Below are 71,577 nucleotides of genomic sequence, written 5' to 3'. Positions count from 1 at the left end.
TGGTTAGTCTGGAGAAGAAAAGACTCAGAGATGATAGTTAAGATGTCTTGAAGTACCATCATGTGAATCAGGCAGTAGATTTGTTCTGTTAGGCCTAAAGATCAAAGCACAGTGCAGTGGTTGGTAGATGCAAAGAGAAAGTAATTTAGTTTGGATGTCAGGAAAAACCAAACCAAAATTTCCTGACAGAGTTGTCCAAAAATAGAACAATTGTTTCAAAAGATTAATATATTCCTTCACATTTGAAGATTTCAAATGGAGGTTAGATATGGGTTTACCATCTTCCAAATACCAAATTCTGAGATTGTAATATTCTCTATTATGATCTTTTTTTAAGCATATGGGACTATGTTAGCTTTATTACGGTGGTGTCACTCTTGCCTTCCACTTACTCCCAACTTTCCCCTATGGAAAGGGATTTGTCAAATTTTCTATGCTATTTGATAGCATTAGTTCAGAAGTAGGGATAGAAAACACACACTGGAATTTGCATGCCTCTTCTTGACATGTCTCCTTACTTATAATCCCTTTCCCTCTACTGAGATCTCTTCATTTCCCATTATCTTCATCTTTTTAAAATATGATCACTCACAAATATGATCATTCTTTGAATCTCAGTTTCCTGTACTATAAAAATAAGACTGTTGCACTAAAAGATTTCCAAATTCCCTTCTAGTTCTGAATTCCAGTCTAAGGCTATTATATCTCTTTTACCAATTCCATAGTTCAAAGTATATTTATAGAATTTAATGGGAGCAAATCATTGACTGAAAAGACCATGAATATTAATAATGAGAATTATGATTCCTATTTTTTTGTTCTAAGAAAAGGTTCTGAGTGGTTTTAAGGAACAAAGATGAGATAAAGAGTGTGGGACAGGACTCCCCTCCACCTCAGATTTCTCAGTAGCCTGTTTTTTTCTTCCCATATGATTTTTCTATTCCCCAATCTTCAAATATATTGCTTTTCACTTGTCAAAAACTACAAAAAGGGAAAAATATTAAGAGTTGAATTAAAATAACTGATAGGCATTAAATATACAATGTAGCCACTAGCCCAAAGAAAACTGCTGAAAAAGTCAAAAATATATAAGTATATAGAAGCTCATCATGGCATATATCAAGAATGATCATAAGGGGACAATGAGATGTGATAGTCACAGATATATCACTTATTAATCCTTATATTTTATTAGCCTTGTGTCTCAGTATATATTATTGACACATTGATTTTTTTTTACTAGAGCTATATTACTTAAATTTAGCTACTTCTATAATCCTCTAAGATTTACAAAGCACTTTCCTTACAACAACCTTGTGAGGTGTATAGTCTTAGTATGATTATACTTAGATGATTATGATTCATCTTTTTAGATGAAGAAACTGAGGCACTGATCTATCTTCTTGTGAGGAATAGGGAAAACTCCAGCTAGAGTTGGTTTACACAATGGGATTGGGAAGAAAATAGAGTAAAAATGGTGATGCAACAATACCCAGACTCCCTACCGTCTTTGAATGGAAAGGGAGGGGAGAAGGGAATAAAACAAATAAAACAATCATTAAATGCCTACTATGTGCCAGGTATCATGCTGAGTGCTTTAAATGTATTTTCTCATTTTAACCTCACAATAACCCTAAGAGGCAGCTACTGTTATCTGCATTTTACAGGAAACTAAGGCAGACAGAAGTTAAATGTCTTACCAAGAGTCATTTAGCTAAACAGTGCCTGGAGTTGGACTTGAACTCAGATCCTCTTGACTTTAGGTCCAGTATTCTATCCAGTGAAACTTTTCATTTATAAAAAGATGCTGAGAACCAAGATGCCTTCGATTCAAGAATGAGAAATTAGCAGCCAAGGGAGTTTGTTCTCTAATTAGAAACCAAACCTCATGGTTTGGATCCTCCTTACATCCCTACCTCACTACTGCATGTTCCAAAGCATTGTATTTATTTTTATATTCCTTTCATTTGCCATATTAGTTAAGACACTTTACTACTCTACAACCTTATACATAATTGCATACAAAAAATTTCAATATTAATGACAAGAACACTTAATTGTTAAAAGTAGTAAGAATCCAGAAAATATTTACTAAGCAGTTGTGTGTAAGAGACATGTTTTTTAGATGTTGAGAAGAATACTAAGATGAAAATGTTCAAGTCCAGGCCCTAAAGAAGTTAAAAAGATTTGAAAACAAATACATGTAATGTACTTATTTATACTCTAAGGTAGGTAGAAGTGGATAGGTGTTATAATGGCCACTGTATGGAAGAGGAGACAACACCTCTTCTTCCCAGTTTTAAATATACTTCCATCTATATTCTTTTATTATTTTCAAAATTTTCTTGCTAAAATGCATTCACTACTCCATAATCTTGTGGTCTCCACCCTCCCTTAACATTTGTCATCATAAGTGAATCTTGAGATATTCTCATCAGGATCTCTGTCAGATATAAAGATTTTCAGAGTTCAACAAGTCTAATTGGTACATGAATATTGATTCCCTTCACAATAGAAGACAGTTTTGTGACCCAGAAGAATGACTTTGAATCCTACTTCCAGGCTTTTACCTTCTTTCCCCTATTCTTTCCAGAAAATATTTGATTTAAAATTCAACAAGCATTAAATGTCTACTATGAGCATAGTGTGACATCTTTGTCAAGATGTCAGATGAAATAATTCTGTCCTCCAAGTTTACAAAGTTCTTCTGGAAGATTCAATGTAGTGAAAGTAGTATCTGTAAAGTAGATATAACTTAAGGTGATTTTAAAAGGGTAAAAGTGTTAATAGTGGTGGAGACAATTAGGAAACGACTCATTTAGGAAGTATAAAACTGTGATTTGAAGGAAGCTAGGGATTCTTTCAGGTAGATAGAGGTGAGGAGGGAAGTGAACACTGAACTTGAAGAGAACTGTGAAAAGGCAATGGGCTGTTTGTTAAACACAGGGAATAAAAATATATATATATAATGGATATTAAAATATGTGAGGTAGCAAAAGTGAAGACAAAGTGCTTCCTAAATTTCTATATTCCCATGTAGTACATTATAGTTTTTGGAGTGCCTCTACATGCATTAGATTTGATATTTAGCAGCTCTCTAAGATAAATACATGAGAAGGAATATTATGACTATTGATTATAGTTATCTACTAGCACTTATGATATAGCTTCATTTTCAGATCTCAAAAATTCTCATTAAAATACTCATCCATGTTCTTTTTTTAAAATTATCTTTTAAAAGTACTTTAAATGTCTTATGAACTTGACAAATTGCAAACCCATTCAAAAATTGAGGTTGGTTTTTAGATTTGGTAAAGATGGGGTAGTAAGGAAAGAACACTTGTATTTCAAAGTCAGGAAAGATAATTTTTTTCAAAAAGGATGTATGTACAAATTTCTGTACAACCTTTTTTTCTGTTCTAATTTGAACATACAGACTCATATTATTTGTTGTTTGTTAAGTTCAGAAGTAAAAAGAAAATAAAAGAACCCTTTCCTTCCTCAAGGATCTATGATCTCAATGTTTTGGAAGTTTCTTCCAGTGATACTGATTACAACCATTCCATGACTAATCATTCCAAGTGATTAATACTTAGAACTTCCTTAGAGTCCATCCTGGGTGTCCACACTATAGGCTTTCCAATCTTTTCCACAGTATTGCCAGGATACTAGCAGGATTATAGGTTCTGCGGCTTTCCATGTGTTAATCCTTGATCTGAATCCTAACCAGTTCATTTTCTTTTCCTATACTATAATGTTTCTCCATTTTTGAAGTCTTTTTTTTTATAATATTGCTGCAGACTGCTCATACCCACTAAGGTTGCTGTTTGTCCTTTATTTTTGAAAAGCACCATGATGATGTCATGACATGCAAACAAATTAGATTCAAGTGAGGGAGGGCAGTTCAAAGTCACCAGCCTCACTGTTGCCTCAGTTAAACTGAGACCTGTTGAATACCTTAGCTTAAAAAGGCCAAGGTTTCTCATTGCATCCAGGCCCATCTCTAGTTGTTTTGATGTATACCCACCAAGTATCATTTTGATTGTTCTAGTCATACCCCTTTGACAGATCAGGGTTGATGGTAGAAAGAATGCCTAGGAGATGTTCCATTTCACAAGGTTACATATAAAAACAAGGTAGGTCCCGGGGAGAAAGCAAGGAATGTCCACACCAGTCTTTGGTCCCGTATCTTGATCAATACTGATTATTCTTTAACTCAGTAGAGTTTTCTACTGCATCTCCCCTACACAGGAAGGCCATGTGGTTAGATGCTTGGCCCTTGGTCTCCCTCAGGGTAAAAGATAGGAAAAGGACAGGTCTCTTTTGGGGCAGGACAGCTTCCCATAAGGTAGTGTCTCAATCTTCTCTCCACTATATCCTGTCTAGAAGTAGAACTCCAGTCTCCAGAGAAGGCATGCTTGAGGTTTCCATGCAGATGATGGGGTTCTGCGAGAGTGTATTCTCTGACAGACAAAACATATTTAGACCTGTAGAAGCTCTGCCTTTCTCTGCAGCAGTTAAAACTCCTGTTCATGAATACTACCAAAAAAGTTCTACCCTGCCATGTCCTGTATACACACCAGTAATAGGGTGGAGTTTCCTCTTGCTTTTATTTTTAAGTTCCTTTTTCTTTTGTTCTAGTAAATATTGCACATGGTTGGATTTGTCCTAACTTTACTGCCTTCCAGCACTGTGAGTGGACAAACAAAATGTGAAGTGTTTCACAACCTTTTTAAATTTAGTTTCAATGGAGCCTTCTCATTTGTGATCTAGGCAACTGATTTCACTTATTTTGACCTTAGTTTCTTCATTAATTCAATGAAACTATTGGATTCAGTGACAATTGTTCTTTATTCTATCTCTAAACAGGAGGTAAATTTATATAAATGTCAGGGAAGAATTTCGCATAAGCCAGTTTCACTTCCTTCCTTCCTCATAGAAATCTTTATTTCATCTCATCTATCTTCCACCCAATTCAGAAGTACAAGTAATGAATGACCTTGAGCAAGCAAGTGACTACTTCTGAAGTCTTTTCAAGATTTAACTATACAATTGGATGATTGCATAAATCTGATTGAAAGTCACTGGACTGGATAATCTCTGGGTTTCCTACAATTTCAATAGGAATTTCAAATTCCTTTCAAATTTGATCTTTCGAATTAATGATCTTATGATTTAATGAACATATTTTTCTATTTAGTTCAGTTCAAAATTGGGAATAAGCTAAAAGTTGGTTTATTTTTTTTTCTCAAATTGAGATTTATTGAAGACCTTAATTTAAAAAGGCCAGGGTTTTCCATTTGATCCAGAGCCCATCTTTATTCATCTTGTTCTATATCTTGACACTAGACTCAGTGGCTTTGAAGGTGAAAATGAGACAGATGACCTTATGCAGCCCTCCCTCACTCAAATCCAATTCATTTGCATGCTATTACCTCCCTGATGTCATGGTCCTCTTCGAGAATGAAGGACAAACAACAACAATTATTCGACATTCTTCCTAGCCATACCCCATCCTTTATTCCTTTCGACTTATAAATCTGACTCTCTAAAGTATTACTCACTACAATAAGCCCTTGTATTTTAATAGGGATTTTGAAGAGATAAAGTCTTAGACTTTCAGGAAACTAATTTATGATAGAATTTCAGGGTTCTTACAAAATTGTTTCTGGGTATTTGGAGAATAAGAAATTTCATCCTTTCAATCTTAAATCATACCAGGGAGTTATTATATTCTTACTAGTATTAAAGTGAACAACATTAATATTTGTAGAAAGAAAAAATAGCATCATTCAACTTGTCATTTGTTAAGTATGCAAGAATTGTGCAGAAGTATGCAAAAGTTTTCCACATTTATTGATCTTTTTTTAGAAGAACTTCAATATTTTTTAAAAAAAGTCATTTGCTTTAAATCAGATAACCCTAACCCTGACTATTATTAAATCTTTTTTTTTTAATTGAGCAAAAATATTCCCTAGGACAGGATCCTCAGGTTGAACCAAATGTTATTCCTGCTCACCAAGGAACTTAAGATACAGTAGCAAAGATGAGATGTGTTAAAATCAAATGGATCTGAATAATGGTAATTGAACTCATTTGAGATGAGATCACCAAGAGAAAGAGAGCTCAAAATGCAAGTAACTATTTTATTTGTTTTACTTTATTAATATCAAAGTTATACAATATAACCTTTAAAGGAAAGACACTGAAGTATACATACATACACCTCTACATAGCATAGCATGAAATATATGCTATGAATTCCAGAAATTATATTTGAAATTGGGTCACTGATGGCCAGAGTCTTGTTCTTCATTGCTTCTTCAAGATTTTGAAAATCCTCTTATACTGGAGAAATCATAATAACCTCATAATAACCCTCATTGTTTACCAGGAGTACTAAAGGTAAGAGGTTCTGGAATGAAAGATAAAAGGGAAGAAATCTAATGATTAAGTTGCTGAGGAGGGTTCTAGTTTAGACAATTTGCTGTTGGCATTTCATATGAACATTAATGTTTATAAGTTTATTTAAGTACATCTATTTATCTATCTATAGTTTATAAGTGTATATAAGTATATAAGTTTATAATGTTTATAAGTTTACTATTGTGAGGACTCACCCTAAAATAACTAGATCAGCTAATGGTCAAAACCATATGATTTTCATAAGGTTTCCAGGCGATGATGGAGAGGGAATAATGACAAAAGTTGATGACTGTTTAAATTAGTTTTTGCTTAAGGAATGCAAGCAAGAGAAGGAATGGAGTTGACAACAAACATCAAGCCATCTCAGGCTAGGTAGTCAATAATGTATATATTTTTCTATGCACAGATATGTGATAATCTATGGCAATGTGAGATCCTAGAATATAATTTTCTTAGGATTGGAAAAATATTTAAAAACTTGTGATTTTAGCCAAAGGATCACTTTCAACATTTCTATAAAGGAAAGGTTATATTTCTTAAATGTATCTGACCCTTCTCTTGTTTTCTTTCTCCTGATTTTTCTTCATTTACTGTTACTCACTTTTGTCATTTTCTGTCAAAAGTTGTATTTTCTTAAATAAAATGAATGATAGAACCTAATACCACAGTCGGAAAACAAAGCTTTCACTTATTATATGTTGTTATTTAATACTCAGAAAATTTCTCTGTGGTTCACATGCCAATACTGACATGATTGGGAAAGAAGTGGGAAATACAGAGATTCCAATCAGAGTCAAATCCAATTCTTAGATTTTTTTATTGGGGAGGAATGTGCAGCACTATGATGTATCACTTCTTCAATAATCCACCATTTTAAATAGGGGGACTATCAAGTACATAGATTTTCTAAATTGAATAGAAACTCACTACTTTCTAAATAATATTTTTAGAAACATATTATATAAGAAGCATAGGAAACACTTAGTGATGTTGCCAAAGCATAGGTAAAATATTTCAGGGCCACCTTTCATTCAGTATTACATGGAACTTCATGGAACAGACTAAGAAACTTCTGAAATAAAGTCACATTTGGATAAAATATAAAGCCATTTTTCTAGTTTTCTATGTTCTGAAAAGTCTAAAAATATTTATAAAGGCCTTTCAAAAGTATTTTGAAGATATATTACCTTTGGAAAAAACAAACAAACTTTATTATCTGAGTTCAGGTTCTTTTTTTTTAATAACTTTATATATATATCCATGCCTGGGTAATTTTTTACAACATTATCCCTTGCACTCACTTCTGTTCCCATTTTTCACCTCCCTCCCTCCACCCCCTCCCCCAGATGGCAAGCAGTCCTATACATGTTAAATAGGTTACAGTAGATCTTAGATACAATATATGTGTGCAGAACTGAACTCTTGTTGCTAAGGGAGAATTGGATTTAGAAGGTATAAATAACCCGGGAAGAAAAACAAAAATGCAAGCAGTTTACATTCATTTCCTAGTGTTCTTTCTTTGGGTGTAGCTGCTTCTGTCCATCCTTGATCAATTGAAACTGAGTTAGATCTTCTCTTTGTCGAAGAAATCCATTTCTATCAGAATACATCCTCATACAGTATCGTTGTTGAGGTATATAATGATCTGGTTCTGCTCATTTCACTCAGCATCAGTTCATGTAAGTCTCGCCAATCCTCTCTGTATTCATCCTGCTGGTCGTTTCTTACAGAACAATAATATTCCATAACATTCATATACCACAATTTACTCAACCATTCTCCAATTGATGGGCATCCATTCATTTTCCAGCTTCTAGCCACTACAAACAGGGCTGCCACAAACATATTGGCACATACAGGTCCCTTTCCCTTCTTTAATATCTCTTTGGGGTATAAGCCCAGTAGAAACACTGCTGGATCAAAGGGTATGCACAGTTTGATAACTTTTTGAGCATAGTTCCAAATTGCTCTCCAGAATATCTGGATGTGTTCACAGTTCCACCAACAATGTATCAGTGTCCCTGTTTTCCCACATCCCCTCCAACATTCCGCATTATCTTTCCCTGTCATTCTTTGAGTTCACTTTCAAGGTCCTTTTGATTATTCCTTAAAATAAATTATAATAGTTCTCTATACTATTTACCATTTTCCTGGTATGATTTTAAAATTTTGTTTCTGTTTTCATTTTCTATGCAACAGTGTTCTAGACTTCTCATATTTTTCTATTTCCAGGTTCCTGTGGGTCATTTCTACTGAAATATCATGAGATATCCTAAGAGTACCTCATATTTTCTGTCTCCTCACAAGTTGTCCTCGATGATTTTTTTTTAATACTATCATCATTCTCCAAGCTAGTTAGGTGGAAACCTCAGAGTCATTTTTATTCCTCTCACCTGGTTACTTACAAATACTCTCATAAGTCTTCCTGTTTTAGATTCTCTAATTCTCATTCTGTCCTGTAAGTTCCTCAGTCTTAATAAGATTCAAGAATCTTTGATTATTTTCATTCTCTTACTCAAATACTTTAAATAAATACTCTCCTCCCATTGTCCACACTGTAATACTGACTAAAGTCTCAAGTTCTTATCCTCAAATTCATGGCTATGCTCAATCTCCCTTACAATGTTCCTTTAATTATGTGTACTTTCTTCATGGCACTTACATTATTTTTAGATTGTTAGATTTTCCACCCATCTCCCACAATCTTGCACCCAGAACAGAACATGAATACTTTATGATATGAACATGATTCAGTGGAAAGAATTAGATGGATTTGTAGTCAAAAGACCATGGTTTGAATTTCATCTTTTGATGCTTAATACCTCTGTGACAATAGGCAGATAACTTAAATAGTCCTGGATCTCAACGTTCTTATTTATGTAATGAAGGGATTTGGTTGCTAACCCTTATTATTACTTTCATCTCCAAATCTACTTTTAAACTGGTACTCCTTTATTCACAAGTATGTGGTCTGGTAGTGGCAGTCAAGTGGTACAGTGGATACAGTGCTGGAGTCAGGAAAAATCATCATCTTGATTCAAATCTGGTCTTACACATTTATTAGCTATATGGCTTTAGACAAGTCATTTAAACCATATAAGTCAAATGAGCTGGAGAAGGAAATGACAAACCTGTCCCCTCCAGTATCTTTGCCAGGAAAACCTCAAATGGGTCATGAAGAATCGGATACAACTGAAAAAATAAATGACTGCCTACTATATTCCAGTCTCTTTGTTTGGCACTAGAGATACAAAGACAAAAATTGAAATGGTCTTTATTCTCAGGGAGCTTCCATTCCATAACTTAATAATGTTATTTATTAAGTGCTTATTGTGTACATAATGCTTATTATGTATTTACACTGGATTAAGTCCTAGACATAGAAATAGGAAAGCATGATAAGTCCTGCTTGCCAGGAGTTCACATTCTGATGAGATAGACAATGCTCATAGGAGATTGGAGCTAAGTCTCAGTGCTTCTTAGGGCACAGTGAGATATGTTTGTATGTATGTATATATATATATATAGACAGAACATAAAATAAATACAAGGCATTAAAGGAGGAAAGGTATTCAGAGTTAGAGGTATAAGAAAATGTTTCATGGAGAAAGTGATTCTTGAGCTGAATTTTGAAGGTAGTGAATGATTCTCTGAGATGCAAATGACTTTCCCAAACTTGGGAAACAGTTACTGTATAGAGTATGGAATAAGAGGTAATTTAAAATAGATCTGAAAAGATAAATAAATAAATAAATAAATAAAGATCTGAAAAGATAAATGGAGGCCAAGTTATAAAAATCTTTAAGTGCCAAATAAGAGAAGTTTCTATTCTCTTCTTGAAATAATAGGGAACTACTATAGTTTCTTGAGTCAGAAGAGTTATAAGGTAGCAAGTCCAAGTAGGAACTAGTTTAATAGTGCAGATAAGAGTTAATAAGAATCTGAACTGTGGTGCCTGTATGAGCAAGTGAGAAGAGGACTAGTAGAGACAAAGACAGAAAAACTGGTCAACTAATTAACAATCTGGAGGCAGAATGGAGAGTTGAGGGTATATATATATATATGAAGTCATGAATGGTTAAAAGTCTTAAATGATTAATTAAGAGAAATCAAGTAAGATTGGCACTAAAAAAGGCCATTAGATCTTCCAGTAGTATGGATTGTAAGGAGACATCAGAAAACCAATTGCAAAGGACTAAGAAGTACAAAGAGAGTAAATCGTGATAGAGTGTAGGCAGCCTTTTTTTTCTCTTAGGAGTTTGGTTGAGAAAGGGAGGAGGAATATCATTTCAACTTCCTTTTAGCTATTAGCAACTAAAGCAGATCTGCAGAATTTTCTGTTTCCTCAATCATGGAACTATATGTTGCTGACACAACTTGAAAATATTCATTTCTGATACTTATTAACTGTGTGACCAGAACAAATCTAAACCTTCTGAATCCCAATTTTATCTTTAAAACACATTCAATAATATCTTTAATATTCATTTCACAGGGTTTTTATAAAGATCAAATTGTATACAAGATATTTGAAAACCTTAAGTTAATACATATGCTAACAATAATGAACTAGAGAGAAAAGCAGTATCTCTGAAGAATCTAAAATATCAGGGAATAGCTTCAACTCATACCATATCATACTCATTTTGAGCTTTCTTTATTCAAGGAGTTGAAATTATTGTACAAACTTGCTAATTACAGGATAATTAGCAATGATTTGACAAGTGGATATAACTTAACCAGAAACCAAACTCTAGAATAGCAACACTGAAGTGAATAAATTTGGTGATTTTGATTCAAGTTGTAGAATCAAAAAACAGGTATTTTTTTAGGCTGACCTTTTTTTAATTGAAAAATTGAAAAAATCATAGAGAGATAGAAACTTAGAGTGGGTGGTTGTTGAAAATCAGGGGACCTGGGTTCACATGTTCAGTTTTGTGCCAGACAAGTCACTTGTGAGACATTAGGCAAACCACTTGAAATCTATGAAGCAGAACAAAAGAATGACTTAATTTACTCCCAGTACCATTCATTTTAGCTTTGAATATCTTCTGAAGTAATTAAAAGTTTTTTTGGATAAAATTTCATTTGTAAAAATGTTAACGTTTCACTTTGTTAAGGGGTAGAAGAATTAAGTATGAGCTTAATAAGTAATGTGCTAATTTTGGAGGAGTGGAGAATTTTAGAAAAATCAGGGCCCTTGTCTTAGGGATAAATGTCAAGAATGGTCAGGATTTCTGGCTATAGAAGAGCCATACTATGTCCTAAGTCCTTTTTACTCTGTTCTCTATGACTTCTTACTAGGTTCCTATTTCATGACAGCCAGTGTGGTTTCCTAATGATACAGTTTAATAGTTCCTGTAAATGGTTCAGATTTAATTGCAATGAAGATGTGGGGAAGCTGCTTATATTTTTTTTGTTGTTGTCGTTTGAAAGTATATGGCATCTTGATAGACTTTTCCTCAGAAGTACAGAAAAAAAGTGGTAGGTGAGTATCTGATCCTCTTCTATTATAAATTCTTATCTTATTCTCAAAGGATTTAGGAAGAGTGAGAATATCATGCTACCAATTTGAATGATACTTCATTTTTGTGTTGGAGGGAAGAAGGTTGAAAAGATTGTATAGGGGAATGATCATTAGTATGTATGGTTATGCTTCTTCTTTTTTTTTTTTTTTCAAAGAAAGCTATTCCTAGTAAGGTACAATTCTCACTGTTGCTACCTACTCTGCCAAACATTTTATGCTGGTGACACTTGCTCATGAATGACATATGGAGATACAGAGATGACATGTACAATCCTAGGCTGAACACTGATAAAATTGTGTAATTACAATGCACTCATCTTTCAAAGTCTTGACAATTTCTTCTTCCTCTATTTAAATTGCTCCAGCTTTTTTTTCTTTATAATTGAATTTTACATTGTGCTCTTTATTTCTATCTCTGCAATATTCAGATAAAAAACAACTTCATTTATTCTCTGATTTAACCAAAATCTTGAAGCTTAAACTGGAAGAAAAATAAACAGGTCACTTCATTCATTTGAAACACCACTTTTACATCTCCTTCTCATTGTCTATCCTCATATGGAGCATGATTTCCTGGAAAATTCAAGATGTGCTATTTCACAAACATTGGTGAAATCCTACTTAGATAGGGGCCCTATTTAGGCCTATGCCTTTTCTGGGATGTCTTCAGAGTCTTATGGCTGTCAGGAATAATAAAGGAGGCTCCATATCCAGTTTAAATATCTGATACAAAGGAATTTTTCCCTTAAATCTGAAGAAGCTATTAATACCCCTCACTTACAATAGTTTGGGGCTACATAGCTTCTTTTACATCAGAGATAATGATTTATAATTAAAAGAGTCCAGGAAGGTCAAGATTTGATGTTTTCAGAAATACCTGACATATCAGTGTTTGTTCTGATAGTTTATAGTCACTGCTTAGCTTCAACTTCTAGTACTTTAATGTGAGGTCCCTTCTCCCCACAAAACAAGATGAGCTTTGGTTAAGGAACTGGTTACATTAAGGCTGAATGGATGCTACGTAGGAACTTATTAAATAGGCTGGCAAGATCATGCATCCCACAGGCAATACAGAAATGAATTAGATCGCTTCTGAGGTTTCCATCAATTCTGTCACTATGATCTCATAAAGTAGCTGCTATATTATCTTTTCTACCATGCCTTATAACTAAATAGTGCTGTTGCAGTTCATAAGTTAGACTTTCCTAGCATAAATTATTTTCCTTTGGGCCATTGAGTTTTCCCTTCATTCATTCAACAAATATTTATCTGGCTACTGTAGTGCACACAAAGATAAATAAGGCAAAGCCCCTGCCATTCAGGAGATTCTGCAGAAAAAGTTAATAGGTAAGAATCAGATGGTAAAGTCTGTGTTTGTTATGTGTTGCAATGTTGATAGATCTGAAGATTGAGCTATGAGTTCTCGCTGTAGCCCAAACACTATATAGTAACCAGCTATAATTCCAATAAGCATGCATATTTATCTATTGTCTAAGTGAAGAGACTATAGTTAGATTTACTATTCAGTTCTGTGCAAAATTATGAATTAGGTTAACTTCATTGCTTTATTTTCTTTCTCCTTCCCCTTTCAGTGTTTTTCTTTCTTTCCTTAGGCTTCTTACTTGCTCTGATCCAAAGTCTAAACTGATGCCTGTTATCCTGTCCAAAAGATATTTGCTTTTTAAAGACTTTTGGCAAGAGAAATTAATCTTAAATGGTGACATTCCAGGCATCTAGAAATGTAGTTCATGGATTTTGGAAGTTGGGGTGAGTAAAGATCATTATCACAAGTTACTTAAGTCTTAAAGTGTATGCTGGATAATTTTCAGACTATCAAAAGAAATAATCCATAGTTCAAGGAATTTTTTTTACTGTAATAAGTTTGGTTGGGTGAATGAAAATTATGCAGTGGATACTCAGTAGGATATTGCTGAATATCTTGGCTTAAACTAATTTTTCTTTAAAAAGAGAAATATGGCATGATATGGTGGAAGGAGTTTTGATTCTAGAGTCAGAGGACCTGGGTGCAAATGCCACTTCTGATATTTATCACTTGGCTGTTTAGGGGCAAAGGAAGGGTTTGAACATTCTAGAATGGCTTTTGAAGTCCCATCAAACTTCAGAATTTTGATCTCTCTGATTCCAAATTATTTCTCTCAAGAATCCTGAATACAAATTGAATCACTTTCATTTTTTAAATTCATTGTTATAATTTCAACAAAAGCATTAGGCTGGCCCTAAGGAGAAGAAAATTAATTTTTTAAAAGACTCTTTCCCTTACCACAAGGTAATGAAGTAGAAAAGAAATTAATTACACAGTTAACTATATAGTACAAGGTAAGAAAAGTAATAAATATGCAAAAAATGTACCAATATCAGAGGAGCTAGAGGTTCCTTCTAGAAGGATTTGGGAAGGAAGAATAAAGAATGAAGAAAGGGGAAGATTTTAACAAGACCACATAGAGTGGTTGAGTATTCCAGGCTAAGGAATGTATTAGCAAATATCCAGATGTAAGAAAACATAGGATATTTAGGAAATGATTGTTGTTTTTCCCAATTGAAGAAAACCAAAAGTATATATCCAGCTATGGCTGATCAAACCAATTTCAGTTCAAAAAGCTCTACTACAGGTCAGGAATAAATGGTATAAATGAATATGTGAAATGAAAAATTGCTGATTTCATAGTTCTTTTGAGGTACTACAATTCTGCTTTTTTCATACTGCCTACTTCTCCCATGTCTCACAGTCTATTTCAAAGTTCTTCAGAGGCACCTTGAGACTGTCCTTGTATTGCTTCTTCTGATCTCCTAGTGAGCGCCTACCTTATGTGAGTTCTCCATGAAATACTTTTTTTTAAGTAAACACATGTTTGGCATTTGAACAATGTGTTCACAATATAGTAATAGTCTATAGCATAAGATAGTTAAGAAGGGCATATGAAAGATAGTGTGAGTTAAAATTGATAAGGTGTTGTTGAACCACTGTCTTGGAGGATTCTTAAAAATCTGAATTTCTTACATCCTTCCCTTTGAAATAAAGCTAAAACAGACATAAGCTAACATGATATGAGCTCATTAACATAGTACGAGCTTAACATCTCCTCTCCCTAAATAAGGACATAAGAGCTTAAATGGGGTGGTGTGACATGAGAAAGGATAGCTTTTCACTGCTGCAGGAGTGAAAATGTCTTCCTTTTTAGACCTAGTATGTTATATGTCAGCTATTAAAAGACTGTTTTAAGTATGGATCTTTAGTAACAGAGTGTGAATCTATTCTAATCTTTTTTTGATCACATAGATTGTTTTGCCATATAATTTTCTCCTTAATAAGAACAGGCAATGTGTTCAAACAGGTAATTATTGAATAAATCCTGTTTAAAATTTCCTGAACTATTGAAATTATAGTTTCAGTGAGGTATAAGAAAGAGGTATCAAACACACAGCCCAGAAGCAACATCATGATCCACAATACTCCCGAATGTGGCTGAACCAAATTAAATTGTAATTGGGAAGTGTTTAACAAAGCAAAAAAAAAATTAATAGAACATAGGTAATGATAATATATGGTTTTCTAAGTCAATATGTTGCCCACAGGGATCCTTATGTATGGTTTAGTGCCTCCTCTTTTCTATTTGAGTTTAATGCACATAAGATACCCAAGAGGACATGCAATCTGCCATGTACCAGACTAACTATTACTTCTCCAAATCCTAGAGTAGTGACTATGTACTTTCTTCTTTAAGACATTCAGTGAAACAAAATCATATCCTGAGAACTAATGGGAAATTTTCTTTTTACATAACTGAAATCTTTCTTTTTGTTTCTGGTTCTGTTACTTAGGACTAAGCCAAACAAATTTCTTTCATCTCCCATGTGACAGGATTTCAGATAATTCAAGTCAATTATACTTTCCCTAAAGATAAGTCATCTCTTCCTCAGGATAGCCATTTCTAATTCCTTCAATCCTATTTTCAAGAGAGTGAATTATCTGTACATGCTTGGAATCCTCAATGTCACCTCATGACTTCTCAGACTTCTTTCAAATCTCATCTAAAGTTTCACCTTCTGCATGTCTTTCCCAGTTCTCTTAAAGCTTCCCTCCTAGATGATTCTCACTTTATTCTCTAAATTATCTTGTTTGTGCATAGTGGTTTGCATGTTGTCTCCTTTTTAAACTGTAAACTCCTTGATAGCAGAGACTGCCGTTTTTTTATTTTTATTTATTTATTTACTTTGGTTTTGGCTTTTTTAAAAAAATCTTCATAACCCCCATTGTTTAGGTCTTAAGAAAACCAACTGATGACTTGAGTAATATCCAGTCTCATTAAATAAACTAAGATCCACAAATAAACCTGAATAATAATATAAAGTAGCACATAACATGCACAAAAGCTAAAAAGATATTTCTATAATACCTGACAGAGAGAAGGAAGCAGACAGAATAGAATTCCCAGGGTATATTGAAAGACTGCAGAATCTATTTCATAAAATATAGAAAGAGAATATATTAAAGAAAATGTTTTCTGAGGATACAAAAAGGACAATCTTTAGAATAGTGATGGAGGTAGTTGTAATATCAATATAGATTTAAGAAACAGGTAGTTGAACTTGGGAATGCAAATAAGAATATGGTCCTTCTTTCTCAAGTTTCAAGTTAGTGAAAAAGGTAGCTGATATGCTAATCTTGAACCCTAAATATACAGGTGTAAGGGGCATAAGATGGTGGGTATCAGGATGGAAAGAAATAAGAGGGAGAAAACACAGAGAATTTGACCCAAATATAAGGAATTTTATTTATGTTCATTGACTTGATAGAGATACTGGAGGATGGATGCACACAAGAATTATTATTATATATTACACCCATAGGTAATGTGATATTATTTCAATCTAGTAAAGTCAGTGCCTTGTATAGGATCTTTAGATGGGAATCAATTTGTCATTGTTGTTATTTTCACCTGTGAAAAATCTTCCAATTCATATTCTTCCAAATATATTTTAATCAACTCTTTGAGTTAGAGGAATCAAGTAGAAACTTATTCTTAGTCTTGACTAATTAGAAGTAAACAAAGGAGAGGAAATTCTAATAATTATTTTCTTTATACATAGCTGAATTTTTCTCCTTTGTACCTCTTTATAGTTTGAACTTTTATAAATTTACAAGAAGGAAGGAGAAGTATTAATAACTAAGTTCAGATAAAAACACAGTTCTATATTTGAGGCTAAAATCTTTCTTTGCACAAAAGATGATTATTATTTTATCTATTATCCCTACATAATTTTTAGCACTTGAAATTGGATATCTTTTTTTTCCTATCAATTCCTTGAATTTGTAATGTGAATTTTAATCTCTAATGGTTTGTCATTGAAATAATACATAGTGAGAAGTCAGTTTTCCTTTCGTTGGTTGCTATCAAAGGGAATGTGCAAAGTTCCCTAGCCTTTAACAGTCACGGAACCCAGCCACCAACTGTAACCTTCCAGGATGGATCTGTGACTTTTGCTGACCTAGTGGAGAAGACCTCCCTGCAGAGGTCTAAAGATCTTAACTTCTATTCCATATCTTTAAAAGATTTTACACTCTAGATAGCTGGAGATATAATAAATTCAGTTCAATTTTTAAAGTATTTTTTGATTCCTTTATCCAAGATTCTGAAGATATGAAGATAGAAAAAAGAAAATAGTCCCTGTTCATAAGGAGCTTATTTTTCTTGGAGTTGGGGAGACTGAAGTGAAGTTAAACTTAGATACATTAGATATATAGATGTTATTGTTGTTGTTACTGAATTACTGAATGTGGGGAAGAGCATGTAGGGCAGTTTGGAACATAGATTTACATAAAAAACAGCAATGTTAAGTTAATTAACCTAAAGATCATCAACCCTTGAATGGGAATCCCCAATTTATCCAACAAAATTATCCAATCCATGAGAGGGAACCCATTAACTCCTCAAGAAGTTCTTTCAATTTTTTAGATAGCAAGTCTACTCTTAAGTCTTCTGTAGGTGAAAGTCTTAGTGTTTTAATTCTGATTGCATGAACTTGAGGTCCTTCATCCTGGTTACCTTTCACTGGGTTTTCTCTAGCTTGTTAGCATCCTTACTAAAAGGAGGTATGTAGAAAAGAATATATTCTTTGTGACCTGCAAAGTACAGATGGTACTGTCATTTGATTTATATTGATTTATATTATAGTCCACTCAGAACTCTAGATCATTTCTAAATTTTTATCTAACTATATACTTATGAAACCTAGCCTGTAACTTGTAAAGTTGATTTTTTGAAGTTGTACATTGTATCCCTATCAAATTTCATCTTACTAATAAAATTAATAATAAATTGAGGCCAATGTTCTGGCCCTGAAAGATAATTGTGAATTCTGAACAATGTTTAGTGCTGGCTATATTTATAAGTTTTGTACTTAATGGCAAGTATGTCCTTTTATCAAATCATGATGAAAATATTAAATAATTTGAAAACAAACACAGCTCCTTGGGACAATCCACTGAAATCATCCTTGAAAGTTGATATCAAACTTCTCCAAGTGTTAAATTAGTTCTAAATTCTCATCACTGTATTTTTTAAAAATTCCAAACCTCTCCATCCCTTTTGGAAGAATAATATGAAGTTGTTTTGTAGGCAGTTAGTATTTGATACTTGTTGAATTGAATTTCTTTGCTAACATGAAAGTTATTCTTATAGTCTACCAATTTAGTGATCCTATCTAATTTGGGGGGAAAAGAGTCTTCATAATGTTTTCTATAAAATTGTACTGGTTCCAAGTGTTGCATCTCTTGGTAGATATTCACCAGATTTTTTTTGTGTTACAATTTACCAACTTTCAATATAAGACTGTTCTTATAATAGACTTTTATAAAAAACAATTTGGGGTTTGAACGAGCATTAATATTGATGATGCTGATATTATTATGAGAGCCTACTGACAAATGCCTTTTTTTCATCTTTCTAAATTCTTTTCTCTTTGCTTATGTTGTATATGTTTATTTAAATATCTGCAAGACAATGAAAATAAAAATAAAGGGCCTATTAAATTTCAGTGGCTCATTTTTAAAAGGCTGTATTCTTTAGTCAAATCGGCCTTTATATCAGTCATTAGGGAAAACTTATTCCTACAAACATACATTAACAAGAAAGAAAAATAGAAAGTTAGTGAGATGAATATGGATTTGAAAAAAGAAAGTCAACAAATAAAAAAACCCTAAAATAAGCACAAGAGAGGAAGAGATTAAACATATTATACAAGAGATAAACAAGAAATAAGAAAAATCTTGTAGAAATAATAAAACAAAAAACTAATAATTTGAAAATACTATTATTGGGGTAGCTTGATGGTGCAATTGATAAAAAGTACCAGTTCTGAAGTCAGGAGGACCTGAGTTCAAATCTAACTTCAAACACTTAACTCTTCCTAGCTATGTAACCTTAGGCAAGTCATTTAATCCCAATTGCCTCAGCAAAAAAAAAAATACTATTATTGATAAACATTTAGCTAATCCAACCTTCCTCCCCCAACAAAATAGCAAATAAGTAATATAAAGTCGCATTCAAACTGACATTAGTTTCTAAATTCTTCTTCTGTGTTTATTTCTAGTTTGGATATAAGAAATGAGTCTTGCTTGGGATACAATGGAACCAGCAAAGAGTTGATTGCTAAATTTTGAAAAATGCTACAAATCAGAGCTTGATTTATTTATTTTTATCATTAAAACTTGAAAAAGTGATGGAGAAAATGTTAAAATGCAGGTTGAATTAAAAAAAGTTTCCAGAGAATTAATTTTTAAGCATTTACTCTTACTTGGTGCAATACCTTTCTGGTTTTTGCGGCCTGCTTCCTATCCATTATTTAATCTACAGAATTCAATCAATTGATAAATATTAGATGCTTTCTATGTGTCAGGCACTAAATGCTATTTATAAGAACTGTAAATACTTGTTAGAAAGCTGAAAGTTATAAAATAGCAGCTATTAACATTATACTTACTTTTGTTTTTATAATTTTAACCATTTTATTTTGCTTACCGTCATGATCTTTATAATCTAGTGAATGAGAAAGATGTATTTTAAAGTTAGAAAGATCTGGATTAAAGCTCTGCCTTTGCATCTACCTCTAATGCACAAAATTTCTGTGATCCTGGACAAATACTAATGTTGCAGTAGCTGAGGTAATTAATTTCAAAGACAAAAATTACAGAACAGGTACTACTCTGTATTGTTAGACAAGGTTTACTCATTTAGAGTTCTCTGTACCAAAGAAATAGCTTAATTCTGTCCAAAAATATAACAAAAATCAAACCCTCATGACCATAAATATAGATGCTTAGGGGATATGTAGAGATCAATTAAATCATCATTTTCTCCCATACTCTATAGATGTTATTGTCCACTACGTTTCTATTTTTGCCAGAAAACTTTTAAGATAGTAACACATGATATTTTAAAAGACCAGAGGAAAATTATTTAATTTGGGGGATGAAATATCTAAGTTGGAGTCACTGGACTTTATTGAATACAAGAATAGTTTGGTAGCTATATGAGGATGGATTGTAGTAGAGAATGATATAAGCCAGATAGATCAACTATGCATTCTCTACAAAAAGTCCAAATGAAAAGTGACAATAGTGTCACGTGAGCAAGTTACAGGAGATAAGAGTAAAGAGAGGAGAAACCCACCTCTCTGGGTCAATACACTGTAATCCTTCCTGCAAGTTGATATCAAATCATTAATGATTTCTCCAAGTGTTATATTAGTTGTTGAATCCCCATCATTAATTTTTGAAATCTCAAACCCTGAAGTGGGAAAGCACCAGATGGGACTGTGAGAAAAATAATCTTGAACTAGTGTATTTTTACACCCCCAGATACACTGCCCTAAAAAACCTAAGACCTTGACAACTTGATAAACATAAAGAAATACTGTCTTATTGCCTGTCTGGGAATGGCACCCTTAGTGTGATAATCTTTGCCTTCTGTCTGGAATAGAAATTCCTTTTATTATGACAAATGTATCAAGAAATATTTTGACATTTCTCTCTTCTTTCTATAAATGTGTGGCCCTGAGACCACTCATTCACTGACTCCCCCTGTTCTGGTGGGGTTCAGTCGCTAGGTAGCAATAAATGCTCTTAAATTTTCATTATTTTGGTTGTCCTGTATTTTCTCTTGTATGGGCATTTCAACCTTTCCATTTTTTTCCAAAAAGATCTGAGAATTTATTAGACGTATGGGATAAAAGAAAAGACATAAACTAAATATAACACTGAGGGTATAAACCTGTGAGATTGGAAGAATGGGGCTATCCTTAACAGAAATAGAGACCTGGGTTTGAGGAGAAACAAATCACTTTATAACTTTCAGTTGTGTCTGAGTCAGTGGGGTTTTCCCAGTAAAGAATTTGGAACAATTTACCATTTCCTCTTCAACTCATTTTATAGATAAGAAACTGAGGTAAATAGGGTTAACTGACTTATCCAGGTTCATACAACTACTGAGCATCTGAAGCTAGATTTGAATTTACCAAGATGAGTCTACCTTATTTCAAACCCAGTGCTCTATATCCACTGTCACCCTTATAGTTCTGTGATGAATTGAGGAACAAGTGGGGAGGCTAAATTTTCACAAGACAGTAAAAATGGAAGAGGCATTGACTTTATATTTAAAAATTATTTACAGAGAGATATCAAACTAGAAGAACTGATGAGATCATTATATTGTAAAAGAAGAGGAGAAGACTCTAGAGAGAGCTTTAGTTTATATCTATAACTACAGGGCATTAAATAGAGATCATAGTCCTGAAGACAGGTGGAAGGAGAACCATGAGGGAATAATGTCATGAAAATCCAAATAGGCAAGAGTATTTAGGAGGAGGTAGTTAGCAGTGTCAAATGCAACAGAAAGAGCAGAAGGGATGAGAACTGAGAAAGATTAATTCTGCAAATAAGAGATCATAATGCAACTTTTTTGAGAGTAATTTCAGTTGTATGGAGAGGTTAGAGATTAAATTTCAAAGAATTAAATGAGAGGAGAGGAAATGGAAACATTTTACTATAAGATTTGCTAAGGAGAGCTGAGAAAATGATAGTTTGAAGGAAGAAGAGGTTCTTGTTAAGGTTTTTTTGTTTATTTGTTTTTAAAGATGGGAAAGATTGGACTGTGTCTGAATGAAGAAAGGAATTAAGAGTAAAGCCTGAAAATGGTGATGAAGATAAAAAGGGAGAATCTTTTGAAGAAGATGAGAGGAGATAGATCAACAATACATGCCTTTTCAGTGCCCAGCGTTAACTTAGCTGAGCCTTATAAAAGATATGAATGGACAGGTTTGCCACAGGGAATGAAAAACAGCCCTACTATGTGTCAAATGTATGTTCCTGCTGCTCTTGCTCCAGTAAGAAAAGTATTCCCAAAAGTTATGCTATTACATTATATGGATGATATATTGGGATGTGCACCTGAGGAGCAAATGTTAGAAACATGTCTACAAAAGACCATAGAAACACTAAGGAATTATAAATTATACATAGCACCAGAAAAAATTCTGAGTCATGCTCCTTTTCAATATTTAGGATATGAAGTATACCCTAAGGTGCTTACAGTTCAAAAACTGTCCTTAAGAACAGAGAAGCTAAACACATTGAATGATTTTCAGAAATTTATAGGAGATATCCAATGGATGCGACCAGTGTTAGGCTTGACTACCTATCAGTTACAACCGTTATATGACATTTTAAGGGGAGACAGTGCTTTAAATTCACCACGCCAGCTTACAAAAGAAGCTCAAGAGGCTTTGAGAGAAGTTGAGCTGGCTTTATCCAATGTGGTTGAAAGAGTCACTCAAAAACCCTTGGAAATATCAGTTTTTGCCACACAAGAGACACCCACAGCAGTCCTTCATCAAGGAGACAGTGTGATAGACTGGGTGAACCTCCCGGCACAACCAGAACAAAACCTTACTCCCTACCCAGTGCTTGTGGCTAGAATTTTATTAAAAGCCACTAAGTGAGCAATACAATTATCTGGGACAAGACCTGACAAGATATACACCTTTTAAACCAATACACAAATTAATGTGTGTTGTGAAACCATCCCAGAGTGGCAAATTTTATTAGCCATGGCTCCAAATTTTACACATGGGTCTCCATTAAAGATAACCAGACTATTACATAATTGGCGATGGATTCTTGAAGAAAAGTTTCTAAAGTTCCTCTTAAAGGACCAACTATCTTCACAGATGCATCCAAACATAATATTTGTGCTGTGTACTCTCATGATCTAACTATAAAGAGAGTAGTCAGAACTTCTTTTCAGTCACTCAGCAGAATGAATTGTATGCAATCATTCTAGCTCTTATTATCCAGGAGACATAAATATAATATCTGATTCGGCCTATTCAGTAGGTGTGGTACAAAGAATTGCCACAGCCCAAATAAAATTTGCACCCTCTAACATATATCAGTTCTTTAAGAAACTTCAAGAGCAAGTGAGAAAGCATCCAGGTAAGATTTATATATTACATGTCCACTCTCATAGTGGACTTCCAGGTCCCATTTTTGATGGCAATTCAAAGGCAGATAGCCTTCTAACTATGTTGGTCAATACTCCTTTATTCCAAGAAGCCCAGACATCTCATTCTAAATATCACCAGGCTGCTCGAGCTTTACGTTTACAATTTGGAATAACAAGAGAGGAAGCTAGGAGCATAGTAAAAGCCTGTACAGCTTGCCTTCCTTTCCATGCTCCTACACTGCCTCCGGGGAAGAACCCTCGTGGTTTGAGACCCAGTGAAATCTGGCAAATGGATGTGACCCATTGTAAATCTTTTGGTCGTCTGTCTTTCATCCACGTTGTGGTAGACACCTTTTTGGGATTCACTTTTGCAATACCAGCAGCAAAAGAGACAATCCGAGTGGTCACTGAATTCCTTACACAAGCATTTGCCATTATGGGTGTGCCACAAGCAATAAAAACAGACAATGGTCCTGCTTATACTTTCAAAACATTTTGCACACTTTTGTGCACAATATAAGATTTTACACACTACGGGCATACCTTTTAATCCTCAAGGACAGGCAATAGTATAGAGGAGAAACAGATATTAAGATGCTCCTCCAAAAACAAAAGAAAGGGGGAGCCACAGGTAACCCTAGAGAACTTCTAAATCTAACCCTTTATACTATTAACTTCTTGATTTTTGATAAAGATGCACTGGCTCCTGCAGACAGGTTTTATAACTCACCGGAAGGTCAGTGTCCAGTGCAAGCAGCTCCACTATCTTTAGATAATCGCCAGGTGATGTGGAGAGACCCAGAAAGTGGTGAATGGAAAGGACCAGATAGCCTAACTGCTTGGGGGAGAGGGTTTGCTTGTATCTCTACAGGTGGAGAAGGAATCAGAAGGTTGCCAACAAGCCGTATTCACCTTGTCCATCGCAGAGAGACAGAGCAGACCCTTGAAACAAAGGAGACAACCCAAGAAATATCGGATGGTTCTGTTGCTGATTGTGCTCACCACTGAAAGAGAGTGGCAGTTATGGCATTTGACTCATGGACATCAAAGATCGTTGGACTTCAAAACCCTCAGGAATCATTGGATTCTCTGAGACATGATAAGATTGTTGTAGGACTTGAAAACTCTCAGGAATCATTGGATTCTCTGAGACATAGGACTTGAAAACTCTCAGGAATCATTGGATTCTCTGAGACATAGGACTTGAAAACTCTCAGGAATCATTGGATTCTCTGAGAAATGATAAGACTGTTACAGGACTTCAAAATCTGCTGGAATCATTGGATTCCCTAACACATAAAAAGCCTTTTGCAGGACTTCAAAAACTCAGGGGGATCATTGGATTCCCTGACATGTGAAGAAGCAATGGGCAATAGATTGGTTTTGGACTATCTCTTGGCTGCTGAAGAAGGCGTATGTGTGACTGTTGTTTACATACCCTCCTTCTAGGGCTTCTGGTGATCTTTTATAACACCATGTTGATTTATATTATTTGTTATTCTGTTTTGTGCGTGTACAATTCATGTTTGTTACACCACATTGAGCCTGTACTGACTGAGGGGAGGGTCATCCCTAATAGCCTCTGCGTTATTGCTATGTAATACCTCCCATGCTGATGGATTTGTGCATAACAAGACCCTTCAGCCCAGAAACCCACTAGCAACCCCCACTTCCCTTTGGTGCTTTTCATCTCCCTTCCTGAAATGTCAGGGAGGGCGTGATCATCTCCTTTTTAGTGCTTTCACCACCTTTCCTGAGAAGTCAGGGAGGCTGTGATCACCTCCCCTTGGGGGCTCTGACCTCCTGAGGAGTCAGGGATGGCATGACCACCTGTGTTCTAAAACAAAAGAAAGTGGGAGATGTTATGGGGTGAGGCTTGAGTTGATGCACTGAGGTCCCAAGCATGTGAGATTAAATAGTAATTAGACTACACTCTATTAATATACATGCTTGGAAAAAGAATGGCCCCCGCCCACTCTCTGTGCAAGTCCTGATGTGTTTGTTGTATAGGAAATGACGATTTTGGTGGGTGGAGGCAGAGAGACAGGAAGAGAGGCTGGGAGAGATTGGGCTGGGTTCCATGCTAGCAGCTGCTGGTCATGTGGCTTCTGGTCTAGCTAGCTTCTTGACTCAGCTGCACACATTGCTATGGCCCATTCCCTTTCACCTCCGATCTTTCTTCACTGAGAATAAAGACTGACGATTTTCCCCTAACCTGAATTCCTGATTCTGGCTGATTTTAAAATACGTGGTCTTCGCAATAGAATATTCAGTTCTTCCTCCTCTTCTCCTAAATAAGTTTCCTTTAAACTTTAGCTTCTTGATATTTTTAACTACTGATGAATCCTATTTAGTTTTTTTTAATTCCATAGATTAATGTATTTTTATTAAATATATACACAAGTAAGAGGAGAAGGAGGGGAGAGAGACAGACAGGGAGAGACAGAGAAATACAGGGAGACAGACAGACTGACAGATATAGAGACATAGACAGACACAAAAAGAGACAGAATCAATCTCTTTTCCTAGTCTTATTAATTATTATTATTTCCCTTATCTCAGTTGTTTGGGAGTGGCTTTTTTGCCTACAAGTTTGTTGAGATACTCTTTTTGTTTTTTAAAGATTAGATTCAGGTTTTCAAGATAATTGTTTGCAATGTAAGTCCCTTTGCTTTTTAGAATATATTATTCCATTATATTCCAGTTTCTCTTATTACTATACATTAATTTTATTTTATTTGAATTACTTTGTAATTTCTATTTCTGACTTCTTTGTACAATTGTCATTTACTAGTAATACTGTGAAATGTAGCTAAGACATAGATGTCTTTGACTTTAATATTTGTGAGGTCTCTGCTCCCTTTTTACTTAGGATTCCATTAATCAGTCTTTGTCATCTCTATTCTGAAATTCTCATTGCATTATTTTCTTCAATGAGGATTCAATATTTTTCATTTTTAAATTATGTATACATATCTTGATTTCAAGAACAGTTCCTTTGGTCTGCACAAAATTCACGCAGCTTTTTTTTTTAAATGTTTACTTTTGTTTTTCTTTTGCCAAGTTTTCATTCTTCAGCATTTTGTGCTCTCAAAAGAGAAAGATAATGTAATAAATTTTTTCTACTCTTGTTTTTTGTTTTTAATTTCTATATTGAGAACTTTGATTTTTTAATTATATATGATTTTAAAAAATTAAGTGTTTTGTGCTGTTCTGGAATTTAACTAATTGTACCATGATCTCTAGGGAGTCAATAGAATTATCTTTTTTACTGATTTAATTTTAGTCTCTGATAACCTATAGTTTGTTTTCTGTCCTTTCCCTTTATTGCTGTCCTTTTTTTTATGCCACTGAGTGGATTTACTATGATCTATTACTATAATGTAATTTGTAACTAACTTATCCTACTGATCCACCACTCTATTTCTTAGCTAGTACCAGACTGTTTTTGATAATTATCACTTTATAATACAGTTTGAGATCTAGTATGGGTAAATGATCTTCTTTTACTTTTTTTTTTGCACTGATGCTCTTGATATCTTTGTTTTTATTCTTCCAGATGAATTTTGTTGTTTTTATAACTTTATAAAATAATTTTTAAAAGTTTTATTGGCATGGCAGAATTATTTTTATTATATTGGCTCAGTTTCCTTATGAGCAATTAGTATTTTTCCTATTTTTTAGATTTGACTTTATTGGTGTGAAAAGTGTTTAATAGGTGTGTTCCTGTAGTTCCTGGGTTTCTCTTGGTAGGTAGACATCCCAGGTATTTTATATTGTCCCCTGTTATCTTAAATGGAATTTCCCTTTTTATCTCTGCATTTGGATTTTGTTGCTCATATACAGAAATGCTGATGAATTATGTGAGTTTATTTTGTATTATTCAGCTTTCCTAAAGTTGTTATTAACTAAGTTGATTCCCTAGGATTTTCTAAGTATGACATATCATCTGCAAAGAGTGATAGTTTTGTTTCCTTATTGCCTATTCCAATACTTTTAATTTTTTTATTATGTTTTACCTAACATTTGGAATATAATAAGTAATAGGGATTATAATGGGTATCCTTGCTAAACTTTTTTTTTAATTATAGTAACTTTTTATTGACAGAATCCATGCCAGGGTAATTTTTTTTTACAACATTATCCCTTGCACTCTCTTCTGTTCCGATTTTTCCTTCCCACCCTCCACCCCGTCCCCTAGATGGCAAGCAGTCCTGTATATGTTGAATATGTCCTAGTATATCCTAGATACAATGTATGTGTGCAGATCCCAAACAGTTTTCTTATTGCACAGGGAGAATTGGATTCAGAAGGTAGAAATAACCCGGGAAGAAAAACAAAAATGCAAACAGTTTACATTCATTTCCCAGTGTTTTTTTTTTCTTTGGGTGTAGCTGCTTCTGTCCATCATTGATCAATTGAAACTGAATTAGGTCTCTTTGTCAAAGAAATCCACTTCCATCAGATTACATCTTCATAAAGTATCGTTGTTGACGTATATAATGATCTCTTGGTTCTGCTCATTTCACTTAGCATCAGTTCATGTAATTCTCTCCAAGCTTCTCTGTATTCATCTTGCTGGTCGTTTCTTACAGAACAATAATATTCCATAACATTCATATACCAGAATTTACCCAACCATTCTCCAATTGATGGGCATCCGCTCAGTTTCCAGCTTCTAGCCACTACAAACAGGGCTGCCACAAACATTTTGGCACATACTGGTCCCTTTCCCTTCTTTAGTACCTTGCTAAACTTCTGATTGTATGCTTCTAACAATTTCATTAGAGATAATACTTGTGATGGTTTTAGATGGCCCTTTCTAATGTTTTTAATAGGAATGGGTACTGTATTTTGTCAAAGGCATTTTTCAGCATTTATTGATATTATTTCTGTTGGTTTTGTCCTGATATGGTGAATTATGCTGAAAGTCTTCCTAATACTGAACCCAACATGTCTGGGATAAATTCTACCTGGTCATAGGTTATAAAACTTGTGATATGTTGCTGTAATCTCTTTATTAATATTTTATTTAAAGTGTTTGCATCACTATTCATTAGGGAAATTGGTAAATAATTTTCTATATTTATTTTGGCTTTTCTAGGTATGGGTATGTATCATATTTGCATCATAAAAGGAATTTGATAGGATTCCTTCTTTGCCTATTTTCCCAAATAGTTTATATAATATTACAATTAATTGTTCTTTAAATGTTTGGTAGAATTTGCTTGTGAATCCATCTGGTCTTAGTTATTTTTTCTTATATTTTGTCCCCTATAATTGGATTACTTAAGTATTTTATACTTTTTTCTGTTAATGTGGGTAGTTTTTATATATTTTTATAAATAGTCATCCATTTCATCTACATTGTCAAATTTATTGGCATATGATTGGGTAAAATAATTCTACAATTGTCTTAATTTCCTCTTTACTGATGGTGAAATCACCACCTTCATTTTTGATACTAATAATTTTTCTCCTTTCCTTTTTATAAAAAAATCTAATCAATATTTAATTTATATTATTCCCCACACCCTCCCCCATAAAACCAGTTTCATGGCAGTAGGACAAGGTGTGCAGATTAACAAGAATTAGATGAAGAGGGAGAAAAAGGATGATGGGAGAAAATAAGGGACGGAATCCATGGTGGGAGAAGGTAAGTAATAGCAAGGCAAGTTAAAGAGTAGAATTAAAACAGAATAGTTAAGAGGAATAGGAAATAAAAGACATAAATACACATTATATAACAAAGATCAGGAGTAGAATTGATTAGAAAAAATAGGGCTGGTTAAGACTGATCACAGACAAAGTCAAACTTATTAAAAATTCAATCAAGAGAAAAATCTACATTATTTCTCATCCATATATGTTTTAGATACATAATATAGTAAAGTGTATGTATGGGTGGGTATACATGTATGTAGGTAGATGTATATATATATAAATGAGTGTGTATGTGTGCTTAATGTAGTCTGCTTGGGGGAGATGAAAGGGGAAAAATGAATAAAGTATAAAGTTAAAGAGTATACAACAGCATACAAAAGAATAACCTACAAGGAAGCAAAGAAAAAATGGACAATTGTGAATATAATCTCTTTTATTGTTACATATGCTTTCTGGAAATGGGAATTTGTTACAGATTTTGAGTTCTACCTGATGTTCTGCTGTACAAATCAATGATTTTTTTATTTTTCCTTTCTTTTTCTATTTTTTCTTATTTTGTATTTTATTTTAAATATTTATATAGAAATATACATATATATATATATATATATATATATATATATATATATATTTAAACCCAGCTTCTAGTTTTATAAATTCAATGGTTTTCTTTCAATTTTAAAAATTTCTCCTTTGATTTTCAGGATAAAATACTTGAACTTTGACTAGATTTTTTTTGAGTTGCATGTGTAATTCATTGATCTGCTTTTTTTTTCCAAAAAAAATTTTTCATCAATGTAAGTAATCAGAGATATGGATTTTCCTCTCAATACTGCTTTGCCTATATCCCACAAAATTTTGGTATGCTGTTTCATTGTTCTCATTTTATTTAATGAAATTATCAGTTGCTTCTATGATTTGTTCTTTAACCGACTTGATTTTTGGTTATTTAATTTCCAATTATTTTTAATCTGTTATCCATTATTGAACACACACACACACACACATACACACACACATAGCATTATAATGTGAAATGGATGCATTTACTATTTCTGCTTTTCTGAATGTGGTTGAGATTTCTGTCAGTCAGTGAATACTTATTCCAGTAAGTGTGGTTTTTGGATTTATCAAATTCCAAAAGCCCATCCTCAACTCTTCCCCTGCCAAATTCTTAGTAACAAAAAAAGTCTAGCATATTCAGGGGGCAACTATCCCCCAATCTGATGACATATGCTACTCTTAAAAGTACCCTATCATCTCAACCAAGAGCAGGTTTATGCTTTTCTTCTCCTGAAACAAGATTATTAATTGCAACTAGAGTTTATATGCTTTTACGTGTTTTCAATTAAATAACTGGTCATTGTTCTCTTTATTACCTTTTAGCATGACTCTATTTTTTGTGCTATAGCATTCATGTAGAATTCATTCAGTCATTCCCTAATTGATGTTTATCATAAAAAAAATTTCCATCTTCACTAGATGTTACTTACCTTGCTTTCTGTTGTTGACTTAGGGCCACAGGGTTAGAAGGGGATACATGAATCAAAGGATTTGTACAGTTGTACAGTTAGTGTCTTGGATAATTCCAAATCATTTCACAACTCACAGTTTCACAAAACTGTTTTGATGGTGTCTCTGTATAACCCCCTTCCACTGTTGTTTGCTGTTTATCTTTGCCAACTTGAGAGGTGTGAGGGAAGACATCAGCATTTTAATTTGTAGGCTATTTTTTCTCTGCCCTCCTGTGCCACACAGCCTCTCCTTCTCCTCCTTTGTCTTTACCCCCTTCCCCATGAGTCTGAATTACTTTTCTGTTTTCTAGAATTCCTGGCTTTCTTCTAGGCTCAGACATGTGCATTTCTATATGAAACGAGATCTATGTTAATACCTACAGTTGCTGGTACTTTCCACCTCCTGATTCCTCTCCCTTTCTCCCCCAAACAATTATTCTCTTTTCTTGGTACATAGATTGTATTTACTTACCTTTGTATACATTATTCCCCATTTTCCCCACCCCCATCTGAATGTAACCTCCTTGACAACAGAAAGGATCTTGTTTTTCTCTTTGTATCTCCAAAGTCAGGTGCATAGTATGTACTTAAAAGTATACTGAATAAGTGGAGCCTTAAACTGGGCTTGCAAGTGTGACTTATCCTTGGCCTGATAATTAGAAATGGATGAACCACTAGCCAGAGTTAAGTTGGGGTGATAATAGAAGTTTGAGACCCAGATAATGTCCTGTAATTGGATAGCCCAATTTAACAGAAATTTAACTCATGGGTTGGTCAGGAAGGATGCTGGTATATGATTGAGTGGTAATGTAGCCTCTAAGGGTAGAGGTTAGGTAATGGCTATAGTTCTGGGCTGTGAAACTTTTGCCTACTATTCCAGGACTCCTAGAGGCTTGTCTTTAAGAAATTTGAATCTAGTGGTATGGTATGGTTTACCTGCCATACTAGTGTGGTGGACCTATGGCTGACAATATAAGTAATGGTCAAGGATAAACCAAAATGTTGTGCATTTGTTTGACTCAGAGGGATGGTGATATCCAGTAGCCCAGTCCCAGAAATAGTGGGTATAAGATATTTAGGCCTATTGGCATTGCTGTCTTTGATTGTAGGGTTCAGTAAAATCCTAATCTAGTGCTCTGAATTCACTTAAAGATATATATTGCTCACTCATGCCTAATGGAAGTTTGGGCTGGTGATGTAGGACAGGATCAGCATCTTGATGGTTAGGTACTTCTGGAAAATTCTAGTTGGGTAGTTTGGAATGAATTTAAGTGTGGCCTGAAATTCAGAATGTCATGTAGCTTAGTTCTAATAGTCTAAATCTAGGTAAACTTGCCTGAGGCTTCAGAACCAATAACACATCAGCTTGGTGCATAAGACCTAGTGGATATCAGGTCTGGACAATAGAGTCTAGTTTTTTCATCAGCCTAGCAGTCAAAAGTATCTGGCTTTCGGGGCAGCTTGTGCAGTGGATAGAGAATCAGCCCTGAAGTCAGGAGGTCCTGAGTTCAAATCTGGACTCAGACACTTAACACTTCCTAGCTATGTGACCCTGAGCAAGTCACTTAACCCCAATTGCCTCAGCAAAAAAAAAAAAAAAAAAAAAAAAAAAAAAAAAAAAAAAAAAAGCTTTTAGAATAAGCTACTATAGTTTCTATTTTGTGCCTTTTTTCTGAATTGACAATGATCCTCAGTACAACTTCTGAATAGTTTCAGCATGCCTTTTTTGTTGTTTGTTTTTTATGATTATTGTTAAGAGGATAGGATCTTTGTCCCAAAAATAAAATACCTATTTAGTTTTCCATTTATCTCTGTGACAGTCCAGAAGTGTCCTTAGTTTTAGCAACAGTACTTTAGGACTTATGTGCCATGTAGTCAAGGCACATGAAGAATTCAGAAAGGACTTTTACCTAGTGTCCCAAGATTGGTGAAGGATAAATTTATTCTTCTGGCTAAGAGTTTGAAGCCTAGAGTTGATGGAGCTATCATTCAAATCCAATAATAGTACAACTGTGTTTATCAATTAGCATTTGGGTCATGGTAAACATGCTGTTGTGGCCCTGGTGCTGTGATTGGGATGTGATGAAGGTGCAATCTAGGAGCCATAATGGTGCTCAGGGCATCCTAATAATGCAGTTGTTGCCTCTGAGTTGGAAGTCAGAATTTGTTCTCCAGGTTTGAGGATTGACTCCATAATCCACATCTAATATTCTCTAAATAGACCTAGAGTTCTGAACATCATTCAGGATGCAACTCTGCTTAAAAACATGGCCTTAAATAAGGCATTTGCAAGGCTTCAGTCAGTTCCTTGGAGTAGTGCTGGTAATGGGAAGGGGTTTATGAGCACAGGTGCCTGGGAATTAGGACACATTGAGGTTACATGTGCAGTTAGAATTTTAGTTTCTGTGAATACTAGACTCAATCCTAGTCATAAAATGGGTATTGTTCAGATAGAGTAACACAACTGTGTTAAACTTTGGACAGATCTTCTTGAAACCTCTCACCAATGGCTGAAGCTCCATGGCAGTATAATAGTTATTAGTGTAGTATTACATGGCAGTGTAATAGGAAATGTTATAGTTACCTTGACTCAGAAACAGGACAAATTAAAGGAAAAGCTAATCCTGAGGTATAGTTTTTTTCAGTGAGTTCATAGTTTAGTCATGCCTTGCTCCATATTTCAAAATAGGTAATGGCAGAGTTAAGCATCCAGGATTAGTATAGTAGACAAAAACGAGGTAATGTTTTAGCCTGAAGTCTGAAGCATGTGGTTTTGTTACCATGATGAATCAATATACTTTGAAACACATGACTTGGTGGATGACTTGACTGAGTTTCTTGGGAGAGAAGTAGATCAATGCTGCCAAAAAAGAATAAACTGAATGGTGAAAACGAAATGCTATATAAATAGCATCCATGGCAAAGGCAACTGAGACATAAGGTAGCTAGATGGGACTGTGGATGGAATGGAGTGTTTAAAATTCAGAAGGTCTAAATTCCATGTCTGCCTCAGGCTCTTGAGCAAGTTACTTAACTTTCTCAGCCTCAAATGAGATAGTTCATATAAAGTGATTGACAAGTCTATATAAATAGTATAAATAGTATAAAATATATAAATAGTAGCTATTATTATTAAATAAAGATGAACAAAGGGACTCAAAAGAATTGCAGGAGATATAATAGTAATACTGTACATTTTTATAGCACTTAAATTATTTTCAAAATCCTTTTAAGCATGTTGCTTCTCCATTTCTATATAAAGTACTCACACTTGACAGCTGAAGGTATTACATTAATCTAACACTTGAGAGTTTATCTTGTCTTCTGACAATGTTGTGAGGCACGTAGCCCAAATATTATAAACATTTTGTATAAACATTCCCTCCACTTTAGTTTTGTTCTATAGCCTTTTCAAGTTGAAGAATTTACCTCAGTGCAATAGCTGATTTTGATTCCGTGTTGGTCCTCATTGAAGAAGTTTGGCAACATGGCTGAAAATATCCATGCTAAAAAGCATGAGAGCAGGCACACAGCCTTGTCTAATTCTATTGGTGATTGGAAAAGCTCATACAATAACTGACTGAAATTTTCCAGATTATATGGCAAGAGGAGGTTATGCCCCAAGAGTTCAAGGATACTTCCATTGTCCATCTTTGATTATCACAGGTGGAGTCTTCCTCTTAGTTATTTCTGGCAAGATTCTTGCCAGAGTTCTTAATAGGCTGATCCCATACATGTAAAAGGTTATCTGCCTAAGAGCCAGTACGGTTTCAGAAGGGGCTAAAGAACCGTCAATATGCTGAATACTGCCCCACAGCTCCATGAGAAATGCCAGGAGGAAAACATCTGACCAAGGCCTTTGATATTGTCAGTTGGGAAGGTTTATGGAAAATTATGTCAAAATTTGTTTGCCCAGAGAACATTATTAGTATAATAGATTATTTCCAGATGGCACTCTTGCCTGAGTTCTGGTTAACTCCCTCTCCCAAGGTCATATCCGTGACAATGTATGAGGCAAGAAGAATTCAGATCTAGGAAAAGGAGCTGCAAAGCAAAGCAAAGCAAAGGCCTTTACACTAGCCACAGAGCTAGTATGGATAGAGTCCTGGGTCACTCTTTCCACTCATCACTGCTTTTGAGGGTTAGGTGGATGAGAATCCACAAAATTGGGTAAGTTCACAGAGATGTTAAGGAGACCTGTGAAAATAAAAGTCCTCACCTCTTGGAAATATCCTATATATTCTCCTTCCTTGTAGATTTTGAAGGGGAAAAATACACACATGTATATATTTATGCATGTGGATTTTATATGTGTATATATGTGTGTATATACATATATATATATGTATATACATATATATAAATATGTGTATATACATATATATACACATATTTGCAAAAATATATATATATATATACACACAGATAATTTATTAAAGACCTAAAGAACTTTTTAAAAAAGTGGCTCTCTCCAATACCCCTCTACCCTCAAGGAAGAGGCTGCTTCTGAGACAACTTGCCACTGCCTATACAATTCTGCCTATCTTTATTTTGTGTCATTGAAAATATGTGCAAAGTTGTTTTTAGCTTTGCCTTAGGATTAGCCACTACACAATGGGAAAAAGTAGGTAAAGTGGGTCATTGATCTTCAGAGATAATTAGTAATAAAAAGTAGCATTCATATAATGTATTAAGGTTTGCAAAGTACAATTAAAACTGATAGAAATATGCATAGAATTTTACATATATATAAATTATATTTACATTATTTACATAATATGCATGTGTATATACAAGCACACACCCTCTTTGTATTGTAGCTTTCTTTGAGTGGAGGCTAAGAAAAAAATTGATAACTTTGTTATATATTCAGAGGAAATGTCAAATTATACATGGTCTCATTTGATTCCTACAATCACTCTGGGAGATAGGTGATATCAATATTATCCCCATAAGGATAAGGAAACTGAAGCTGAAAGAAGGTAAGTGACTATTCCAGGGTTACACAGTAAATGTCTTCAGCCCATATTGGAAGTCAGGTCGTCTTGATTCACTTGGCCACCAACTGCTTCACCTTCAGGGTCTTTGTTTTTTATATTCTGCATCCTCTAGTATTTTATTAAAACTTGCTCCAAAAGAAAAACTCACTTTCAATTATACATAAGCAAATGAGAAAAGAATAGAGCTGTCTTTCCAGGGGCATAACAGCAAGAATTAAAAAACTTATATGAAAAGAAAGATCTAATACTGGAATTTAAATATTCAATAATTTGAAGAGAAACTTTCTTAGACAAGACTGTCTTTTCTGACTCCTTGAGTTGCCCAAAATCAACAGTGACATCTGATATTGCTAAATTACCCCCAAACCCTAGAAATTTCTTTGTGACATATTTTCCACATGCATTCACATTTTAATTCAAAGAATCTCATGAATTTTATTTTGAGATCATGAATTTTTGGTACACTTTGAAACTGGAAAAACCAGGACTAGATAATATTTTGACCCCATTTGCTTCCCTCTTTTAAACTAAAATTATCAGATTAAAAGGGTTAAAAAAAAACCTTGATGAATCACATAGAAGGATTGAAACATGAGGTCTCAAACCTGAAAGAGTGAGAACATTCTGACATTCCAGAATAAGAGTTATTCAACTTGGGGCCTTAAGGGTATAGAGCCTTAATAGATGGCCCTTGTCCTTACTAAAAAGCTAAACACAAACAGCCTAGACTTATAGCTACATTAAGCATTCAATTTTATTTCCTTAACTGTTTGCCTCCTTTTGTCCTTTAACACAACAAACCCTTTTATTTTTCTCAACACAATGAATTTGTCCAATTTAAGGCTCAATCTACTATACAGTACACTCTAGAAGGATAGTCACTGTTTCATTCTTTTACCTGCTCTAGCACCAAGCCCAGTAATATGCATGTAAGTGGGTAATCAGGGTTATTTGTGGATGAATGAACTGAAGTTTAAGTATAGACAGGTTTCTCTTTGGGGAAGTATAGTCAATGTTTACATCTTTGGATCTGGGAAACTTTAATGGTACCCTGAGGGAGTAGCTCAAAATAGAATTTTTCTCTTTGGGCTTGTTAGTATATGAATACCACCTTGCAGCTAAATACCTAGAAAGCACTATGGAGAAATAACTTGGTTGTCTTCCACAATGTATTGGGCATTGACAGGAACATCTGGGAGCAAGTCATCAGTATCGATAGATAAAATGCCTCATCTACCCTTTCTAACTTATACAATTCTAACGTAGAGCCCTTGACATTGGGAAATTCAGTTTGGCAAGTAACTCATGTGGAATCATTTAAAACCAGTATAACTTATAAAGTTCAAAGGCTTAGAAGTAATCAAAGTAGTAGTCTATAAGAAACTCCATATCTAAATTGTGAAATCACAATTTCAAAGTTCTCAAAGAGATTCTTAGGATTTTTGGATTTGTTTTTTCATTACAGATTTTTGACAAAACATATGCATGGGTAATTTTTCAACATTGATCCTTCCAAACATTTCTGTTCCAACTTTTCCCCTCCTCTCCACCCCCTCCCACAGATGACAGGCAGCCCCATACATGTTAAATATGTTAAAGTATATTTTAAATACAGTATATGTGTACAATTGTCTTGTTGCACAAGAAAAATCAGACTTAGGTAAAAACTTGGGAAAAACCAAAATGCAAGCAGAGTGCAAATGCTATGTTGTGATCCACACTCATTCCCACTGCTCTTTCACTGAGTGTAGCGGGTTCTGTTCATCACTGATCAATTGGAACTGAGCACCCTTTTTCAGGGAGCCATGGGGATATCTGATAAGTTAAATCCAAGAACTTTCTAATGTCCATGAGGTGCACTATACATCCTTGTTCCTTGATAACTTTGTACAACGCACAGACATAGCCTTTTCTGTCTGTAGGTTTAAGTGTCCTTATCTTTTGTTTTATTATCTTACTTCTCTGCTTGACCCAGGAACAATCTGGCTCAGGGGAAATCCTCACTGTGGGAACATCCTTGCACAATCAGCAACTACCTGTGACCCTATTTCCCCATTTACATATATATGTAGCAACTTCTTGTCACATTCTTAGAACAAGGAACATCTTTCACTCCTATAGAGTCACCTGACAGCATTTCTCTCCTAAAATGAGATAACATTTATAAAATGCATAGTACATCTCCTGGCACTATCTAAATGCTCATTCTTTTTTGCCTTGCCTCTTTTTTTGTGGTTAAATTCCTTGGGAAAGCCATCTGTAATAGACACCCCCACTTCTTTTCTTCTCTTTTCTTTAGTCTGACTTCTGACCTCATCATTCAACTGAAACTACTCTCAATGATTTTAACAATCTTTAAAATGCTAAATCCAATGGCAATTTTTTTCAAACCTTGTCTTTCTTAACTCCTCTTGTAGTGTTGGCACTATAGATTATCCCTCCTCATTGACAATCTCTTTTCTAGATTTTTGGGGACACTGTTATCTTTTGGTTCTGGTACCTGACTACTTTTCAGTCTCCTTCCCTGGATCTTCATCTAAGTCATACCTCCAATTATTTTGTTCTTCTCATACCTGTATATTCACTCTTTAGCCTCTTTTGTCAGATCTTCGTCTATATTATGACTTCCATGGTTGGGTATACTCTCAAAACTTTGTCCTAGGCTCTTTCCCCTCCTCCCCACTTTTTATCTCTTATGCCTTACTGACCTCAACAACTTCCATGAAATTGTTTAGTTTTGCTATGCAGATAATTCAAATATCTATACATCTTGCTCTAATCTCTCTTCAGTTGTTGTCCTGGAAACTATTGGGCATTTAACTGATAAATGAATACTTGAATAAGACAAAAAATGAAAGAAAGAAAAGAAAATTAGCAAATAAATCAAAATTCAGTCAATATTAGGTCTTTTTGTGGAGGTAGGTAGTAATCCTTTGAAATTGTCTTAAATAATTGTATTGCTAAATAGCTGTCATACACAATTCTTCACCAAACAATATTGCTGTTACTGTGGGATTGTTTAATTTCTTTTTTCTAAGATTGGATAATTTAAGTATTTTATTTCTTCTTCCATTAACTAGGTAATTTATATTTTGTAGTTATTTCCTTCCTGTCAAATTTATTGGTATAATTGGGCAAAATAACTTCTAACAATTGTCTTAATTTCTTCTGCATTAGTGAATTCACCCCTTTCATTTTTGATACAAATAATTTGGTTTTCTCTTTCTTTTTTAAATCAAATTAACCAAAACTTAACCATTTTATTGTTTCTTTCATAAAACAAGTTTGCAAGTATCATTTATTAGTTCATTGGGTTTCTTACTTTTAATTTTTTAAATCTCTCCTTTGATTTCCAGTTTTTCCAATGTGGAAATGGGGGATTTTTAACTTGTTTTTTTTCTAGGTGTTACTTTTTTAAAGTTTCATGCCCAATTCATTGATCTGTTTTTTCTCTATTTTACTGTTAAACAATTAGAGATATAAATTTTCTTCTAAGTACTGCTTTGGCTGCATCCCATAAAATTTATTATGCACTCATTGTTTTCATTGTTCTTTAATGGAATCATCAATTGTTTCTATTATTTATTCTTTGACCCACTTGTTTTATAGGATTAATATCCTATTATTTTTAATCTCTCCCTTCTCCACTATTGAGTGTGATTTTTATTGCATTTTAAACTAAAATGGATCCATTTACTCTTTATTTGTCTTCATTTGCTTGTACAGTTTTAATGTCCTAATACATAATCAATTTTGTGTAGGTTCCATATCCTTTCTATTCCCGTTCAAATTTTCCCAAAACCATAGCTTACCATAGAAAACTATGGTAAAATTGTACAGAATACTAAATCCCCTCCATTTAAAAATCATCTTTTAACCTTTTTAGAATTTTATTCACCTCCTTAACTTTTTTCTTGTTTATTTTTTGCCGAGGTTTATTTAGTTCCTAGAGGGGAAAGCTGAAATCCCCCATTTGTACAGTTTTATTTCCCAATTCTTCCTGTAACTTTCAACTTCTCTTTCAAAAATTAAGATGCAATATTATTTTTGTACATATATTTAGTACTTATACAACTTTATTGTCTTTGGTACGTTTCAACAGAATTTCCTTCTTTATAACTTTTAATTAGATTTATTTTTGCTTTTACTTTGTCTGAGTTCAAGATCACAGGTCATGCTAACAGGTACTGCTCCAACTCCTTATTGTCACCCTATGTGTATCTTTCTGCTTCAAATGTATTCAAATGTAACAAATTTATAAGAATAAAAGTCATTCTCCAATTGATAAATGGTCAAAAGATATGAAAAAATCTCTAAGTCACTGGTGATTAGAGAAATGCAAATTAAGTTAAAACAACTCCAAGAAACCACCTTATACCTGTGAGACTGATTGAAATGACAGGAAAAGATGATAAATATTGGAGGGGATGTGGGAAAACTGGGACACTAATGCATTGCACTAATGCACTAATTCAATGGTAGTGTGAAATGATCCAATCATTTTGGAAAGCAATCTGGAACTATGCTTTAATGGCTAAAAACCTGTGCAGTGCCTCTCCTGGGTCTTTATACCAAGGAAATCATGAAGGAGAGAAAAAGACCCACATGTGCAAAAATGTTTGTAGCAGCTCTTTCTCTGGTAACAAAGAATTAGAAAATGAGGAAATACCTATCAATTGGGGAATGGATGAATAAACTGTACTATATGAAGGTAATAGAATATTATTTTTCTATAAAAAACAATACACAAGCTGATTGTAGAAAGGTGTGGAAAGATTTACATGAACTGATGCTGAGAGAAATAAGCAGAACCACTAATACATTGTACACAATAACAGCAAGACATTTTTCTATGAAAGACTTGGTTCTTAGTGATTCAAGCAATCCCATTAGATTTTTGACAGAAAATGCCATCTGCACCCAGAAAAAGAATTATGGAGATTGAATATAAATTAATGTATGCTATGTTCACTTTTTTTCCTTCTCCCATGATTTTTCCCTTTTGTTCTGATTTTTCTCTCCCAACATGATTCATAAAGCGATGTCTATTAAAAATAAATCATGTATTTCTTTAAAAACAAACAAAAAGCATATTGTGAGATTTTGGTTTTTAATCCATTCTGCTATACTTCTATTTTACAGGTGAATTCACCCCATTCACATTTATAACTATGATAACTTTGTAATTCCCTCTACGGTATTTTTTATTTTTTTTTATTCCCCTTTTTTCTTACTCCCCCCACTCTTTCCCTTTTTACAAGTATTTTACTTCTGATTACTACCTTCCCACCTTCCCCAATATACTCTCCATTTTATCACTCCTTCTCCCCCTTCTTTTGTCCTCATCCTTTTTTACTTCCTTATAGGGTAAGATAGAGTTCTATGTCCAATTAAATGTATATGCTACTCCCTCTATGAGTCAATGATAAGAGTAAGGTTTAAGCTTTGTGTTTCTCTCTCCCTTTGTTCCCTCCATCATTTTCCCCTCCATTTTAAGAGCTCTTTTATGCTTCTTTTATGTGGGATAATTTAGCCAATTTAATCTCTCCTCTCTTTCTTCCTTGCAATCTTCTTTATCACCCCTCTATTTGGGGGGAGGGGGTTATTATACCATCAAAGGTACTTTATATCTCTACCTCTATCTACATACAGTTTTTCCAATTGCTCTTATAATAAAGTCATTAAAAATTACACTTATCTTGTCACATAGAAATAAAAACAGTTCCTTATGAAATTTCTTGCTTTTCTTTTTTTTCTTGTTTCTTTTTTTTTCCTCTGAATTTTGTATTTGGAGGTCAAATTTTTATTCAGCTCTGGTCTTTTAATTAGAAATGTGTAAAATTATCTATTTAGTTAAATATACATTTTGTTTTCTGTCTGAAAGATCATATTCAGTTTTTCTGGGTAGGTAATTCTTAGTTGTAATTCAAACTCCTTTTGTCTTCTGGTATATCATATTCTTAGCCCTCTACTTCCTTAAGATGGAAGCTGTCAAAATCCTGTGTAATCCCAAAATATTTTAATTATTTCTTTCTGGCTGTTAGCAATACTTTCTCCTTGTTCACAGATCTATTTGCTTTCATAATTTCTTGAAAGATGTTGTACAGACTAATTTTTTTTAATCATGGCTTTCAGAGAGCCCAACAATTCTTATATTATTTTTCCTACATCTATTTTCTAGGTCAGTTGTTTTTCCAATGAGAAATTTCACATTTTTTTATTTGTTTATATATTTTTTTTGTTTTTATCATATCTTGTTTCATAGTCATTGGCTTTCATTTGTTTAATTCTAATTTTTAAGGAATTTCAGTGACTTTTTGTACTTTTTCCATTTGGCCAATTCTATTTTGGGGGGAGCTATTTCCCTTGGTAAATTTTTATATATCTTTTCCCATTCTATATTCCCAATCTATTTTCATGATTCGTTTGTATTATTTTTGTTTCTTTCTCCATTTTTTCTACTTCTCTAATTTGCTTTTAAAAATCCTTTTTAAGTTCTTTTAGTAATTCTTTCTAGGACTACGGCTATATTACATTTTTCTTTCAAGTTACACATATAGTCATTTTGACACTCTTATCCTCTTCTAAATTTAAGAATTCTTCTAAGCCTTGATCCTCCTTATCCACAAAGCAGTTGCCATTTTTGTGTCTTGGTGTTTTTATTTGAGAGTTGGGCTCTGCTTCTACACCATCCCAAGCTGTATGTTCTATAGCTCTGGTTATTGTTGGTTTTCACTGTGTTTTAGGGCTTAGCTGCTTGCTTTCTTGGGAGTACAGATTTCTCTTCTTCCTTGGACAGAGCAGAGGGCAGGGAGGAGGAAAGAGGGTGCGACCTCCCTGTTGGCTTCCACTGGCTGTGCTGTTTATCTGGTTGCCTGCTCCAGATATGGGGCCTTGTGTCTGGGTTACAATGATAACAGTCTTTCCGGAGGGTGGCCCTAGAATAGAGACTATGTTGGTGGTCTGCCCCAGTGATGGGGCTCTGCTGTTGAGTTGCTATGGAAACAAGGTCTCTTTGCTGGCAGGCCCATGGTCTGGGCCTTGGTGTTGGTCATTCCTGGGGCGGAGCTTCACAACTGGTCAGCATGGGATCAAGGCCAAGTCTTGTGCTAGAGGTGTGTTTACTGAGGTGGGGCTTTGCTGTGTTGTACAGATTGCTCACTTGCTGAGGAAGCTGCTAGTTTGGAGGGGGGTGAAGTTTCCTAATGAACTATCCCAACTTGGAGCCTTAGTGCAGGCCCCCTACGGTGAGTCTGGCGGTGGTGGCTGCTGCTGCTGTTGCTGCTGCTGCTGCTTCTGCTGTTGCTGCTGCTGCTTACTGCTGCTACTACTCTTAAACCTTATTTCCCTGCCAACCCCAGTAAGACAGAGTTTTTCTGCTTGGCTAGTAAAACATTTCCCTGCTCCTAGATTAATTCTGAGTTGGTTTTCTAGGGAAATTTGGGAGGGCTTCAGAGAGTTCCTTTCTCATTCTGCCATCTTGGCACCAGAAGACTTAGGTTTTCAAAAAGGCAGAGGAACTAGAGACCAAATTGCCAACATTCACTGGATTATTAAAAAAAGAGAGAGAGATCTAGAGGATTATTTGGAGATAATCAATTGAGGGAAGGCATCAGAATGAAGAAAGACTGGGAAAGACTTCTTACAAGGTGGTAGAACTTGAGCTGAGAATTGAAGGAATGGGGAAAGGAAGTGGAAATGGACAAAAGTTTAGGCATGGGGAATGTAAAAACACTTTGGAAATGGATTTGCTATGGAGATTAAAACCAATTTGCTTCTCTGCTCAACTTCAAAAAATTATTTTTATCTCGTTTTGGGCTTTCTTATTCTAATTTGTACTATACGTTTTTGTTAGACCTTTCTTCTTCATTATGCCACTTGACATTCATGGAATTAATTTTAATACAGTGCTTGTCAGACATAAAAATACTTTTTAAAGTTTAGTTTAAAAATCTATTTAAAGATTTGTTGTTGATGATGTATTTTGTTCCTACATAACTTTTTTTTAGTTAACAAAAATTTTCTCTTCCTTTCACCTCCCCTCCAGTGGTAAAGAAAAAAAAATAGTCAAGCAAGAACAAGTTCTGTGCATTCGCCAGAATGCATCTTGAATCCAACACTTGTCACAAGGTGAGTAGCTTGTTACATCATCATAATAATAGCTGGTCATTGTCTGGATCAGAGTTTCTAAGTTTTAAAAAATTGTTGGTGTTGATAGTGTTGTTATATTCTCTAGGAAACTGCCTTTCCTACCCTCCCACCTAGCAAACCAGCCAATACTTGAAACAAAGATTTTAAAAAGGGGAAAAAGCTGTTATGTAAAATGAACACACCAGCTGTGTGTGAAAGTATATGTGATATTCCATATCTGGCGTGAAGGAAAGTATATTTTCTCATCTCTTCAAGTGAGTCTTTTTTAATCAATAAGCAATCAACAAGTATTGCCAAGCAGGACTATTATCTGCCAGGCACTATGGTAGGTGTTAGGGATACAATATCAAAATTAAGTAGAGGTTTTTGCCTCAGGGAGCTTACTTTCTGTCAAGGAGACATGTAAACAAAAGTAGAAATGTAAATAGAATATAAGAACACATTAAAAGCTGAGGGGAAAAACTTGAAGCATGAAGATGAAGGAGCAGATCATTGCAATGGTCTAGATATGAGATGATGAGGGTCTGCCTCAAGTTCTGGGAATCAAATCATCATTATTTAGGGAACTAGCAAATCAGTTCTAGTCACCTTCCTGTAACTTTAAAAATGGGATAATCTTTGTAAAAGCAGTTCATGGCTTAATAGTAATTGGTACTTGACCAATGCTTGTTAACTGACAGAGGCTTTCTAAACTTCTCTACTTTCCTTATATTCATTATTCCCTATGGTATAGCAATATTCCACTGCATTCATATGACTGAATTACTTTTTATTAACTTTTATATTTAACTTCAAAAATGTGAAGAAAAAAAGAAAATGGGATTAAGGTGTTTCTGTAAATAGTAAAGGGAGTCATGAAAGGAAAATAAAATTCATAAAAGGCTATGGAATATACAATAAGGGGAGTGGAGATAGTATTTAATTTCCAGTGCTATTGTCAGGTGAGAAAACAGACTCCTACATGAGTAACTTTCGCTGGTACAAGTTCCCCATTTAGGCTCCAAGACTATTAGTTCCCTGAAACACTTTTTTTTTTACATTTTATTTCTTTTTTTTTATTAAAGCTTTTCATTTTCAAAGATGCTCCAAGTCATTATTAATCAGAGAAATGCAAATTAAGACAACTCTAAGATACCACTACACACCTGTCAGATTGGCTAAGATGACAGGAAAAAATAATGATGATTGTTGGAGGGGATGCGGGAAAACTGGGACATTGATGCATTGTTGGTGGAGTTGTGAACGAATCCAACCATTTTGGAGAATAGTTTGGAACTATGCTCAAAAAGTTATCAAACTGTGCATACCCTTTGATCCAGCAGTGTTACTACTGGGATTATATCCCAAAGAGATTATAAAGAAGGGAAAGGGACCTGTATGTGCACGAATGTTTGTGCCAGCCCTTTTTGTAGTGGCTAAAAACTGGAAACTGAATGGATGTCCATCAGTTGGAGAATGGCTGAATAAATTGTGGTATATGAATATTATGGAATATTACTGTTCTGTAAGAAATGACCAACAGGATGATTTCAGAAAGGCCTGGAGAGACTTACACGAACTGATGCTGAGTGAAATGAGCGTCCAGGAGATCATTATATACTTCAACAACAATACTATATGATGACCAGTTCTGATGGACCAGGCCATCCTCAGCAACGAGATCAACCAAATCATTTCCAATGGAGCAGTAATGAACTGAACCAGCTATGCCCAGAAAAAGAACTCTGGGAGATGACTATAAACCATTACATTGAATTCCCAATCCCTATATTTATGCCCACCTGCATTTTTGATTTCCTTCACAAGCTAATTGTACAATATTTCAGAGTCTGATTCTTTTTGTACAGCAAAATAACGTTTTGGTCATGTATACTTATTGTGTATCTAATTTATATTTTAATATATTTAACATCTACTGGTCATCCTGCCATCTAGGGGAGGGGGTGGGGGAGTAAGAGCTAAAAAATTGGAACAAGAGGTTTGGAAATTGTTAATGCTGTAAAGTTACCCATGCATATATCCTGTAAATAAAAGGCTATTAAATAAAAAAAAATAAAAAAAAATAAAGCTTTTCATTTTCAAATCATTTGCAAGGATTTTCAATGCTGACCCTTGCAAAACCTTTTGTTCTAATTCCTCCCTTTTCTTCCACCCCCTTCCCCTAGATGGCAAGTAATCCAATATATGTTAAACATGATAAAATATTTGTTAAATCCAATAAATTTATACATATTTATGCAGTTATTTTGCTGCAAAAGAAAACTCTAATCAAAAAGGAAAAAAATGAGAAAGAAAATAAAATACAAGCAAACAACAACAAAAAGAGTGAAAATGCTATGTTGTGAACAACAGTCAATTCACTCAGTCCTGTCTCTGGGTGTAGATGGCTCTCTTCATCACAAGATCATTGGTAATGGCCTGAATCAAGTCATTTTTGAAAAGCCATGTCCATTCTGATGGATATTCTGATGGATTAATTCTGATAATTAATCATCATCTTATTGCTGTGTACAATGCTCTGGTTCTGCTCATTTCATCAGCTTAGTTCATCTAAGTTCACTTAGTTCATGGAAGTCTTTACAGGCCTCTCTGAAATCATCCTGCTGATCATTTCTTAAAGAATAATAATATTCCATGATATTCATATACCATAATGTATTCAGTCATTCTCTGATGGACATCTATTCAGTTTCCATTTTCTTGCCACTACAAAAAAGGACTGCCAGAAACATTTTTGCACATGTAGGTCCTTTTCTCTCCTTTAATATCTCTTTGGAATATTAGCCCAGTAGAAATACTGCTGGATCAAAGGGGATGCATAGTTTGATTATTTTTTGAGCATAGTTTCAAATTGCTCTCCAGAATGTTTGGATCAGTTCACAATTTCACCAACAATTGTATTAGTGTCCCAAGTTTTCCCATATCCCCTCCAACATTCACCATTATCATTTCCTGTCATCTTAACCAATCTGAAAGGTGTTTAGTGTTTACTTCAAAGTTGTCTTTTCTGATCAATAGTGATTTAGAGCATCTTTTCATGTGGTTTTCTAAAACCATAGAAATGGTTTTAATTTGTTCATCTGAAAGTTTTCTGTTCATATCCTTTGACCATTTATCAATTGGAGAATGGCATGAATTCTTATAAATTTGAGTCAATTCTATATATATTTTAGAAATTACGAATTTACCAGAACCTCTTGAATGTAAAAATGTTAACCAGTCTATTGCTTCCCTTCTAATCTTGTTTGCATTAGTTTTGTTTGTACTTAATATAATCAAAATATTTTGCTTTCAATAATGAGCTCCAGTTCTTCTCAGGCCACAAATTCCTTCCTTCTCCACGGATCTAAGAGAGAGTTTATCCTTTGTTCTTCTAATTTGCTTATAATATCACTTTTTTGTCTAAATCATGGACCCATTTTGACTATCATCATATATTGTATTAGGTGTGGTCAATGCCTAGTTTCTGCCATACTAATTTCCAGTTTTCCCAGCAGTTTTTGTCAAATAGTGAGTTCTTATCCTTAAAGCTAGGATCTCTAGGTTTGTTAAACACTAGATTACCATAGTTATTGACTATTTTGTTCTGTGAACGTAACCTATTTCACTGATCCAACTACTCTCTTTCTTAGCCAGTACCAAATGGATGACTGCTGCTTTATAGTTTTTGGTCTGACACAGCCAGGCCACCTTCATTTGCATTTTTTCATTACTTCCCTTGAAATTCTTGACCTTTTGTTCTTCCAGATGAACTTTGTTTTTATTTTTCCTAGATCTGTAAAATAATTTCTTGAGAGTTTGATTGTTATGGAACTAAATAAATAGATTAATTTAGGTAGGATTGTCATTTTTATCACATTTTCTTAGCCTACTCATGAGCACTTAATATTTTTCCAATTGATTATATCTGACTTTGTGTAGAAAGTGTTTTGTAGTTGTGAATATAGTTCCTGATTTTGCCTTGGAACATAGACTTCTAAATATTTTATGTAGTGACAGTTATTTTGAATGGAATTTCTCCTTGTATCACTTGCTGTTGAACTTTGTTGATAATATGTAAAAGTGCTGATGATTTACATGGATTTTTGTATTCTGCAACTTTCCTAAAGATTTTTGCTAAAGTTGTTTCTAGTAGTTTTTAAGTTGATTCTCTAGGGTTCTCTAAATATACCATCATATAATTTGGAAAGACTGATAATTTGGTTTCCTTATTACCTACTATAATTCCTTTAATCTCTTTTTCTTCTCTTATTGCCAACGTTAACATTTCTAATACAATATTTAATAGTAATGGTGATAGTGGGCAATCTTGTTTCACTCTTGATTTTACTGGGAATGGTTCTAGTTTGTCTATATTACATGCTAATAGTTTTCCTAATTTGAATCAGCCCTGCAATCCTGGTATAGTCATGGTGTATTATCCTAGAGATGACTTTATATATTCTCTTTGCTAATATTCTTTTTAAGATTTTTGCATCAAGAAACTAGGCATTGACCCACACTTAACATCGTACACCAATAAGGTCAAAATGGGTTCATGATCTAGGCATAAAGAATGAGATTATAAATAAATTGGAAGAGCACAGGATAGTTTACCTCTCAGACCTGTGGAAGAGGAAGGAATTTATGACCAAAGAAGAACTAGAAATCACTATTGACTACAAAATAGAAAATTTTGATTATATCAAATTGAAAAGTTTTTGTTCAAACAAAACTAATGCAGGCAAGATTAGAAGGGAAATAACAAACTGGGAAAACATTTTTATAGTCAAAGGTTCTGATAAAGGCCTCATTTCCAAAATATATAGAGAATTGACTCTAATTTATAAGAAATCAGGTCATTCTCCAATTGATAAATGGTCAAAGAATATGAACAGACAATTTTCAGATGATGAAATTGAAACTATTACCACTCAGTGTTCCATATCACTATTGATCAGAGAAATGCAAATTAAGACAACTCTGAGATACCACTACACACCTGTCAGATTGGCTAGAATGAAAGGGAAAGATAACGCGGAATGTTGGAGGGGATGTGGAAAAACATTGTTGGTGGAATTGTGAACACATCCAGTCATTCTGGAGAGCAATTTGGAACTATGTTCAAAAAGTTATCAAACTGTGCATACCCTTTGATCCAGCAGTACTTATATATAATATAATATAATGTAATATTACATATTATATATAATATATAAGCTATATTATACTATAGCTTGTACTACAAGCTATAGTATAATATAGCTTATATATTATAAGCTATATACTGGGCTTATACCCCAAGGAGATACTAAAGAAGGGAAAGGGACCTGTATGTGCCAAAATGTTTGTGGCAGCCCTGTTTGTAGTAGCTAGAAGCTGGAAAATGAATGGATGCCCATCAATTGGAGAATGATTGAGTAAATTGTGGTATATGAATGTTATGGAATATTATTGTTCTGTAAGAAATAACCATCAGGATGAATACAGAAAGGCTTGGAGAGACTTCCATGAACTGATGCTAAGTGAAATGATCAGAACCAGGAGATCATTATATACCTCAACAACAATACTGTATGAGGATGTATTCTGATGGAAGTGGATTTCTTTGACAAAGAGAAGATCTAACTCAATTTCAATTGATCAAGGATGGACAGAAGCAGCTACATCCAAAGAAAGAACACTAGGAAATGAATGTAAACTGCTTGCATTTTTTTTCTTCTTCCCGGGTTATTTGTACCTTCTAATCCAATTTTCCCTGAGCAACAAGAGAACTGTTTGGTTCTGCACACATATATTGTATTTAAGATCTACTGTAACCTATTTAACATGTATAAGACTGTTTGCCATCTGGGGGTGGGGGTGGAAGGTGGGAGGGGAAAGATCGGAATAGAAGTGACTGCAAGGGATAATGTTGTATAAAATTACCCTGGCATGGGTTCTGTCAATAAAATTATCAAAGCAAAAGTAAAAAATTAAAAAAAAAGATTTTTGCATCAATATTCATTAGGAAAATTAGTCTATCATTTTCTTTCTCTGTTTTCTCCCTACCTGGCTCCATATCTGCACCATATCTGTGTCAAAAAGGGAATTGGGTAGGATTCCTTCTTTCCCAATTTTTTCAAATAGTTTGCATAGTATTGGAATTAATTGTTTGTTAAATGTTTGGTAGAATTCACATGTAAATCCTCAAGACTTTACTTAGGGAGATGATTAATAGCTTGTTCTATTTCTTTTTCTAAAATGGGACTATTTAAGTAATTTATTTCCTCTTCTGTTAATTTTGGCAATCTATATTCTTGTAGGTATTCCTCCACTTCACTTGGATTATCAAATTTATTGACATATAGTTGAGAAAAATAACTCCTAATGATTGCTCTAATTTCTTCTTCATTGGTGGAATGTTCTCCCTTTTCATTGTTGTGACTGTTAGGATTCTTACAAGGTACCAAGACAGTGGAATTGATAGAGACAATAATTATCTAATTTATATGGTTCAGTATGACTGATCTGATCCTACAAGGAGATGTTATGGACCAGAACTTGAAACAAGGTGCTAAGTCAGTGGAATTGATAGAGACAATGATTATGTACTTAGTTCTTATTAGAGTTCTACAAGATTCACACCTTTAAGAGAGCATATATAAGCTAGGAGCCTCAACCAAGATTCACTCTGGGAAATTCAGAAGCCAGGATTTCTGGTGTTCTCTTCTTTTCTAGAATATCATGGTTCTCTGTGGAGCAAGTTTCTTGGAAAGGTTTTCTAGTGGCAGTCTTAGTTTCAATTCAGATCAATAATGACCCCAAATGCAGCCAGGGATTAAAGTACAGTTTTTTATTGTCTCTTCCAAAATGGCCCAGTTGGATTTCTTTGGTTCCAAGAGCTCTCGTTGCTAGTCTTTTGCCTCTGCCAGCTTCTGCTTCTAGCTCAACTCCAACTCCTGGCAATCTTCCAAACTAACTCTCTTCTCACTTTGTCAATCTTCCAAACTCACTGACTTCTGGCTTTCAATCTTTTTCAACTGACCTCTTCTGACTGAGCTCAGCTCTTTTTATGCTCTTTTAGAGGTGTAAACTCAAAGGTTGACTCCCTTCCAAGAGTGGGATTATGGGAAGTGTGAATTCATAAAGTTACAAAGTTAACTTTGTGTATCTCCCATACTTGTGAACTCCAATTGTGAGCTCTAATGTGTAAACTCTTTTAAATGTGTGAGCTCTAATGTGTGACCTCTAATGTGTAAACTCTTAAAGGTGTAAACACAAGCATTGTTTCTATCAACTCTAATGTCTTAACACTTTGTAAGGATTCTAACAAGGATTCAATTGAGGAGATTCACAAGCCAGAGAAGGCAGCTTAGGCTCTCAGAACCAAACTACAGAAGGCCTCCACAAAACCTAGCTGAACCCCAAGTGAAGGAGATAAGATTTTGAAGGAGACAATAAAGGATTTGGATTTTAACTCCTGGATGTACTTGTGATTGCTCTAAACTGAAACTAAGGCTGCCTCCAGAAGCCCCTCAAGAAACCTGCTCCCAGAGAACTTTACATTTTAGAGGAGAATATTACATTTTTGCACCTGAAGGTGGGACAGACACAATCCTGATTTCAGTGAAAAATTCTCTGATACTGATTTCAGTGGAAGAGTCTCTTCAAGCCAGAAATTAGGGTGAGTACAACAAGGAAACTTTGTTAAAGGGCTAAACTAGTGCTTAAGCTGAAATGGGACAGATGTTTAGAAAACAGCCTTCTTTTCCGAGAAAAATGTGTAGAGAGCCTTGTCAGACTTATGAAAACCCAAGGTTTGATTATAATTTGGGAGCAGATCACTGAACTTTTAGAAACTGTACAGTATACATCTCCTTGGTTATCTAAGGAAAAAAGAATTGGATCTAGAGAAGTGGAAATTAGTAGGAGATCAACTATGTCAATTCTACAATGATAGTGGACCTGACTCAATTTCCAAAGACACACTTAATACATACAATTTAATACAACTGGCTTTAGGAAATTATACAAATTGTAGAATAAAGAAAAAGACAAAAAAGCAGGAAGGGGAGAATCCAACTAAACTAGGTGAAAAGGATGAAGAATCAGATAAGAATGGAGTTGAGTACAATTTTAAGTGTGATATTTCACAGTAGAAGAAATTAGGTCATTCCCCATGCCCTGACCTACTTCCCTCAGTTAACCCTTCATGGGTGGAGGGAAAAGAAGGGGGGAGGAGGCAGTGATGCAATCAGCACCACCAGAATATGACAAGATTACAAAAAGCACTGGTCAAGGCAAAAAATAAAGGAAAGGATGTATCTGATTTTATAAATGCATACCCTGTGATTGAAGAGCTTGACTCTTCAGGTAAACAAAGGAGAAGATACACTCCTTTTGATTTGGAAAAAAATTAAGGGATTTGAAAAAAGGTTGTACTCTTTATGGGGTTACATCATCTTATGTTAAGATGTTACTAGATAATTTGGCTTATGAAATCTTAACCCCTTGTGATTGGAAATCCATAGTGAGGACATATTTAGAACCTGGACAAAACTTGTTTGGTTTTCAGAGTATCATGAATTATGTAGGATTCAAGCCCAATGCAATAGGCAAACAGGAGTTAATGTACAAGTCACCTTTGACCAACTATCAGGTGAAGGTCAGTATACAGAGAATTCAGCACAGATTAATTATCCCATAACAGTGTATGAGCAAATTGCTACTGCTACAATAAAAGCCTGGGGTTCCCTCCCAGGAAAAGATGAAGGTAAAGCCTTCACAAAATAGAGCAAGGTCCCAATGAACCCTTTGCAGATTTTGTAGGACATTTGCAAACAGCTGTCACAAGAACCATTGGAGAAAATGCAGCTATAAGAATAATGATCAGACAACTGGCTAAGGAATATGCCAATGAGATTTGCAAAAGAATTATATAGGGACTACACAAAGATGCTCTTTTAGAGGAGATCATAAGATGCTGTGCCACAGTGGGCACAAATGCTTATTACACCCAGACTATGATAAACATGGAAAGATAGGGTGCCTTTTGGCAAGGGACTTCTAGAGAAACTCGTCGATGTTTTCAGTGTGCAAAAATAGGACATCTGAGAGCTCAGTGTAGATATAGAGATAGAGAGGACAGGGTGAGAGAATAAAACCCAAAACCCCATCTCCAAAATGCCACAAGGGCTTCTATTGGGCCTCAGAATTTAAATTGACCAGGGAAATGAGAGTCGGGGCATATTGTACAAAAGACAGGTGGGGCATGATGGCAGCTGAGTTTACACCCAGAGAGTTTTTAGAAGGTCAGGACTCTGATGTGATTAATCAGCTGAAAAGCAATCACATGGGAGAAAGGGATTACATGATCAATCAGCAGAAAAGCAATCAGATAGCAGAAAGGGATTACAATTGGGGAAAATACAGGCTTTTTAACCCAAAAGAAGGGCAGTGTCCAGTGTGAGCAGCTCCAATGTAATTGCCAGGTTATGAGATTTAGAAAGTGGTAAATAGAAAAGACTAGATAGGTTAACTGCTTGGGAGAAAGGGTTTGCTTGTATTTCTACAGATGGAGAAGGAATCAGATGGGTGCCAATGAGCCGTATTTGCCTTGTCCATCAGAGAGAGACAGAAAAAGAGAAAAATCTGGAAACAAGACCTAAGAACAAAATCTGCAGGAATCTTTGGATTCCCTAACACAAGATGAGACTATTGCAGGACTTGAAAACCAATAGGAATCATTGGATTCCTTGAGATGAAAAATTTTTGATGAGACTATTGCAGGACTTCAAAACTTGCAGGAAATTATTGGATTCCCAACACATGAAGTAATGGACAATAGATTCCTCTTGGACTATTTCTAGGACTTATGGACTTATATAATTCCTCATGTTGATTCATGATATTGGTTACATCACTACTAGCCTGTGTTATATTGTTAAGTGCTTATGTAATTTGTGTAATTATGTGTAATGCCTCCCATATTGATGGATTTATGTATACCTGTTTTAAATGAGCCCTTTCAGAAACCTGCTAATTTAATTTGATTTCCCATTTCCTCTGGTGTTTTCATCTCCCTTCCTGAGATGTCAGCGAGGGCGCGATCACCTCTTTTTATGGTGTTTTCACTTCTTTTTTAAGCAGTCAGGGAAGGCATGATGACTTTCTTTTTTGGGGTTTTCACCTTGAGAAGTCAGGAAGGTCATGAACATGTATGTTCTAAATCAAAAGAAAGCAGGAGATGTTAGGATTCTTACAAGGTACTAAGACAGTGGAATTGATAGAGACAATAATTATCTAATTTAGCATGGTTCAATATGACTGATCTGATCCTACAAGGAGATGTTATGGGCCAGAACTTGAAAGAAGGTGCTAAGTCACTGGAATTGATAAAAGACAATGATTATGTACTTTGTACTTACTAGAGTTCTAAAAGATTCATACCTTTAAGACAGCATATATAAACTAGGAACCTCAACCAGGATTCACTCCAGGAGATTCAGAAGCCAGGATTCAATTGAAGAGACTCACAAGCCAGAGAAGGCAGCTTAAGCTCTTGGAACCAAGACTACAGAAGGCCTCCAGAAAAATTAGCCGAGCCCCAAGTGAAGGAGATAAGATTTTGAAGGAGACAATAAAGGATTTGGATTTTAACTCCTGGCTGCACTTGTGAATGCTCTGAACTGAAACTAAGGCTGTCTCCAGAAGCCCCCCAAGAAACCTGCTCCCAGAGAACTTTACATTTTAGAGCAGAATATTACAACCAACAATTTGATTTTCTTTTTTCCTTTTTCTAATCAAATTAATTAAAGGTTTATCCATTTCATTGTTTTTTTTTTTCATAAAACCTACCCAGTTTTATTTACTAATTCAATAGTTTTCTTCCTTTCAATTACCCTTTTATTTTCATTTTCAAATTTGATATTTAATTGGAGGTTTTTATTTTTTTTTCTTTTTCTAGCTTTTTTAGTTGCATGCCCAACTCATTGATCTTCTCTTTCTCTATTTTATGCAGGTAAAGACCTAGAGATATAAAAATTCCCCCAAATAAGCACTTTGGCTGCATTCCACAAATTTTGGTATGTTGTTTTATTATTGTCATTTTCTTGGATGAAATTATTGTGTCTGTGATTTCTTGTCCTAAAACTTATTGTGGGGAAAAAAAACTTAACCAGAGTCCAGGACCCTAGAAAGGCCCTACAAATTGATGCTCTGGGTTATCACAGTTTTTATCTATTCTATCCCTTCCACTTCTACAGTGTAGCTTCCATAACTACTCTGGTCTTAACTTCTTTTATTCCCATTTAATATTCAACTAAAATTAATGCATCACCACCATAATAAGATATCCTTCTAATAAATTGTAGGGGAGAATAGTTTTCCACAAAATTTCTTCAGATTCTGGAGCAGAATTGCTGACTTTATTAGTTTATACAAATTTTCTCAAATTTCTCCATATTCATCCCACTTTTCACTTCTTAATGGTTCAATGATATTCCTTTACTTTCATATGGCACAATTTGTTCATTCTAGGCATTGTCTTAACTATTCTGTTGGTATTCTTCATTTTTTTGCAGGGGGATATAAATAGAAAGATGATATATAGAGAAAAAGGGATTGTGTTGCAAGGATCAATCTTGATAATGGAATTTGAGAACCTGTTGTTTATCATTGCTGGCCTTAACACCTGTTCTGAGGGAAAAAAAAGAAGAAAGGATCAAATCCTATCATCGGTGGTTTATGTTTCTTTCACTGATATGTTCTAATAGATTTTGTAAGTATCAACTATTAATGACTTATAAGAGTGAAGAAGGAGCTTCATGACTCAATGAAGACATGTGACTCAATCTTTTCATTTTACAGAAAGGAAACTGCAACGTAGAGAAGTTGTCACTGTATTAGTGATATCATAAAAGAAGGAAATAAAGGACAGTGAAGAATAAATTAAGAGCTGTAGAGGGAAATGGGAGACAATTAAGGAGATTGGGGAGGAGACAATTAAAGTGGAAATAAGAGATGCCTTTCCTTACCTGTATGTTTGACTTAATGTGAGATAATATAAAGCATGTCTCAGGTCTTCTGCAGAGAGGGTAAGGAAATATGAGAGAGAAAGAGGAATGTGGCCTGAAATGTTGGATAGGGCCCTATATCCAGGGAGAAAGCTAACCATAGTTGCTTGTATGTTGGCTGAGTCAGACCTAGCCTTATGTAGAGATTATAAGGCCATATAATCCAAGTACATTGGGATATAGACATTGTTCTATCTATTGTTTCATATCTACAAATCCATCTATAGCATATCCTTGACGTTAGAGACCATTTTTTATTTACTTTTATTTCAATCCCAGTCCTTGCAGAGTTCCTTAGACTTAGTAAATATTAATAAATAAAAGATACTAGTTCAAAAATGACCTCAGACACTTACAAGCTGTATGAACCCGGTCAAATCACTTTAACTTAGTGGAAATAGGCATGCTATGTTTCACAGAGTAATGAATCATTTTTGTTGAGTGAATGAATTAATGGGAGCTATTAGATCCAGAGAAAGATTTTTCATAGTGTGAAACCTATCTGAAAACCTTAGATTCTCTAATATACACAGCCCTCTCATATGCAAAAAAAGTGTCAATCAGACCCAAACATAGTATTCTTAGAAGTCTTTTCTAGACTCTCAAATTGATAAGGAAATGATTCATAAGAGATCAAAATTAGTTTCTCTTTCTGTTCTTCGATTTTGGGTAGATTTTTATAAAATCAAACATTATGCAAATGACCTTAATAACTTCCTTCATAACAGAAAATTGTATAAATAGCTCAGCTCCATTTTGGCCCCATTAAAATTAAATGTGAATGACTTAGGCATCTATAAAGATCAATTTAGGACAAACTATTCAAATAAGCAGTCAGGAAGGAAAATTTTAGTATACAAAGCACTGGAAAGGTGAGAAAAAAAAGATCTAGAATTGAACTTCTACTATTTGCATTTCTTTATCATTTAAATTTCTACAAAGGTCATCTTTGACCTTTGATATTGCTAGCATTTATGCAGAGAAGAGAGAGGGGAAGGAAATGTGAGAGAAAAAGAGTAAAGTTATTTCTTAACTACCACAGATCCTTTCAATATTATTTATCCATGAACAAATACAGCAAACTAAAAAGCCAAAATTGGTTGTTCAGAAATGTTTTATTTAAAAACATTCCTAAAAGATATACATACAAGCTCAAAGTTTATCTTACATTTATCAATGATTTCCTGTCTCTAATTTTATAAAAAGAGCTTAGGAATGAGGGCAGAGATCAGAAATCAGTTGCATAATTTCTGATCTCTCCCTTTCTAAAGATTAAAACCTAAAATCGGGATAAAAATGTTTTATGTTCTTTGTCTTTTATGTGCTGTATTTAACTACTTTTTCCACACTTCTGCTCATTTTTTAATAAGTAAATCTGTTCCAAATTTCATCTATTTTGAAAAAGGAAGATTTAGATAGTATATTGCCCTTGTATGGTTCATGGTATTTTTTGAGGTTTAGCTATCTTCTAGATTGTGACTTCTTTGATTGTATTACTACCAGGGACATTATTCTGGTTTAATCAGATACTCTTTTTTTTTCATCCTATTGTAATGCTGGAGAAACTGAGGCAAGATAGAGATTAGAGAGTTTTTAATATTTTATTTGGATTTCTGAGAGGGAGAATTGTGCTGGGGGCATGCTGCCCCCAGGGCTGATGTTCAAAGCATCCAGCAGCCAATGTGAGTTCTCAATGACATATATACACACACGTGGCTTAGCTACAAGGATAAACCAAGGCAGGGGCAGAGTTAGAGCATTGAGAGTAGGAACAGACTTGCTATTCAGTTCTGACAATGGTGGGGCATCAGACTTTCTGGTAAATTGGGATAAAGAAGAACAATGACAGGATAGGAGGTAGGACCATAATGCTTGATGACGGGAGTTAGGAGCCAGGAAGTCTGAACTTCCCCTTAGTCTTGAGTCTCACATTGACAATTTATAATCTTAGAGCAAGTAGCCCTGAGTTATATCAGCCTTAATGAACCAGAGGGGGAGGGGGTTTGTAACTAAGGAGATTGAGGCAGAACAATTAGGGAAACTGAGGCAGAACCAATTTAGGAAAACTGAGGACAATAAAAGGGAACTGTGGCACAACATTCCACACTTTCTCTCTTTCTTCCTTTAAATACATGGAAGGTTTTAGCACCATAATTTTGACCAACCCTATGTAAAGCAAATAAACCAAAATAAAACTAGAAAAATGCAAGGACTCATAGACAAGAACAAGTCTCTCCCTGATAATCCCAGAGTTAACAGTAGTACAAAGGCTCCCTGTTGCTAGCATGTCAGGTCCTCTGCAGTTTTGGAGAATCTCAGTCAGAGAATCCAATTTGAAATGGACAGTTCTCTGTGAGTTAGGTGGTCTGTAGTCATTTGTGCATTTAACTCAGCTTCTGCTTATATAGAGCAGCAGGGCTCAAGGGCTTAAGGTCCACTTAGAGGGGCAATCCACTCCAGGGGAGAAGGGTAAGGCTTGGAGTAGCTCCACCTGTCCGCACCAGAGGAACAGACAGAGCTGCAGAAAGGATCCAGATTTCTGAGCAGATTATGCACACTTAGACCAAGTCAGGCAACCCCGAACTTTTAAAGGCCTGATACTAAACTGCAAGGTCCTTTGAGAATGCTGAAATACTAATTAAGGAACTGGGGTTTCAGGACTGGAAAAACAGATCAGAGAGACTGCCAATCCCAACACAGGTGTCTGATTTCTGGTTGGTTCCAAAAACAGGATAAGAGGTTTCAAAGTTAAAGCATAATGAACAAATCATCGACTAGTAAATTTAAGGACTTCCAATTCAATCTGAACTAATGAGATAGGGGATTGGGCAGAAGTGCCTAAGGCAAAGTGAATAGGAACAAGGGGTTTCCATTCCTTCAGGTATTTTGATAAAAATCCACCAGTTTCCCCAATTTCCTATTTCTTCCTCCCTTTTTCTTCACATGGAAAGGAATTATCAAATAACCATCCCACATATTAAACCCAAGAGTGAATAAAAATTCCTATACATAACAGACTAGTACAGTAGGGTTTCCACAATTTTAACAATTCCCATCCCAAATATTAAACACACAATAATATATGACCCAGTCAGGGTTTAACAATCATTCATCAACCATTCCCAAATTCCTCCATATCAGTCCATTGGAGCAGGGGCAAAGCTCCTCATTCAAAAACTGCTTCATGCTGATAATGGGCAGAGACTCTCAGTCCAAGAAGGGGGATGGGTGTGGTGTGGCGTGCTGACAATCAAAGCTGATCTAGGTCCCAGAAGTAAATCAATTTATCTGTAATTTGACCAAAATCCTGAACAAAAAATAAAGCTAACAAATAAAGGTCAGAACAGTCTGAGATAGAAAGACATGGTTCACAAGATTGCTACAAGATGTGGGGAGGCCAAAATAGATTGGCTACCAGCTTCCTATGGGAAGAGATGCAAAATGCTGTCTGCTATAGTACCCCTCCAAAAAACAGCACTTAGGTTTCACAGACCACAGTGATAATCATTCTCTCATTATTTAGAAACTTTTTAAAAACTCTTGAATATCATAGATACAGTATTCAGCAACAGATAGATGACCAGCTTACATACTTATTTGCCCAAGTAGTTAGGATATAATGATTATATATAACCAGACTGGAAATAGCAAGGTATGACATAATTAAATTGCATTAATAGTTTCTATTGACCATTGCTCTGATTATAGAAATTAGTCACAGGAGGAAAAAATGCAGGGACATAACTATAACATAAGCAGTTAAAACTCAACCTTCAGCACATACAGGATAATTCATTTTTACTGCAGTTAATTGTCTCACTAACTGTTAGAGGGTGGAGCTTTAAAACTCCATTAATGTTATTAAAGCATTAAGTATAAGACCAAGAAATTTTACTTCCAATAACAAATCCCAATATCCAAAGTTTCAGATAAATCCTAAACAGATATTTACCATAACCTTATATTGATAACAGTAAGAATTTGTCCCAGTAAGTTCACTTCTTTCATATTTAAGTAGACAGTTTTACCAGTGTCCTTTTAAAATACCCAATACATAGACAAATATCCCAAATTGCATATTGGCCATAACAGAAACATTTTCAAAAGGACAAAGAAAAAAACTATTATTTTCAAAGGCTCTTTAAATGACCCCAGGATGACCCAATACAATCAATTAAAACTTATATAGAATATCCTAATACCACATAAGATAATCTGAAAGTTTCTTTAAAATATCAAACTTTTAGAAATATCCCTACCAAATTATGGATCACATTTATGACCATATTCCTTAACTAAGGAAACCATTATGTATCTAAAGAAACAAATATTCAGTCAATTAACCTAAAAGCGGGCCTCTTTCTTAGAATCACTTGTTAAAGTCAAGCCTCTGCAGAAAGAGACTGTAACACACTGGGGTAAGGGGAGGGGAAGTGGCCACCTTCTATATCAGGCTTAATTTGGGGAATGGGATTTCACATGGCCTCCTTTCCACCCTTCCTCTATTCCACAATTCCACATGGTATTTCTCCTAACTCCCGACCCCTACTTTACATTTCTCCATCCTTCCTCTTTCCCTTAGCTACAGACTTTAAACAATTCCCAACCCTAAAACCTTTCTAACTAGACCTCCATTGCTAAAGTAGCAGAAAGCAGTGGCGGGGGTGGGATGGGGGGGAGGAAAGGTAAGTCGAATCTTTACCTTTGAAGACAAAGAATCCTCTCCAGTTTGTCCCTCACTCACCTCTACTTTTTCCTCCCAAATACCTTCCCAATACTTTCTCTTCCTAAAATCATGCAAACCTTCAATTGCTCCTCTAAATCAATCCTTCATAAATCAGTGCATTCTCCTTTCTTTCAAAACTTTTAAGATTCACAATACAGTAAATAGCTAAGTAACTCCATAAAATCCACATGTTTGGCAAAGCATAACTTATAATGTTAACAAATTACTCAATATGTTTCAGAAGATAACATACTCTGAATCAAACTAAATACAGCTTTTTTAAAAAGTTTTTTTTCTTCTGCCTGAGTGTTCTGACAGCAATTTGCATTTTCTCTTACCTGTCCAGACCAAGCTTTTGTGGCCCAGGCCAGGCTAAGCTTGAATATTATTGATTTTCCCCTCTTCTTTAACAAGAACAGGTTGCTTTTTTTGAGGAAAAAACTTTCCTGCCATTCCTAAAATAGACAATTTTTTTCTTTTTCCTTTTTAGAAATATTCAAACAAATTCCAAGATCTTATACTCAAAATAAGCAAATCTAACAGGCAAAGGCAATAGTAAAATCATTTCCCACAATTTCAAAGCCATCCTAAGATAGGAATCAAATGTTTTTTCCTGCCCGAGTGTCAATCAGATAAGGTTTTATTGACCTTTGCTCTAGCAGGCTTTGAAAACTGCTTCTGACCGTTTTTTTTTTTTTTTGGTTGTTGTTATTTTACTTACAAATTAGTGCAACAAGTTAAAAAGTTTAAAATCACAAACAAATTTTTATACTACCCACAGTTGCAACATCGAAATAACGAATTCTCAGATTTCTTAATCATTGTTCTTAAAACTTAATGGAACTCTTAAATGAACAAAACAGACAGACAAATCACACAGAACACAAATCATACAGCCATAGACTGCACAGTTACAACATTAAAACATTTAACACAAAGACTAGGGGCTATCTGGAAACCTTATAATATCCCTGAGGAAAGATGTTGAAGCTCCAGAGTCCTCCCACCCAGAAACCAAATGAAGCTTTTTTAGGCTTTCAAAACCCAGTTTGGTGCATTTCTCTGCCTTCACCGAGAATGCCCAGAGACAACCAGACCAGATAATTCCACATAGCATCCTATTGGCATTTCCCAGAGATAACCAGATAACCAGACCAGATAATACCACATAGTGTCTTATTGGCATTTCCCAGAGTTGTATGCCTTGTCAGCCCAACTTTTTCTGGGGACCTAGATTTGCTAGCAATCAGACCAGACAGAAAACTTACCCTATAGGGGTTTCAAACCAGATTTTCCCTTGGCCAAATGGAGGCATCCACAAAAGGTCTTTTCTCAGCTGAGAAACAGTTCTCTTCCTGGGAACTCTGAAGAAATCCAGAGGGCCAGCCTTTCCCTAACAAAAGAGCCCAGATCTTCTGCTGACCCAAGGCCCAAGGCAGAGACCCAAAGGTCTCTAATCTCTAATCCTGCTCTTGTATCTCACTTTGAAGCCTCCAAATGTAATGCTGGAGAAACTGAGGAAAGATAGAGATTAGAGAGTTTTTAATATTTTATTTGGATTTCTGAGAGGGAGAATTGTGCTGGGGGCATTCTTGATGACAGAAGGAGTTAGGAGCCAGCAAATCTGAACTCCCCCTTATCTTGAGTCTCACATCTTTTATAACCTTAGAGTAAGTAGCCCTTAATTTTATCAGTCTTGATTAACCAGAAGGGGGGGTGTTTGCAACTCAGGGGATTGAGGCAGAACAATTAGGGAAACGAATCAGGACAATTAGGAAAACTGAGTCAGTATAATAAGAGGGGACAGTGGCACAACACCGTCAGCAATATATATGGCCTTATTTTAGGTATTAAAACTAGGAAACTTCACATCTAGTAATATTCAAAGTTGAGTTGAATAGCAAAGAAGTTACTGTCCTGATAAAGAAGATGATTGACACCAATAAAACGATGTTTCTATAAGGATGCTACTTACTTTTATATATTCTATAGAACCATCCCTTTACTAAAGTCCTACTTTGATATAAAAGGGAAAAGATGAATTTTAATTCTTCAAAACAGTGAGACATTTGACAGGTCTTACCAACACAGAAAGGTGTATATAAACACAAATGAGATAAGACAATAACTAGCATCAAGGAGGATTGGGAGTGATTTCCTATAGGAAACGGCTGAGTACAGAGATGGGGGATAAAATGTTAAAATTGGGAGCATGAGGTAAACTTGCTTGATAAGAATATGAAGTACTTAAAATGGAAGGGTGTTGCAAGATAGGCTAGATCCAGATTGTGAAGAACTTTTAACTGACAATTTTAATTTTTTCCTGTAGGCAATAGAGATCCATGGGAGATTCTGGAGCAGAGGAGTGATACTCATCAAATCTTTGCTTTTGACAGCTGTTTGGAGGTTGGATTGAGATGAAAATAGCCTGGAAGCCATATGGTGACCATGCTCACACTGATGATATAATGCCTCTTTTGAAATATTAACATGTTGAATTATTGAACTATGATCATATATTTGATATTAGAAAGTAGTTCATTGTAAAGCGGTCCATGGATAAATAGTTGCCTTTTACCAAACCTCATGAAATGAATGAATTCATTTAATTAGTAAAACATAGGCTGTTGAGAGAAAAAGAAGATAAGGCTATTGTATTCTCTCTGGATTATAACTCCACATGGGATCATATAACTGAATATGGGGGTAACGAAATTATGATTTATTATCAAAAATGTTTGATTTGTATACTATATATTTTAGTAAAATTTGTAAATTTTTCTTGGGCAAAAAGGGGTTGTGAGTAGAAAAAGTTTTAAGAGGCCCAATTCTAACAGGAGACAAACAGAACAAAGGCAGCATTGTGTATTGCAGAATTTGCCAAGCCAGATTAAAATATTATTGAGAAATATTTTAGCAAAATAAAAATGATAGAACACAGATGATGTTAATATATGGTTTTCTAGTAAGTTAGTATGTAACTCAGAGATTACCTGATATATGATTTGGCGGCCTCATTTCTATTTGACATCATTGGTCTAAGTGATCATTGCCAAAGTATAAATTCAAGCTGGTTTGTTCTTATAGGCATGGGGGCAGGAGTCTTAAGTGAAGAGATATTGAAAAAACTTGTTGATGTTATAAGTGGAATATACTATAATAGGAGTTTGCTAGGATAAAATTGGAACTTTGTATTTGGAACTGTTGTATGAAAAATTTCACAATAATTATTTAAAACTGTGCATAGGTGAGGTTATGTCCACTTCTTTTGGCTGATGAAGCTATTTCATTTCTGGAACAAGATGACAACTATTTGGGATTTAGGAAGTATAAACTAAATCAACCAAATAATTAGATTATATGATACAACTAAGCTAATGAGTGGGACATTAATCAGGATATTAATCAGCAAGGCCTTATTAAATGTTATTAAGATGTTGTACTAACTAACCTCTAGGAATGTAACAAAAATCATAACAGGGATTGTTAGTAACTTAATATTCTTTTTAAAACATATATATGTGTGCATATATACATTCTTCTATTATATTTAAAAATATATATTGTTAAGTTATGAGTTCCAAATTCTGTCCTCCCCATTTATTGAGAAGGCAAGCAATCCGATATAGGTTAAAGATGTGCAATCTTGTAGCCCATTTGCATACTAGTCATTTTGTAGAAGAAAACTCCAATAAAACTTAAAAAAGAAGGAAAGAAAGTGAAAAGTAGTATGCCTTGGTCTGAATTGGGTCAGTTGTCTTGTGCTTCTGAGAATACTTAAATCATTCACAGTTGTCCATCATACAGTATTGCTGTTATTGTATATAGTGTTCTCCTGGTTCTCCTCATTTCACTCTGTATTAGTTCATGTATATCTTTCCAGGTTTTTCTGAAGTCGAAGTCATTCTGCTTATCATTTCTTATAGCACAATATTATTTCATTACAATTGTATATCACAACTTGTTCAGCCATATCAAGGCTTTTTATTATCACAATTTTTAAGGAGTCCAATAATCCTTAAATTTTCTACTTGACTTGATTTTTTTTTTCAGTTTTTAATAGCAGATATCTTCCTTTGTGGAGGCAGGCTTTTTTAAAAAAATCTTTTAATTTTGGGCAGCTAGATGGTGCAGTGGATGGAACCAGAAGGACCTTAGTTCAAATCCAGTCTCAGATACTTAACATTTACTAGTTGTGTGACCCTGGGTAAGTGGCTTAATCTCATTTGTCTCACCAAAAAAAAAAATCTTTGATTTTATTCTAAAATTTCTTGCATTCTCATTGGAGCAAACTAAGCAACTTTTTGCGTAGTTCATTCTAATTTTAGGAAGCCTGTTACTTGGATAAACTATTACTTTCTGTTTTATATCACATAAATTCTGTATTTTCTTTTCAGTTATAATTTCTTATTTCATTTTTTTCTAGATATTCATGTAGTCCTTCTAGAAAAATCCATTTCTGGAATCTTTATTATCAAAACTTCCTTTTAGTTTTTGGGTGTTAATTTTTGAATATCTCTGGATATAAAATAATTCTTTACAATGACCTATATCTTAAATTTATTCATCTCTTCAGCCTTAGTTCTTGAATTGGGCCTTTTGCTTAGATGACTTCACCTCCTGCTATCCTTTTCACCGAGGTTTTAGTCCCTGTTTTGTCACACCTGAGTCACCTGGGTTTCTGTACTGATTTTCACCTTATGGCCTAAGTCACTCCCCACACTTCCTGGATCTTTGAGGTTCAGAACCCTTGCTGGTATTTTTTGTATAGAATTTTAGGAACTTGGCTCTATGATTTCCTGGTTTGAGCACTAGAATCTAGTCTGGTAGCTACTGCTGGCAATTGTTTCCAAGGTCTGTGCTGTGAGTTTCTGTCCACTTTGGACTTTTCTTGTGAGTCTTCTGCTTTTGCTACCTCTCCATATGAGGACTTATGGGCTATATCTCTGATTTAATTGATCCCCTAACCCTAACCCTTATATCTCTATATAAGCTATCATCTTATTTGGTTACACTGGAACTCATTTTCTTTTCTATTGTGGTTGGGCTTCTGGGATGGAATGAATCATTTCCTGTAATTTCTCATTAGATTTCTTGATCATCATGTAGGGAAATTTTTAGGTCTTTGCTGGAGCAGTTGTGTAGGAGGAACAAGGCTGCAAGCATCCAGTCAAGCAACCATTCTGGAAGTCCAGTTTCTGTGTCCTCTTACCTCCAGTGGTATGTCGATTTTATGTTATTGAACTGCCATAGAGCTTCATTTTGCAGGTTTTCTGTTAGTCATGGCCTGTCAGGCTTTGTGTTACTCAGTCATTGGTATTGTGGCCTTTGTTTGACGTAACTATGCAATTGTCATTAGTATAGGGAAGAGCTATGTTCTGATGGCCTGTGATATTATTGTCCAGGCTTCCAGTCCTATTCCATGTTTGGGGTAGAGATCTAATTTTCATCTTACTGTTTTCTAGTCATACATGTCTGGTGGATATGTTGTCTGATTATTAGAGGGGTGGTCAGAGCAAGATGGGGTAAGTGCTAGTTATTGGGTTTGAGAAAAGTATTGTCAGATATTTTGTTTTTGATGGTGTACTTTGGTCCAAGACCATTGAAGGTTTGTAACTTGTGGATCGTTCCTCAATACAGCCTCAGTTTAGTGGCTGAGATTCACTGAAGATGTGAAGATGTTCTTCAATGGTCTAGACCTAGTGCATAGATGTGCCAAGTATCTGGGCCTCGGATAGTTTGTGCTTGCTGATTGAGACCTTGTGGAGAAATCTATGAACTAAAACCTGGTGGAGTCTTTTCTTTTCCTAGGGGTACAAGGAAGACAGAGATATGCCCTGAAGTTCAGTATTCCTTGCAACCCTGCTCAGCTGATTTAAGCCCAGTGGGAGGTCTGAACTAGTAGTAACTTAGAACCAGTTGATGGGTGATCAAGAAAACTATGCTCAATGTTTAGGACCTAGTGGAGGAGAGATGTGACTCTAAGTAATTTATTTCTTGACCTTAGTAGTTTTGGCCTGCTGAGAACATGGGTTAGGTGTTCAAAATCTGAGAGAGATAAAAAGAGGTGATCTAGCAGACATAATTCCATGTTTTACTTGAGGAAAGAGGATGAATTATGCCCTGCCTCTTTATTACAAATGGTAACTCAGGGGCAATTGATAATCAAGATATTTCCTTGGCTGGATAAATAGACAAGCACCTATTATAGGCTTAAACATCCTTCAATCATCATGTTTAAATTGAATCTATTCATACTTTTCAGGAAGTTTGGTGGGTAGTCAGGGCTTCAAAGACTCTAAATAACTCTCAGGTTACAGTGAAGATGTTGCCTTGCAGTCCAAGCCTAGTGGTAGTATGGTTTAGGATCAAAATATGGGGCAACACTATCTTCATGCTAGTTCAGTGTAGGTGTGGTCAGCTGGTCAAAGTGAGAGGCAATCTTTGCTCCATTGTCCAGACCTATAATATGTATTGCCTTGGTTTGTAAACTGGTGCATTCTCATTCTTTTGGTCCAGATTCACTAGAGTTGTGGATTGGTAGTCAGAGTTCTGACCCATTTTATATTTTGCCAAATGTTTGAAACAGATTTAATTTTGTTTTGATGGTTGGAGCTCACTGAAGATTTTGTCACATTACTGGGGCCCATTGCTATTGAGGTGGCCTGGGCCTAGGACAATCTCAATCTTATGTGGTCTCTGTGATGGGTAAGACAATGTTTGAGGTAATTTAGTGAACTATTAAGTTAATCAAAATTCAAAGGGTCCTGGGCCTTAAACTTGGACTCAATGAGCTATGGCTTGGTGTTTGATGACAGGTGGTACTTCAGGCTAGAATTCCAGAAGCATTTGAGTTTCAGCTTGGTAGGAAATATCCTTTGAAAAATTCTGCCTAATGGTGTTAGCCTAACTAAGTTTTGGTCTAAGCTTTGTATAATGATTGGAACCACGAAATTGAGTTTAGACATGTTGTAGTGCTCAAACAGGATCCATTAGAGTCTTGGCACTGTCATCAAATATGGGTTTACAATGACGATTCAAGCTTGTTGAAAGAAGATCCCTGATGAAATCTTAATTTACTAGGTTGGAATTTGGTAGAGATGTGATCCAACAAGAACAAGGTGATGACCCTTCACCTAAAGTTGAAGACAGAGCAGTTGTGGCTTTGGTCTGATGCCTTGGTCATGGCAACCCTTCAGACTGTCACAGAAATGTGGCGTTCATGGTAAATCTAAAGCTACATTTTTGTCATTTGTATTTGGAAAATAGTCATCCAGGTGTTTGGAAGATGGAGGAGGAGGGAGCTGATAGTTAAGTATGATAATACCTTTAGCCAAAATAATAACAATCCTTGGAAATATAAGATAGTATTCAGGACCCAAAGTATGACTGAATACAGATTCAGCAATTGTGTTTGCTAGTCCACATTTGGCTTCAAAGTATATAATTATTCTGACTTTGTTATTGATCATTTAATAATGTCCATGTAAGAGTTATCTTTTGGATTGCTAAAAAAAAGTAATTGCTATAACCAATAAGTTATCTTGAAAAAATTCCATTAGATTCTCCCTTATTTGATTGTGTATTGAGACCATACTTGACTATTGTTCCAAATATATTTTGTCTATTTTAGCAATCTTATTTCTTATGATGCATAAAACATATTTTTGATGTTATTTTTAGAAAGTTCTGTAGTTCTTCATAAAATTGAGCTATTATGGCCTTTTAAGCATCAGTGCTTAATAGAGCATAGGATTGTATTACTGTGATGTTGAATGATTTGCATTGGATTCAAAAAGATACCCTTATGTTATTTTTGAGATTGTATCTCAGTACTGCTTTTCTCACCTTTTTACTGACTATGAAGGCTAATCCATTTCTTTTAAGAGATTTTTGCCCTTAGTACTAGATGTAATAATCACCCATTCCCATCCATTTAAGATCACTGACACCCAAAATGTCAGTGTTTAATCTTTTTATCTCCTGTTTGATCATGTTATCTTACTTTCATTCATAGATCTTACATTCCAGGTACCTATCCAATATTGATCTTTACAGCATCAGACTTTCCTTTTGTCACCAGCCAGATCCATACCTGAGCTTCCTTTTGGGTTTAATCCAGCTGCTTCACTGTATTTGGAGCTATTTATAGTTGCCCTACATTCTTTCCCAGTAAGGTGTTGGACACCTTCCAACCTGAGGGGTTCATCTTCCCAATGTATATCTTTTAACATTTTAATACTTCATATGGGTTTTTTTTTCTTTTGGCAATAATAATGGAGTTGGTTTCCTTTTCCTTGTTCTGTGGATCATATTTTGCGAATGACTTTTTTGCCTTAGACTTAACCTTGCATGACATAGTTCATAATTTCATTGAGCTGTGTAATCTCTTCTGCCATAAAGCAGTGATGCAGGAGGAGTATTCGCTGATTACTGCTTGATAAAATTGTAGTCATATTTATTTCTGATAAAACTTCATACCTATGTAGGGTTAGGACCTGATGGAAATATATCTTGGTTATAAGGTGTAGTTCAGGTGTATCCTTGACCTTGTAATTAAAATTCTATGGAACCTCAGGTGTATGGTTAGAGCATGTGAAGGGTTCAGAGTCTCAGAAATGGGAAAGATTCCTCTGATTTGGTGTTTGAAGCTTATTCATGATCTAGCTATAGCACTGACTTCATGATTGGGACTGATAATAGTACAGCTTTGACTGCAACCTGGTTTTCAGAAAATGGTTAGCATGCATTTGTGGTCATTTTGTTGTGATTGGGACATGATAAAGGATATCTTGACTTTAGAGTAATCAGTGCAGCAGTAGCTCTGGTATTCACATTATACTGGTGGTGGATAGGTACTTGACCTAGGCTCAAGTATGATTTTTTAAAAAAAAATTTGTCCACCAATTAGTGGTTGCTTCAAATTATTATAGAATAATTGGGTCTTGTGTCAGAGCTTGAAGCATCCCACCCAGCAAGATAGTTGCAGCATGGTCTTTTACCTTGGCTAAGACTTAACTTAGTTCTGGAAACTGTTTTATGTCTCTGGACTTTTAATCTGTGCCTATTTAAGTGAACTTGTAGAGCTTATCCTGTCTTTGACTAGTAGTATTTTATCCTGCCAACCAGGAAATAAATAGTAGACACAGGGCCTTCTGGTCAGTGTATAATGGAACTCTTTATTCCATAGTTTCTGTTGCTATCCTTACAACCCTGTAAAATATTAGGAAGTTGGCCACTTCATGAAAGTGCATCTTCCAAGTGATCAAAATCCAGTAGATCCTCCGCCCAGTTATTGGAGCCTAGGAACAGTACACCAAATTGTTCAGGGGATGTTAGGCAAAGACTAACTAGATGATATATCAATCTAATTAATAAAAGAGAGTGTCCTTGATCTGCATCAAGAAAATCTGCCTTCCTTTCTCCATTAGCAGAAAAAAGTGCCATTTTTACATTGTCCTGATCTATGAAACTGACAATGTTAATAATAAGTTGTGATAAGAACATTAATCAAACATTGGCCATAAAGTTTAGTGCCCTGATACAGTCTGGTAATATAGCGATGGTTTAGCTATACCACTGTTAATAAAACAAGGAGATAATGTGCTTAATCCTTGTCAGTCAGGGTGACAAAATTACTCAGGTATTGCTGGATGTTAATCATGGTAAGGATAGAGAATGGAATGATGATTAAATGATTTGATGGTCTTGTTCCCATAATGGTGGAATACAGTGGATCAGGGCTTACTTCTGATGACAGAACTTTTGGAGTGCATTGTACCAAGAATGCTGAAGAGATTGTGTGAATCAGAATAAGCAAATAGGACAATACAGCTTCGTAGATGAAGTGAATCTAGAATACAGAGTTGGGTAAGGAATATCAGGGATCTAATCTAATTAAAACTGTCATATTTTTGCATAACACTTTATAGTTTTCAAACTATAAAGAACATGGAGGGTCTTTTCCTTGCATACTTAGGAAGGCCCTAACTTTTTTCTTTATGAACAAAAGAAAAAACAAAGTTGCTTTCTATTTCCTGCCAAATTTTTCAGAGGATAAGAAGTGAGAGACACAATCAGTCCTAAACCAAAGAAAAATGTATTTATTTTTTCCACTTTACCTTTGAAATCATTTTAGGAAAAACAGGTGATGTGGCCCTTATTCCTTTAATCCATACTTCTTTATTACTATTGCTCCTCATGAATTATCAACTCTGAGTTGTTTTTTTCCCTCAATACTGGTGATCACCACTGAAGAGAAAATCAAGTTAGTTTATTTACTCTTGTAGGCACAAGGAACATAAGTCTGAGTTGAAAATGATTGGAAAAGCTGGTAACTGGCATAAGAAGGCAGCTATATCAAAATGAAATTATAAAAAACTCAGAATTAAACATACATTTTTCTGAGATGTTTGAAGGATGAATTTTACAACTAGTGTCCTCAGAGACAGGTAGAGGTACTAGTACATATAATTGTTATATCCCCAAAGACATTTCATTCCCTAAATATGAGGACAAGTTGTGGGGTTGCAAAAAATTGACCAATCATATGACTAGGTTCAAAGGATCATAGATGAAAATTTAGAACTGAAATAACAGATGTCATCTAATTCCTCCACTTATTTCAGTTGAGAAAACTGAAAATCAAGTTTACAGAAGTAGTAAAGGGTTTGGAATCCAAATCCTTTAATCCCGAATATCAAAGTCCCAAACCAGACAGACCATATAACTAGATGACATATCAATCTAATTAATGAATGAAAGTGTCCTTATTTGCATCAAGAAAATCTGCCTTCCTTTCTCCATGAAGAGAAAAATAGATGCCATTTTTACATTCTCTTGGGCTATGAAACTGATGATGTCATCAATAAGTTGTGATAAGAATATTAATCAAACAAACAGCATTTATTAGCCAAAGTCTGTGCTAGGTGCTGGAAATTAAACAATGGAATATTGAAAGAATTTCTAATAAAGGTGACAATAAGTACATAAGTATATGCCAAATAAACACAAAT

At 34.8% G+C, this 71,577-nt stretch overlaps 1 long non-coding RNA gene across 1 annotated transcript; it reads left to right on the top strand.

Annotated features, from left to right (window-relative positions):
* Window positions 1–42,543: 42,543 nt before the first annotated feature.
* On the top strand, window positions 42,544–63,266 carry LOC116422298. The gene is made up of 5 exons (XR_004232882.1): window positions 42,544–42,765; window positions 43,698–43,780; window positions 54,783–54,846; window positions 55,345–55,541; window positions 62,892–63,266. It is a non-coding gene; the product is annotated as an uncharacterized LOC116422298 (long non-coding RNA).
* Window positions 63,267–71,577: the final 8,311 nt, after the last annotated feature.

This window comes from Sarcophilus harrisii, chromosome 3 (genome assembly GCF_902635505.1).
Source record: "Sarcophilus harrisii chromosome 3, mSarHar1.11, whole genome shotgun sequence".
Classification (NCBI taxonomy): Eukaryota; Metazoa; Chordata; class Mammalia; order Dasyuromorphia; family Dasyuridae; genus Sarcophilus; species Sarcophilus harrisii.
This window is presented reverse-complemented; position numbering and strand designations above follow the sequence as displayed.